Genomic DNA, 60,948 nt, shown 5'->3' with positions numbered 1-60,948 from the left:
TGATTTATATAAACCTCATAAGAGCCCTCATGGTGCTGTGTTCCAAGTCTGGATCTAGGTAAGAAGAACCAGTATCTAGGGAATTACTGTTCTTAAGAGATGAAAACTTACAAGACTCACAGTATGTCACTGGATATTAAACTGACTTTCATTAACACAAAATAGGCATTATAATGGAGAAAAATGTTGATAGAAAGCTAAGTGCTTTTAATTGTTAATATTAACACACACACACACACACACACACACACATTCTGATCTCTGCCTACTCTTCCATGGAAGGCCAGCCTGTATGGACCACAGCATGGGCTCCCCTGCCCTGTGACTTCAGCTTTGAGTTTCATTTGTGGGAGCACTTAGCAGGAAACCAGAATGAGAGAAGACAGAGAGGTTGGAGTATTTATTTCTCTGGATCCCTTTCTCTGGGTCAACTTCGTTCATCAAAGTGGACATTTCCTTCAAGCTCCAGATAAATACCAGAAGTGAAATTGCTGGATCATATGGTAGTTCTATCTTTAATTTTTTAAGAAGCCTCCATGCTGTTTTCCATAGTGACTACACCAATTTACATTTCCACCAAGAGTGCAGAAGGGTTCCCTTTTTTTCACATCTTCACCAACATTTGTAATTTCTTGTCTTTTTGATAATAGCTCCATCTTTTAATTGGGGTATTTAGACCATTAATATTCAGAGTGATTATTGATATAGTTAGATTAATATTTACGAATTCATTATTGCTTTCTATTTGTTGCCCTTGTTCTTTTTTCCTACGTTTGTCATCTTACACTTTTTCTGACTTTTGAGGTTTTAATTGAGCATTTATATGATTCTATTTTCTCTCCTGTCAGCATATCAGTTATACTTCTTTTACATTTTTTTAGTGGTTGCCCTAGAGTTTGCAATATACATTTGCAGCTAATCCAAGTTTACTTTCAAATAACACTATACCACATCATGAATAGTGTGAGTACCTTATAATAACAAAATAATCCCAATTCGTCTCTCCTGTACCTTGTATCATTGCTGTCATTCATGTCACATATATGTAAACATACATAAGCAAATACATATACATATGATATACAAATAAGCATACATGAGCAAATACTTTGTTTACACTATTATTTTGAACAAACTGTTATATGGCACATCAATTAAGAATAAGAAAAATACAGGGTTTTATTTTACCTTCATGTATTCCTTCTTCAGTACTCTTTCTTTGTCTATGTAGACCTGAGTTTCTGACCTATATTTTTTCCTTCTCTCTTAAGAAGTTCTTTTAGCATTTTTTTGCAAGGCAAGTCTACTAGCAACAAATCCCCTAAATTTTTGTTGGCCTTTTTTAAATTTATTGGCTATATTGTCTTCGTTGCTGCATGCGAGCTTTCTCTAGTTGTGGCGAGCGTGGGCTACTCTTCGCTGTGGTGCACGGACTTCTCATTGTGATGGCTTCTCTTGTGGAGCACGGGCTCTAGTCACGCGGGTTTCAGTAGTTGTGGCACATGGGCTCATTAGTTGTGGCTTGCGGGCTCTAGAGCACAGGCTCAGTAGTTGTGGCTCACGGGCTTAGTTGCTCTGTGCCATGTGGGATCTTCCCGGACCAGGGCTCAAACCTGTGTCACCTGCATGGGCAAGCGGATTCTTAACCCCTGCGCCATCAGCGAAACCCAGAAGTCTTTCTTTCTTGCTTGCTTCTGAAGGATAATTTTGCAGGGTACAGAATTCTGGGTTGGTGGGTTGTTTTCTCTCAACACTTTATATATTTCACTTCATTCTCTTCTTGCTTGCACGGTTTCTGAGGAGAAGTTGGATGTAATTCTTATCTCTGTTCCTCTATGGGTAGGGTGTTTTATTCTCTGGCTTCTTTCAGGACTTCTTCTTTATCTTTGATTTTCTGTAGTTTAAGAATGATATACCTACTTGTAGTCTCCTTGTTATGTATTCTTGGTGTTCTCTGAGCTTCCTCAACCTGTGGTTTGGTGTCTGACATTAATTTTAGGGAAAGCCTCAGTCATTATTGTTTCAAACATTTCTTCTGTTTCTTTTTCTCTTCTCTTTCTGGTATTGCCATTACTTATATGTTACACCTTTTGTAGTTGTCCTACAGTCCTTGAGTACTCTGTTCTGTTTTATTCAGCCTTTATTCTCTTTGCTCTTTCAGTTTTTGAGGTTTCTATTGATATATCCTCTAGCTCAGAGATTCTTTCCTCAGCTGTGTGCAGTCTACTTAAAAGTCATTGAAGGCATTCTATATTTCCATTATAGTGTTTTTTGGTCTCTAGCATTTCTCTTCTTCCTTCCTTCCTCCCTCCCTCCCTCCTTTTCTCTCTCTCTTTCTCTTTCTTTCTTTCAATTTCCATCTCTTTGCTTACATTGTCCTTCTGTTCTTGCATGCTGTTTACTTTATGCATTGGCCCCCTTAGAATATTAATCATAGTTGTTTTGCATTCCTGGTCTGATCATTCCAACATTCCCGCTATGGTGCTTGCTCTGTCTTTTCAAGTGTCTTTTTTTGGTTTTTGGTTTTTGCCTTCAGGTATGCCTTGTAATTTTTTCTTGATAGGCAGACATAATGTGCTGAGTAAAAGGGACTGCTTTAAATAGACCTTTAGCAATGTGGTGGCGAGGTGTGGGGGGCAGGGAAGTGTTCTATAGTCATATGATTAGGTCAGTGACCTTTTAATGAGTCTATGCATCTGGACTGTGAATTTCACAAAACTTCTGTTTTTTTCTCCCCCCACCCCCAACACTGGCCCTTAGATGGGATAGGATGATTAGATTGGGCTGGCGTTGGGCATTTTCCTTCTCCCATATAGAAGGCTAGAACTGACTGAAATAGAGTATTTCCCCTCCCCCAAGTCAATATGGCTCTGCTAATACCCCATCAGGTTAGGCTCTGGTTAACTAGTTTCTCCCGAGAGCAGGCCTTTTATAGATGGACAGAGTCTTCTGGTGTATTTCAAAATAGTTCTTCTTTGTTTTTTCCTCTGCCAGTATTATGAAAAAAATTTTCTCCAATATTTACTGTGAGAACTTGGTTGAACTCCTGGCGGTAAATCTCACAATATTGTTAGGGCCCCCTGTGACCGAGTTCCCCTGGAGTTTTTAACTCTCAGAGTTGTCCACATTGAGCCTCCAGAAATTCATAAATTACAGTTCAGGTTTTCTTCCCAGTGCTCGTTCCCCGGCAGTTTCTGGTCATGGGTCTCTGCTTGGTAGGTTTGTGACTCGTATTCACCAGTTTGTCTCTCCAATCTTGCCAGTAGGGGTTTGCCCTGTATTCTCCTCTCTCTTAAGGATTCAAGAAGAGTTGTTGGTTTTTAGTCTGTTCCCCTTTTAAATTGTTGCTAGGACAGTGCGGAAACTTCCAAGCTGTTTACCTGAGGAACTGAAAACCATGTGTTGCGTTTTTAAAATTACTGAATACGGTGCCACATAATTAACAGCTTTTTACCAGTGTGTGCCAAAATCAAGGTCCCTGAAGTTCAGTGGATAAACTGCAAATATTATAGACATTAACACTGTAAAGTTATTACAAAGATGGTTTTAATTTTCCGTATTGTTTCCTTTTAACACCAGGCTAAATAATTTCCTGATAATGTCATCTGTCTACAGAGTGCATGCAGGTTTGGAAATGTGGCATTCACTCATTCATTTTTAAAAAATGTATTCGCACATATTTGAATGCCAACTTGCTGTGGTGATACAGCTCTAAACAAGGCTTGGTTTCTACTATCAATAAGTGTCACTTTGGAAGAAAAAGAGAAAAAAATACATCAATTATTTAGTAGATATTATCCAATATATGCTATAATAAAGGTGTACGAATGGTGCTATGAAAAGACATCTCTCACCTAGATTGAAGGTAAAGTGATACATGAGCTGAATTCTGAAAGATGAGTAGGGCTTAGCTAGAAGAAGGGATGGTGGCATATTTCGAGCAGAGAGAGTGGTATTCATGAAGCTATGAAAAGCATAAAAAACTCCGAAGACTGAGGAACAACCAGAGTCCTCAGTTGCAAGAAACAGACAGCTACTCTGGTTGATTTTAATAAAAATGAATCATCTGTGCCTGTCCTGCATCTTTAGCAATTTACAATAAAATTTTCAAACATGATACAATATAAAGTGTGTTGGATTGTTTCAAGAATCCAAAGTACTTTTTGAGGAATGTATCTGTGACTTTGGGGTATTATTATATTATTAATTATTTAATACAAATGTGGTATATGGAAATTCCATCATTTTAATCTTTGATATAGATTCTTGATTTTAGCAATTTATGTTAGCCATTCAGAAGTGATCAGGGGTTTGCTTTTGCAGACAGCTAATTCCAATAATGAGATCATAAATTGAGACCGGGAAGATGAGCTGCTTCCTACTTAGATTGAATCTTCATCAGCACTGTGTTACTTTCTTTGTTCTTCTCTATAAACTGACCTTGGTTCCTTGGCTTTCAGGTAACTTTTATGCCTCCTAAGGTGTTTGCAAACTCACCACACTCTGGTTACATTTCTTCAGCTCGGCTTAATTCAATAGTTACTGAGCACCCGCTAGGTTCCACACTCTGCAAGGCTCTGAGATACAATGTCAAACAAGATATGGCTCCTGCATTCAGGGGAGCTTAAAGTCCATTAGGTAAGTATGATAAAATCGATAATTACAATATCTCTTTAGGCCTATAGCACCCAAGTTAGTCAGCACTGTACATTGCAATTTATTGAATCCCAATAAAAATTACTGACAGTTTATCAGCTTATATTGGTATTAATTGTACTGGTGGTACTTCGAGTAAGGTTTTCATACCTGAATTTCAGGTATCATCAAGAACTCAGATAGCACAGCAGCTTTATTTCTGTTATGTAATTCCTTTTTTACTTGAAAAGGTCCATTTTTTGTTCTAGGTTTTGGTGTCAAGGATAACCGAAACTCACCCCTTAGAAATACATCTCTTAATTAAAGTCTGCGCGAGATAGAAAACTAACTCTTCCAAGGCCCCGGTGAGATTCGAACTCACGACCCCTGGTTTACGAGACCAGTGCTCTAACCCCTGAGCTACGGAGCCCAGGTTGATGAAGTTTCCACTCCTTTTCCTAAAGCAGATTATAGGCTGAGCTCTTTAGGTTTTCGTTTTGATTGGTTTCTAGAAAATTTGACGCTCTGCCCTCATCCCCTTTTCGATTTTCTGGGCTGTGGTCAAACAAATTCCCTCACTCTGCTAGTTTTAATATCCCGTTCGATTCGCTTTTGTCAAAGGAAGTACAAGACCCTTAAATCACCTCTGAGAGTTTTGTTTGAATCCAGAGCCTCCGAGGGTCAGAGGTTGCACGTTGACGGGAGTGGGGAATAAACAGCTAGCCCATCTGCCAAGATGCGGAGGTTGGGGTGAGAACTACTGGGCCACTTGATTTTAGTTACAGCCACGCCCGGTGCTCTGCAGTACCTTTCGCACCGATTGAAGCCCAGATATTCCGGACTTCAGTTCTTAGAGCCTTGGGGGAAAGCAGGCAATATCTATCTCAAATTCCCTGATATCAGCTATCAGAAGAGAGACTGAGGGGTGAGGGTAATGATGAGGCCAGCAGGAAGAAGGAAATGAAGCGACCTCCCGGGAACAGAAGCCGAGGAGAGGCTCTGCCTTTTGTAGCCTAGTCCTTGAGGCTGGAATACGTTTTGGAGCCTCAATCTGGGGCGTAAAGAAAGGGCCATGTTTCTCCTCCACCGCGCGTCGCTGAAATCCAAATAGAAAAGTTCTGTCCAAAGGAGCTGTGGCAAAGATACCAGAAAATTGTTAATTTCCACCCGGGTAAAGGGGCTGTGAGGGTCACCAAAAAAAAAAAAAAAAATCTGTATAGCGACTCAGCTCACACAAGCAACAACCATGATGTACAGAGAGCCGGTAAAGAAGAAAACTCAACTACAAATCCTAGGTCTCCTGTCCCAAGTCAGAGGCCCTGTGCACCTGAAACAAAGCAAGGACTGTTTTCCTGTCTACTTTCAGGATTTGATAGCTGGCTAATAAAGAAACAATGGCTCTTAATTACAAACAAAAAGCAAAACCAAAACACCTCGACTACTGACAAATACAAGTAACATTAAAACAACTCAGCAAAATAAGATTTATTGGTGGAGAAGTGGGGAATCCAGTCTCTGTGCATCTGTCCCAACCTGGAATACAGTTCTCCCATAATCCAGAGGAGAGGCTGCAGTCTCTGAAAAGCCAGCCCGCCAGCTCTCTAAAAGGTCTCCCAGGGTAAAAAATAACACACTCCACCTCCCACTCACCAAAGTCATATACAGGCAAAACAATGCCCTTGTGACCTGGAGCGTCATAAATGCAAATAATAGGGAAACGCAGCAAAAAAAGAAATGGGCGTATTAAAGAAGTTGAGAGTGAGGGGAGTGAAAGAAATGTGAGGTCAATTTTATCACTACTACTCATCAGCGCTTCCTAAACTTCTCTGGACTCAAGGTCTGCCTCCTGCCTTCCAGAGGAGTCAGTTTGCTCAGATTCTCCAAAATCCTAAACTTGCCTGTGCAGAAGGGCCTGTCACCGGAAGCCCCTCTTCATCTCCTGAGTATCAGAGAAGAAGGGGATGCAGGCTCAAGAGAGATCATAAAGTCCCAACAAACCTGTGATTTGCAGTTTTCTCAGATTTCATCCTGTATTTAGGTTATAGTGTTCACCTCTGGTTTTCTTGCACCTAAAGAAATGTATAACCTCGATGAAATACGGCGAGACGGGCAACAGGAAGAAACTGTCCTCAGGACTTTTCAGTAACATTCTCCTCAAAGTCTTTCTAGTTTCTGTCTGCTGCCCGGGCCCAAAATCACATGCTTTAGGGTTTGTTCCCATTTTCAGGTAACAAAATGTCCATTACCCAGTACTCATCATGAATGTATTGTCTCTCAGTCCCAAATTCACCCTTTTTGCCTGCCTTGTGGAAATGGATATGAATCCTTTAAATAGTTTTCTTTTGCCAATCGGCGCTGAAACTCTGCAGGTAGAGGATGGTGGAGAATCATTGCAGGAGGAAGGGGGTTTTGCATCCTGGTTCCCACGCACTACTTGGACTGCTGCTTCCCCAGGGCCTTGCTGCTACATCAGGCATGGCTTTCCCCTGCTTCCTGATCCAGCAGCAACCAGCAGCCACCAACTTCCCCTGGCCAGCGTCCCCCTTGAGTGTTTTATAGTGGAGTGCTCTCAGTGAGAGACCTCTCCAAGAAGAGCTTTCCAAGAAACGCTGGAAGGTGGATCTCCAGCCAGTTCCAGAGGGCACATTTCAAGCAAGTTCTGCTGGCACAACCCGAGAGCAATTTCTCCACTCTTCAGTGAACCATGTCCGTGCCTTCCCCATCGAGGTCTGGATCTTAGCTAGGGGTGGGGTGAAGGGTAGAGGGCTCTTCCTTCTGTGCTTTGGCTCAGCTGTAGGTGAGGGGCACTTCCTAAGCTGTTTTCAGCCCTAAGGGTAGTGACTGCTCCTTAGATTTGCTATTCCTTTATTCGTCAGTGTTGTCTTTACTTTTTTACTAGCCAATTCCTTGTTTCTCCAACACCTTCTTTAGGTAATAATTCTCTGTATTAAACTTTCCCTGTTCATTATAAGAGAAATACTTTCTGGAGATGTAAGGTACAACATGACAACTGTAGTTAACAACACTGGATTGTATATTTGAAAGTTGCTAAGAGAGTAGATCTTAAAAGTTCTCATCACAAGGAAAACACGTTGTAACTATGTGAGCTGATAGTTGTTAACTAAACTTATTATGGTATCATTTTGCAATATATACATATGTCAAATCATTACGTTGTACACCTTAAACTTACACAATGTTATATGTCAAATATATCTCAATAAAACGGAAAAATAAATAAATAAACAACTTTTCCTGCCAAGTTATTTGTTCCTCTCTCCTCATTGGACCAAGACTGATCCATACCTAACTAGTGTCACGTAACAAATCATACTAAAATTAAACGGCTTAATTTATCACCGTCATTTATTCGTTCTCACAGATTTGTTGGTTTTCACAGAGTTTGGGCAGAGCACAATGAGGACAGCTTGCCTCTGCTCCGTGATTTCTGGAAACTCAAGTGGAAGACTCTAAGACCAGGGGCAGGACATCTTCTGAAGGATGGGTTACTCAGATGTATGGCTGCTGCTGGCTGTGCGCTGAGGCCTCAGTTATCTTCCATGTGGTCCCTCCCTGCGGCTTAGTTTGGGCTTCCTCACAGTGTGGTGGCTGGGTTCCGGGGACAGACGTCTTGAGAGAAAACTATTGGAAGCTTCTATCACCTTTTATGACCTAGCTTTGGAAGTCATAGAGTATCTCTTCCATCGTAGTCACAGGCCTATCCAGATTCCAGGGGAGGGAACAGAGACCCCCGCAACCTCTGGAAGAAAATGTGTCAAAATTGCATTCAAAGGAAAACACATGGCATGAGATACAGCTGTATGGCCATCTTTGGAAAATACAATTTACTACAGGTTTTTTATGACTGAACTTAGAAGCCTCTATCTCCTCAGATTTCACTTATCCAATGTCCCCTGGACTTGTAATGAAAATTTTGAGACATTAAAATAAATTAATATTAAACAGGTGCCTAGGAAACATACTACCCAGCCGTTCATGGAATATTGACTGTACTGGGCCCTGCAAAAATCAGTCTATAAAGAAAATTGAATTAAGGCATATCTCAGTTGCAATTTCATGTTTACATTATATTTTGATAATATCCATTTTCAAGTATTCCAAATATTTTAAACCTGTATTCAGACGTTTTCATCTACAAAAAAATATACAAATAGACTTCAAGAGTGTATAGGAATATACCTATGCTTCAAGGTATAGGAAGCATTAGTGCAAAAATTCAACATATGTATATATTAAAATACAAACTGTCAATTTTGCATACTTTGTAATTGTACTGTTAGTATAGTGAAAAAATAGTCACAATAAAAAGATTAAAACCTACAAGCAATAAACTTATTTTTTAAAAAGAGATGCTTCCCATTTAGTTTTAGGGTAATAGATGAGGTAATTACAAATTAAAAAGTGATAGCTCTCAAATTTAAGTGTCCTATAGATTTAGATTTTACAGCCTAATTATAGAAACTTGGTGATACTCCTACTTGTCGGAATTTTAGATTTCTTCTCTCCTTTAATCCTAGAATAATCATTGCAACAAAGATATTTCTTCTCTTTTTTTTGTCCCCCCCCCCACTTTGGCTATTTCATTTTCAGTCACTTAAACATATTTTTTTCAACATTATGTTTCAGAATAGCTGCGGTCACCCAAGATGGGTAATATTTATTGGAAAGCATCTGAGAGCTCTAGAGAGAAGAAAGGCAGGATTATTACTGTAGAGCACAAGCAACCCTGAAGGTCAGGAGACGGTGATGGGTGGAATGAATGATGTAAGTATGGCTTCAGGAGATAAAATCACAAGTTTGGATGGGTTGAGAACAAGGGGACTGACCCTCTCTTGTCCAGAGCAGTGGGGTTGACCATTTATTCACTTTAAGTTTCCACCGATCCTGGGGCAGCATCGAACTGGACCTGCTGGATAAAGGTGTGAATCACAAAGAACACAGTGACCTGGGATCCAGATCACATGTGGGGGTCGGGGCCGTAGGAGGAGATTCGTGTGAGGCGCGGGACGCTGGTCTGGCGGGCGGCGGAGCGGAAAGCGGGAGACTGGGCTGGGAGTACTGGGGAAGGGGGAGGGGCGAGGAGGGAGTGTCGCTCAGTACCCTGCCACCCCGTCTCCAAGGCAGAAAGAATTATTCAGGTCCTCGCTGACGCTCGTACCTCCTACCTCTCTCTGTTTCTCAGTCTCTGAACTCAGAACTAGTCCGACAAATTTTCAGAAGCTTTCTTCTGGGACGCAGCTAGGCGCTAACCTCTCAGAGTCTGCAGTATAACACTTCCAAATAGAACAACGTGTCAGGATGGCCGAGTGGTCTAAGGCGCCAGACTCAAGCATCTGCTTCTCATCATTGAGGCTTCTGGTCTCCGAATGGAGGCGTGGGTTCAAATCCCACTTCTGACACATTCCTATTTTGTTTCACTTGCCACGTTCAGGTCAAAAGTTTCACCTTGGATAGCTCATAATAACTCAACCCTCAGCACCGCAAATATTTCCCACCCTGAAGGGCACTCGAAAATGAGAATTCCCCAGTTTGAGAATCTTAGGATACTTTCAGAGCTATATGGGGGCAACCTCCAGCGCTGCCTTCTGTGAGATCCCTCTTCCGAGGAAAAAACTACCATAACAACTTGTGGTCTTTTCCTTAGTGGATCAACGGACCGGTCATCCACACTTGGATCTTGGGTCTTTACTGTGGGAAGAATTACTGAAACCTTCACTGCTTTTCTGCACACAGAAAGGAATCTGTTATAAAGTTCTAACAAAAAGTTTCCTTTGTCACCTTCTTATATCACGTCTAAAATCTAAGAGGGAAAGTCCCTCAAGATTATGACACTGCTGAAAACATTTTTTGGTTATCAATAGCCAAAAAATGTTCATACTATTAAAATTAAGTAAATTGATAGCTCATTTTGAGATTTCTTTTCAGAATGATGTGATCTAGATGTCTTGTCTTTCATTTTATAAAGTAAAAAATGCCTTCTATGAAGTTCTACATAGGCTAAGTAAGATCTTGGTCTTAAAATTAAGATCTTAGACTTCTGCAGCTTTGACATTAAATGAGTTTTTCTTCCTGTATAGCTTTGAAATCACTACACAGCAATTTTTCTCCTAGAAATGTATCTCAGTGAAATTCCAGCTCAGCTCCATGCTTGGCCTTACCTAGTGTAGCATTTTGCAGTACCAGATTGTTAGAGGCAACCTAGATGTCCATCAGGTGTACAGCAGTGGCCACCCATGGATTTCATACTATGTAGTAGTTGTACATAGAAGCAGATGTAAATGTAGCAAGACAATAGATTTTTCAAACTGCGTTGAGTAAAAGAAAAAATATCAGGATGAACAGTGCCAATGAAAATTAAAATCACACAAAGCAACAGCATTTTTTTGAGGGTAGTTTCTTTTCTAAAGAACATTAACAACTTTAGAGAGGATCTATATGTTGTGGGGAGAGGGAAGGGATGGATACAGGCCATGAAACAAAGTAGAACTGAGAGTGACCTTTCATGGACCAATAACACAAATGAGCCCTGGACAACCAAGTGTGATTAACTTACCTTTTGAACCCAAAGCCTCTCTTTCCCTTCCATCATTAAATTCCACTTTTTCACACTCTACAGATTCCTAAGCACGCACCACTCTTTTCTGCTCTGCATTTCCCCTGCAATCATGAAATTCTAAATTATTTTTCTCCATTCTCCATTTTCATCTTTTTCAACCATTGTTTCGAGTTGGGACTGTTTATTTTCCTGTTACTGGCTTTATTTTGTATTTCAAAGCATTCCTACTGTATTTTCGACTAGACAGAGAAACCTAAAAAGTATTGATAAAATAAAAAATAATTTTACAATGTTTACTTCTCTTTATAAGGTACCCAACACCTGCTAAAGATGGTGAGTACTGAGCTCTGAGGATCCTTCTAGCCAGGAAATTGTTACAGAGCTTGATTTAAAAAAAAAAAAAAAAAAAACAACTTAGGAGACAATGTTCTGAGTACTTGCCACTTTCCCCAACGTGTCGTTTCTTAAATATTTAACTTGGGAAATGGTAAAATAAGGTATTGTGATGTTTTTAAATGTAAAAGGCAAAACCAGAAACTGTATATACTTACTCCTTTGTATATTTTTCTCATTAATACAAAAATACAAAGACTGCAAATTGATTTTAACAATTGTATGATTGTTTCTATTTTGTTTCTTTCAATTCCTCTCTATGGGGAAAAGCTGTGAATTTTCCAATAATTTCCGCACTGGAAAAGTCTAGGACTTTGTGTGGGAGACCCTTAAGCTGAGCTACCACTAGAGAAAGTCTGGGTCCTTCTGGCTGGTGTGGTCATGCAGGAGATTGGCCTTTGATTTGCCAACAGCGAGGCAGCCAGTATAACGTTTTCCTCCTGCCCACAGCTAGTGGGTCTCTCCGGGAAAGGGAGGTCTTCCTGGTTACTTTGTATTTTTGTTTTGCTTTGTTTGTTTTTGAGTCAAGTTCCTGGGTTTCGTTAAGATCAACAGGCTGACATAGCAAGGCACGACCTTCTGCTGGAAATCCACTGCCGGCTTCTCTCGGGAAGAGAGGGTCATCATCGGTGGCGCTAAGATTTTTAAAATATGCCCAGTACTCCAGGTTCTCTAATTGGGAATTTTCATTTGTCAAAGGCTTGACTGGAGGTTCGGGAGACGCTGGTGGAGGGGTGTCTTTAGAGGCAGAAAGGGCCGAACTACGGAATAAGCGAGGATGATGCTCAAGTGCCAGGGGGAACCAAGGTGGAAGGGCAAGAGTGAGATTTTTAAAAGGCTGAAAGGTGAGTGTGCCTGCCGAGAACAAAAACTGAATCCTGTCAGAAGTGGGATTCGAACCCACGCCTCCATGCGGAGACCAGAAGCCCCAGGAGAGGGAAGACACAAGCTTGAGTCTGGCGCCTTAGACCACTCGGCCATCCTGACACGACAGCACCAGATACTCAGCGGTAATAATTCTGTCCATGATTGAAGACTGTTCCATCCAGGAAGGAGAGGAACCAGTCGTGTTTAGAAATTACAGGAGCAAACCAAGCACTATCTGCAAAACCGAAAGACAGGAAAGGAGGAGTTTTACGGTGAGGACGTGAGCTGGGCGACAGAACTGATGCTGCTCTGAAAACCGGGAGCCCACATCACCTACTTTGAGTCTCTTTCTCTCACTCCACCCCTGCTGACCACGGTTACAAGACCGACCTTAAGGAGTAGGGTACTTGGGATATAGATTTTATTGGCCCATGTTGCAACTACCGGCTTTCAGGAGCTTTCCCCGCTGCTCACATATCACACAGTATTTTATCTTAAGTTTTTATTAGTGGAGACTGGGCCTGTGAGTGGGACTTAAAGATTCCCTGTACAATAGTATTTCCAGCATCTTAACAGTTCCTGCAAGGGTCCACTCCCTTCTCCTCTCTGCTCTTCTCTCCTCCCTTTCCTTCCATTGCCATTTTTCTCTCCCTCTAATTTATCTTCCCTCTTCCATTCTTTCCACCTGCGTGAAAGAAGGGATGTGAAGTGAAGAAGCAGGACGTGGTTTATTATAGGACACATAATAAGAGAAATATAGAGCATGGAGGACTCAAATTAGGTCTTGGTCTTGGTTTAAAATCTCTACTGAGTTTTAAAAAATGTTTTTGTTGTTGTTAAAATCCCTCCTGCTTTGGTTAAAGAGAAAGGTTCATCCAATGTTTTCTTTCCATTCTGTCCCATAGTAGTCTTTAGTTAGTCTCCCAAGTTAATAGCCTTCAGAAACTTTTCATTCCCTACAGAAAAACAACCCAAACACATATGTATGAACTGGCAAAACAGCTATTGAAAGATCCAATTTTGTGTGCACAATGATCAGGGGTGAGTTGTTTTCTTTTGCTTCATTTTTGGTCTTCATGCAGAGAACCTAAAATACAGTTTTAAAGGCAATGCAGGAAGAGTAGAAAACATGAGGATCTTGAATCAGATGTGTATGTTTGAATTCAAGCTTCATCACTTACAAAACTGTGATGTGTGATATTTTATATTATTGAGACCATCTGTGAACACCTCCTTCATCTGTAAATTTAGAGGGAAATCCCTACCTCAAGATTCTTGAGGGATTAAAAAGAATTTATGTAGGTACTTTCCCCAGCAAGCCATGTGACAAGGAGCAGTCATTGAAGAGACCATTCACCCTCGAGGTTCTATTTACAACCTCTGGCATTTATACAGTTTTGCGACAACCCAAATTCCCTGCTCCATTGCCTTTTCTGAACTATGGTGTCCTACCTTCCAAACACTTAGAAAATGTGTTCTGGGTTCTCCTTTTCTGCCAATTAATAATCTTTCCAAAAAAAAAAATAATAATAATAATCTTTCAAACGTAACAGCTCCCCCTTCCCCTTGGTCATGTGCTCTGTCATTCAGCCCTCGACATCCCAGTCAGGAGTTCTCTCTCCCTCTTTTGAACCCCCCAAACATATTGGTGTTATCATTCAATGAAAAGCTGAAAACTTGACTTTCAAACCAATATAATATGAACACAGTGTCAAAGATTTCATATATCTCACTAATCAATGAGTAAGCTGTTAAAAATGCTTCAAAGGAGATTATGAAGAACAGACAACACACAATCTGAAAGGCTGAAATAAATGTGCCAACAGATGCAAAATTGGTTAATATTCTGTAGGGCAATAAAACTTAAGATTGGACTTATTTCTTCTATTGGGTAAAATTGTATCTCAACTGAGCAAAATCCTTTGCGTTGATGTAAACAAGAACCAATTGCATTATTATCAATTTTCTGTGAGTTAACTTCTCCCACCATAGAGTTCCAGAATAGCCTAGTAAATAGAAAGTCAGTCAGAGATGCACACCCCTATAAAATCAGATAATTCCTACATGGTCTACTAGACTAATGCCCCGTACGTCACTAACGCAAGGACCCAGTAAATTCTGTTGTTCATTTTAAAATCTTGGACACATTTTCCTGACACATATGACAATTTATGGAAGTCGTCTAACAGTAAGCTAATTAGGAGAGTGTTAGTGGAAATGGAGACATGTTTGATCAGGTCCCTGAGTTCTGACTCTTGTCTTAGTTTACCTATTTGTAAAACTGAGGGGGTATAATATTTAATTACAGTGCTGTAGTCAGGTGGAACATTTTTAAATCTTTTATACTTTCCTTAGTTTACATGCTTTCTAATGGACTCTTGTGTTTCCAAGATGAATAAAAACAAATGTATTATCCTGCTTTTGTTTCCAATCTTTCTTCTATCCCTCCCCACTTGATTATTTAAAATATCAGGTGTATGTAACGTGAAGGGAATTCCAAATCAGCAGGGTCTCCAGAGGCAAGTGAATTTTGTTTCCCAAGCCCAATACAATGTGCAGCTCAATCGAAATGGTCAAAATCTGGCAAACCAGAGAAATAAAGACTCCACATTAGAGATTCCACAGTTTGATTAACTCCATATTAATCCCTTCCGGGAACTTTTTGAAGCTTTCACTTGTAAGGATGTCTTTTAGGGGAAAGAGCAATAAAAATACATTTTCCACAAACTGTATGTATGCACTTGAAAGAGGTTGTTTTAAGAGCTCCTGAACAGAGACTGGGACAGCTTAGGCCGTAAAGAAGATAGTCTGTGATGGCAGTATTTGCACAAAGTCATGGACTTTTCTCATAAGCTAGAAATCAATGGAATAAAGACTTCTGCAACTGAGTTCCACTTACTCAAAATACATTAGAAATTGGCTTGAAAAGAGAACAGTTTCTGAAATAAACATAAATGTGGAATTAGTATCTGCAAGTCTAAGTTATATTACTTGAAGCATCTTGGAACAGTAGCCTTTTTTTTTTTTTTAAGTTTTGTAGGTCAGTGTTTCTCTCATTTTAATGAGCTTACAAATCACCTTGGGATCTGGTTAAATGCAGATTCTTATTCAGTACATTTAACCTATGAAAGAATCACCTGGAGCAATTGTTAAAGCACAGATGCCTGGGCTCCACCCCCAGGGATACAGTCAACCTTCCTGTATCCCTAGGTTCTGAAATCCTTGAATTCAAACAACGGTGGTTCAAAAATATTAGGAAAAAATTTCCAGAAAGTTCCAGAAACTTCCAGAAAGCAAATTTTGAATTTGCCATGCACCAGCAGCTATTTACATAGCATTTACATTGTATTAGGTATTATAAGTAATCGAGAGATGATTTAAAGTGTACGGGAGGATGAGTGTAGGTTATATGCAAATAAAGTCATCCCTCAGTATCCTTGGGGGATTGGTTCCAGGACCCCTAAGGATACCAAAATCCGAGAATGCTTACATTCCTTATATAAAATGGCACGGTATTTGCATATACACACCCTTCCATATATTAATACTTCAAATCATCTCTAGATTGCTCATAATACCTAATACAATGTAAATGTGTGTAAATAGTTGTAAATACAATGTAAATGCTATGTAAATAGTTAACAGCACTTGGCAAATTTCAATTTTGCTTTTTGGAACTTGCTGAAATTTTTTTCAAATATTTTCGATCAGAATTTGGTGGAATTTGCAAATGTGAATGCAGGGATATGGAGAGCTGACTGTACTATGCAGAAACAATTTCCCTTCTCTTCTAGTTTTTTTTGGCTGGTCTAGTAACTAAAGTGACATAGGAAAGGTTAACAGGAGAAAAGCTGATTTAATTTCATGTATACAGGAGCCCCAAAGATATGAGGCTCAGGGGCAAATTGGCGAATTGAGGCTTATGCCACCCTGAGCTCAGGAATGGGATAGGGGCCTGAGGCTTCAATGGGGAGGTGTGTAGTTCACAGGAAGATAAGAAGAGGAGTTTGGTAATTAGAAATTTGCCCTGCCATGCAGATAGGTCTTTCAGATAGAAAAGTTACATCTGGTAATAGTTTTTTTTTGTTGTTTTTGTTGTTTTATTTGTTTGTTTGTTTTTTCTGGTACAGACCCCCTATCAAAACGCTTTTGGGTAGTTATGGGAGAGGTAAAAAAATTTTTTTTCCTGAGTCACCTGGGTCTTGATTGACTTCAGCTCAAAATAATTCACATGCCAAAGAGGCATATTTTGGGGTGGCATATTCTGCTTCCCTTCAACATCTAACTTTAGAGAGATTACATTTTTTCTCTTTTAATAGATATGGTGCTCTCTTTTCATGCTAACAGGAAGACTACCCATCATGTGATATCTTAACTCCAGAATCTACAGACTAAATATAAACAATCACTGGCTGATTCTCCAGTCAAGGAGCAACTTCTAATCCTGTTTTCTCTATTTCTTGTTTGGAACTTTAAATCTCCTTTTTCATGCTTATTAACTAGTGTTTCATATTTTTCTTCTATTAATCTCTGTTTTATTGACTCAGGAATATTCACTTATATTTTTTCTACTTTCACTTTCTTCATTTGTATCTAATTTTTTATTTATCCCCATCCCTTGAGTGTTGAATGATGTGCGATTTTTTTAATTAGTTATCTATTTTATACATATTAGTGTATATATGTCAATCCCAATCTCCCAATTTATCCCACCACCACCCCTCCCATGAAGTGCAATATTTTTAATGAAAAGTTCTTGATTTTAATATAGTCACAGTTGTCATCTTTGTCTTTATTGTTGGATTTTCCCCTTTTAATTAAAAGTTCTTTTCTATCTTTAGTTCCTGAAGATATTCTTCACTGGTATCCTTTAAATGTTTTTACTTTGTCTCCTCCCTGGAAACACTTCCAGGTCAATTCAGTACAATTCAATCCAGATAACCACATTTTTAAAAATCTGCTGAGGGAGTACTACAGGGGAGTGGTTAAGCAGCATTAAGCAGTGGGATTTCAAAATGAAGGTTTGAAACCATATACAAGCCCCTGTGCTCTTGTCCTTTGAGGTTAAAGGCTTTTTGCTTTAACATCCCAGGCCTCCTCTGAGTCTCAAAATGTTGACTCAAGAGTTAACGATTAGGAATTGTGAAGACATAGACACAAAGAATAGCTGTTGGTGCAGGAAACTAGTAACAATTTAGACTATAAACCAGCCGTATAGCAGAGTCACTGAACTCCCAGCTCCCTGAAAGATAGACGTAAAGGTCGGACACACATTACTAACTTTCTACAGGAAGCAGATGCCCACCAGATGAAAACTGCTGACCACAAGCATGGAGACCCCAGACTGACTGAAACCAGAAGACGTGTGGTGCTCAAAATTTCACCTTGATGCCAACGAGTCTGAGAATTGTGCACAAGCTCATCACACACCCTGGAGCCCCTCCCTCCCACTGCCTTTAAAAGCCTGTGCCTTTAAAAACCATATTAAGATGGTTTTTTAAGGGCACTTGTCCACCATCTTCTTGGTTAGTTGGATTTCTCTTTTTTCTTCTTTGCTGTTGTTGTTTAGCTTTCTCAAATAAAGTCACTCCCCTTGCCTCAACACCTCATCACTCAATTTATTGGCCTGTCCTGTGGGGAGTAGCTTATCCTGCATTCTTCCCGTGAAGACATCAGGCTCCCTCTTTGAGAATTCAGGCCTGACTTTTCAAGGTGATAGAAAGATAGTAAAGAAGCTGGGGGGGGGGAGGTTTGCAGGAAAGAGAACCAGACTCTATGGAAATTTGGGGAGCAGGACCAGATACATAACTTACTGGACCCAGTGAAAAATGAAAATGAGGGCCCTTTGTTCAAAAAGCAGGAAGAAAGTGCTGTTAAAATTATGAAAATATACCCATATGAGTCTGGGTTAAAGGCTCACACCCACCAAGACTCCCACCCAACTTAGCCTGGCACTATCAGGCTGCCAGCCTGGGGCAGGGACAACAGGCACTGTGCCACACCCGAGAGGCACCAGGGTTATGCTGCTTAACCACCTCTTCCCTAGACCTCCCAGGGGGCTTACTGCTGAGGCAGGTGTGAGAGGGGGTTGGGGAAGGATAGTAGGGCAGTTTGCCAGCTGAAGGGTACATTGGCCGCTGAAAACTCATCTCTGGGTGGCGGGACCTGTGAGAGCCAAGGCTTCAACGAAAGCCCCACAACTGCACATGCTCCATGTCCTATTGGACCTCACGAAACGTGTGTAAAGGTAAAACTATTAAGAATTTCAAGAGAGCAATTGCAGAGCATTAAACCCCAAGAGCAGGACCCTTCTGAGTGTGCGTTTGGGGGCAGTGAGCTGCGTGACTGCATAGGTCTCAGGCCCATGAATCTGGCCCATTTAAGGAGAACAAATCATATTCAGAATCTTGTGGGAGAGATACTGGCTTGGTCCCTCTGGTTATGAAATATCATCTGCAGCTCCTCTAGCTGCTCCAACCTGTAGCTGAACTGTGACTGCAATATGGGCCTTTCAAATAAGAACTTTAAGCAGATGAATAGAAATTGAAAGATAAATTTGAAGCTAAAGATGAGGCAATAAGGAATGAACAATAGAAATGAAATGTGTGTGTTATATGCCCTAGAATCCAAAGCTACATAAATGCCCACAAAAAAGGTGTGACCCTCAAGGACTCAGGTTACTTTGCTGGAATAAGAACATTTGCATTGAGCTTTTGAAGAGATTTACAGAAGGCCACTAATAATGCCAAGGCCTGGACCCCAACCATACCTCATCAAATTTCCAAACCTTCCTTCCAAGGTTTTCCTGGGAGAGCACTCAGGACTAAAAGTTACTGGCTTACAAGACCATGGGCCAATGATTCTCTTTTTGAAGGTGGTAGTTTTATTCTGTTAATGTAGCTGGGGAGGTTACTGGGGATGAAAATATCTGAGGAAATGATGATTCCATGGCTGCGGTCTTAGGAGGTTAAGACAAAGTCTGTGGCTTCTGTAGCAGAGAAAATGAAAAAAAGTAGAATCGGAGCCCTGCAGAATTCAGAGGGGAATTGAGAAGGAAAGAACAGCTCAGAAAAGGAATCAATCAATCATCTCCTGAGGTAGACTTATGCAGCAAAAATCACCCTTCTGGATTTTGAATATTGGTGGCTAGGTTCATCTCAAGAAACTCGAGTTTTCTCTGCCCTTGGAAAATGATCATTTCTTGTTCCTAAGGAGATTGGAGTATTGATAACCTGTCTTTGTAAAAATCCACTTAAAAGTTTCACCTCCTCCGTAGCACCTTCGATGTCCAACACTTATTTTAAAAATATATTAGAGCAATCCAAATCATACAAAAGAATGTGGCATATAACCATGAAAATAAAAAGGGAGAAGTCTGGTTTTGAATAAGCAGGCAGCAGGTGGCTGTGGACTGAGGTGTGAACAAAGAATCCAGCTAGGGTAGATCACCTTGGGCTTCACGTCTCCCTCAGCTCTGCGAGTGACAATTCTCGGAAGTATTTGCTTTTTCTTCTCTTCCGCCACGTCTTCAGTTTCTCCAGGGGTGTACAGTGCCCCTGCCCTGTCCGCAGCCTTGCCATTGAGGGGGAAGAGCCAAGACGTCGCAACTTCAGAGTCTGGGAGTGAGCTGTGGGAGGCGCAGGGGAAAAAAGTCTGAGTTCTAAATTCATCCCTAGAAATCGGTGTAGGAGACCCTAACGGGTTGAATACCAAGTTCCTGAGAAAGGGTTTCAGAGCTTTGGTTTTTGAGTAAATTGCAAAAGTGCAGAAGCCTTAGAGATTTGCTCGTAGGCAGCAATCTTGAGAAGGAAATGTGGGGCCAACTCAGAATGAAAGAAGGAAGTTAGTGGGAAAGGGGGAGAGGGAAGAATCGACAGGCTTGAGCGTCTATCAGTCTGTATACAAATTGATAAGGTACAAGAAAATAGTCAAGTGCAAAGAGCAGAGTGGCGCAGCGGAAGCGTGCTGGGCCCATAACCCAGAGGTCGATGGATCGAAACCATCCTCTGCTATGACTTCTCTTTTTCCAAAATTGGACCAACACACGTTATTCACTTCCTCAAACTCCAAGATTCCCATAAGAACACCAGGCAGAGGCAGCTAAATTCAAGCACTCATGACAGTGACACTACTGATTTACATTTCTTGTTTTCTTTTGGATCTTAATGAAAATTAACGTCTATCAAAAATGTGTCTTTATCAATGTTTATAAAGCTCGCAACATATTGGGAAACAATGCAACATCTTAATTATCGTCTGTGTGCAGTGACCCTGTCACTGCATTTTTGCCTATGCAGACGTGTTAACAAGACTTGAAACGGAGCAGGACCCTTCGGTCTTCCCCGCCCCTCCCCATGCCCCCCGCCTGCCTTTTATCTGTAGAAAAACTAGCCAAAAGAATAAGTATAATCAGAGAAGTGAGAAAATGCAGAAGCAAAGGAAAGCAGTCAAAGAGGACAAAATAATAATAGTTTAGTCATTGAGCAAAGTCAATGCCCTTTAGTTCCTCCTCAGGGCTATAGGCAATATTCTGAGCCACATCCTGTGAGCTGTCTTGTAGATACTGAAATCCCCACCAGGTGGAAGAAGTTAACTACCTGATGACCAGACTGTAGCCACGACCTAAGCTGCCACAATTCTGAGAACTGACCTCAAAGAAATGGGAAAAAATCGGCCTTGGAACTAAAGATTGGCTGTACTCAAAACAATCAAGATGACACTGATCAGACCAACCACGACCAATTTCAAGATGACTGTCAGAGCTAACAGTGCTATTTCTGCATGTAGCGCCCTCCCTCCGCCTATCCACCCCTGAAACCCGCCTTTGAAAGCTCTTGGCCACTGATTGTCATTGGGGGGAGTCGGCCTTTGGACAGGAGTCCGCCCTCTCCCCTGGTTGCCGGCCTCCGAAATAAAGCAAACTTTCTTTTTCACCAAGCTTGCCTCTCAAGTATTAGAGCAGCGGACAGCCGGACCCCACTTTCGGTAACAGTCTCATGAACAAATGAAGAGCTGCCGTGACAGAGGCAGCGAATGCTGTTCCACCTGCCTGGTCCTTCCTGTCTTTAAAGAGAGTGGAGCTCAAGATAAAATGTGGAGTTGAAAAGTAAAGGAATAGGACAGGGACAAATGTGGACTCCCCACACTGGCAAGAGGGAGGTTGGAGAGACGAAGGGAAGAGTAGAGGGGGAAGGAGTCTGGGGAGAGGGTGAAGAAAAGGCGTGTGAAGGAAAGGTGCGGAAAGGTGGGCGTGCTGAAAAAGTGAGATGTAAGAAAATTTTGAAGAAGTGGGTTTTCAGGGAGCTCTTTTACTGGACGGAAGCACCACTTCGAAGTGGGCGTTAGGTTGTTTCTTGCTGTGGCGTTAAAATTCCAGGAGACCCTAACTCTGAAAGAAAACACTGGAGGAAACAAAGGGAAATAAACCTCCTCCTTGTGACATAACCTTCATTCTTTACCCAATTTTTGATTTTCCTGAAGTTCTTCCCACCTACTGAAGTCATTGCTGGTGAAGGAGCCTGCGCGCCCGCTCTAAAGCCACCTCTGATGAGTGGGTGCGGCCTCAAAGGGCTCTGTCTGCAATCATTAACTGCAGGAATATTCCCTCCCCAACGGATCCCACCCTACTCTCAGCACGACTTTCCCCCTGCAATAAGTGCTACACAATAATTGTCTGTGCAACGAAGAAATAGTTTGGGGGTTAAATGGAATCTTCAATACAGTCAAGCCAGTTGCAACGCTGGGTCGGGGGTACGCGATCAACGCCCCTGGCAGACCCAAGTGATTTCCGAAATCATGAACATCACTAGCACACCTCGGTATTCTTAGGCATTCTGTATAACGAGTTAAAAAACTTCTGACGAAGCCTGAATAGCTCAGCCGGTAGAGCATCAGACTTTTAATCTGAGGGTCCAGGGTTCAAGTCCCTGTTCAGGCGGAAGAGACTACTTTTCCATTTCAGGTAACAGAGCCCATTTAGAAATGCCTCTGAAAGTGGGGAAACCTTAACAGCCAATTTAGGGAAAGGCACTGACCTAAAATAGTTTACCTTTTAGTTTTTCATTAATTTTCCTTTCTCAAATATTCACAGAAACACTTCCCCAAGTTTCTAAGAGGAATCGAAAAAGGGCATCATATAAAAATAATAAACCAGTAATAGATTTATTGAGAAGTAAGCCATTTAAAGTTCCCTTAAAATGATTCATTAATCTGGGAGTGGAGGGGAGCAATTTGGATGGACCCGACTAGATGTGATGGTATTAGGAGGTGGGATCTTTGAGAGGTGATTAGGTCATGAGTTAATCCCTCCTAAATAGAAATAGTGCCCTCTCAAAGGAGACCCCAGAAAGCTCTCTCTCCCTTCTGCCACGTGAGGCAACAGTGAGAAGACAGTGGTCCATGAGCCAGGAAGCTCTCACCAGACAATCAAAGAACATGAACCATGAAGATTTGCCTTTTAGGCATTTGGTGCCTGTCTTTCTTTAGAGAATCTCTTTTGTTTCTTTAGTCTGAACAATAATAACATAGATTGTATACTCTTCCTCTCCACCTCCCTTCCCTCTCATCACAACCAGTTTTAATCAGTACCTTTACAGCTATTAATGCATACTTTGGTGCAGTTAACTATGTTTATGCATATAACACTTCATCCTTCATACTTAATTTTAGTAGGTTAAATAGTGTCAGCTGGAATTTGTGTCTTTCTAGAACCTCTGAATGTGACCTTACTTGGAAATAAGTTTTTGCAGGAGTAATTAGTCAAATTAAGATGAGGTCATACTGGGTTAGGGTGGGACCTAAATTCAATGACTGGTATCCTTATAAGAAAGGTCACAGATGCAGAGAGAAAGAAGAAAGTCATAAGAGGATGGAGGCAAAGATTGGAATGATACAGCTACAGCCAAAAAAAAATCAAGGATTTCTGGGATCCACCAGAAGCTAGGAAGAGGCAAGGAAGGAGTTCTTCAGAGAAACTTCAGAAAGAGCATGGCCCTGCCAACATCTTAATTTTGGACTCCTAGTATTCAGAGCTGAGAGAGAGTAAATTTCGGTTGTTTTTAAGCCAACCAGTTTGTGGTAATGTGTTCTGGCAGCCCTAGAAAACTTACTGTTTTTCTCTCTGTGTAGCACATTCATTTTAGATATCCAAGTTGTCTTCAATTCTCTGCTGCCTGGAATTGCTACAATGACTGTCCTCTGCAAAGCCACCTATGGAACTGAGCTGGAATTTTACTGAGGACTATTCCTAACAGTGGAATTTCTACTACCAAGAGGCTACACAAAAATAAACATGCGTTTAATGCCCACCCTGAAAAATCTAAGACCTAGATTTTAAGACTAAACCCTTACCTTTATTCCACATAGAAATTCACACATCTATATATGATCTTATCATGACAAAGTGAAACAGAGGAAATACATCTAAATCACACTGGTGTGAAAAAAAGTCCCAGGGGAAGGTGACCCTTGAGGTAAATATAAAATAAGGAAAAAGCTTGAGGTGAAGAAGAAAGGAAGTTCTTTGGAGCAGAGGGAGATTTTTGTTTGTTTGCTTTAAAGTTTAATGCCTATTAAAGAACATTTCTTTGCTATTAGTGATTAAACTATAACAACGTTGCAATCCTTTGCAGGGCCGTTTTCAGATTTAGATAAGTGGGGAATTCCTTTTTATAGATTCTTATAACAGATTCTTATTGTAAAGATTGGTGAAACTCCCAGGAATTCACTGCCCAGAAAGAGTTCAGGACACAAAGCGTAAATGTCTCTTCAGTTGAGACTCTTTTGAATCAATGGTTATGTCTTCCTCGTTAGCGCAGTGGTGAGTATCCCTTCCTGTCATACAGGGGGCCGGGGTTCGATTACCCCGCGGAGAGGCGATGTTCCCAGTCTTTAACTGCACAGAAAGGGAATCTTGCTGCTTTGTTTCTCTCTTTTTGTTTTGTTTTATGTCGAATTCCTGCATGTTGGTTTATCAATGCGTCCACCAAGCAAGCAAAGGCCTACAGATGGGAATCCACGGCCGCCTTCTCTCTGGATGAAGTTACCCTCAGCGCGGCGGTTCAAAATGTGCGCATTTGGCTCTGGAAATATTCCAGGATCTTGCAGTGGGAATTTTCATTTGTTGACTGAGGTGATGGAGATGTTGCTTGTGCAGGAACCGCCCTTGGAAAGCTCTCAATGGTCCCCAAATTTTGATGCACATTAGATTAACCTGGGTGCTTTTAAGATGTCTGGGGGTGGGAGCCAGGCTTCAGTAGGTTTTTAAAATCGCCACCTAGGTGATTTCAATATGCCTCAAAGTTGGGGAGCCGCTGGTCATTTCTCGGTCATTAGTTACTCTGACAATGTTACTAACATATTCCATTTTTTATTGTATTTAATATAAAATTTAAACTATTTGTAAAGCATTATAAAAAAAGTAAACCCACTAGTGATCTAACATAGATGATATTGTTATATTGTTGTTGCCCATTATGTAGCAACAACAGAAGTAACTTTGTGTTTCTCCTCCAAATCATGGAGTCACCACAGAGTGTCAAAGTGTGCAGCGGGGATAGTATGTTTCAATTCATGTAAAAATATGGACATTTGAGCTGACACCTTCCATAGCTCTAATTTGCTAAAGTAGTTTAATTTTTATATGTAAAAATGAAAACCTATTGTGTTGGTTAAAAAAAAAAAGCCTGATAATGTTGTTGTTATTAGGTGCTAGCTAACATAAGTTATACAGTACACCTAAACATATACAGTGTACTGGTTTCTTTTATACTTGGATGTTTTGAAATTTGGACATATACAACCTGTAAAAATTGCTGAACTTGTAGTTTACAATTTCAAAGTCTGGTGATTCTTGATGTTTATACAATTACATTTACTAATATACTTAACTGTAAAATTGTTATTTGGAAATAATTTCAAACTTACAAGAGGTTGCAAAACTAAAAATACTAGAGGGAACACCCTTCACCGAGATTCACCTTTTCTTAACATTTTACTCCATTTGTTTTTATTATTTCCTCTATATATATTATATTTTTCTGAGTCATTTAAAGTACATTACATAAACCTTCCCCCTTTTCTCCAAAATACGTCAATGTGCGTTGCCTAAAAAAGAAAAAGAAAAAAAAAACAGAAAAAGAAAAAAGAAAAACACAGGAACCAGCACCTAAACAGAGACTTGAACCCTGCACCATCAGATTAAAAGTCTGATATTCTGCCAACTGAGCCATCAAGGCACTTGCTGTAGGCTTTAATTCATGCTATAAGTAACCAAATTCCATTAGCAATTTCAATGCCCAGGAAGAGCTGGAGTAATCCATGGCTTCAGAAAAACTAAGGTCTTCCAAAAGTGTGGCTCGAACACTTGAATCATTTACTCACCAAGCAGAACATTTAACTTCTGCACTGTATGTTCAAGCACACTTTTTAATTGCTGGGAGAATGAAGATTATTCCTAGAGTCAATTATTGCCGAAGGGGATTCGCAGTTCTGGGCAGAAGGACCCTCGGAGACCATATTTACTTCTCAGATATGTTTGAAGAGAAGATGCACAGGCTCCCTCACCAACCTGTGGGGGAACCCAGAGGAGATGACCATTTTTAGGAACGACTGGAGTAACTGAGGAGAATCTTCCAAAGAATGAAAAGATGGGGAGAAATGAGTTTCATAACCTGGCCCTAATGCAGGAGAATCAAATCTGGTTGTACCCTTTGGTATTTTCCCCTCAGTTTCAGAAATGGGATGTCTGGGTTCTTCAGGGCTAGGGGAAAAAAATCCAAGACGTCCTCTAATTTTCTCCTCCACATTTTATCTAGAGGCCCACTCCTCCAAAGACAGGAATGACTTGGCAGTTAAGGAAATAGTGCTCTTGTTTCATTCAGTGTTTATTTGTTCATGACACAGTTTTTGAGCACCCGTAGAGAGATCATGGGGACAAACATCCCAAAGCATAGGTGGCAGAAGAGGAAGATAGGAAGTGCTTAGTTTCATGAGGACCGCCTAACCCAGGACTACTTATTTTTGAATCAGTAATCCTTCTATTATTTAAGGCATTATTTATTGTGGTTTCTATACATGAAGCCAAATGCAATCCTGACCAAATATGAAGAAAATAATGCATAAAACTCATATTACCTATAATACTAACCATTATGAAATAATGTGTGTGCAAATGTCATTTTATTATATAAGTTACACACAGAATTTCAGAAATTAAATATAATGTGACAATTATATACCTGGGGAATAACATTTAGATATTACTAAATGTGATCAGAGGTCATTTTGACTTGACCAAAAAAATACAAACCATCACACCTGCAGAATATTTTTCCTCCCAGTGTCCAAGTAATGTATAAAATAAACATCCTCTCTATATCTCTGAGCTTCATGCAATTTTAGGTACTTTTTCTGACTCTCAAGGTCATTGATAAGATAAAAATCAGACGTGGAAGAAAGAATAGGATGAGAGCTCCGGTGAGGCCTAGGGATGGAGGAGTGGGCAGGAAGGGATGATAATCTTGATTTGGGAAAGGATGGAGACAGGTTAAGCAATGAGATTATATGTTGCACAATTTCTCTGCCGAATAGATAGGTTTCTTTGCCTTTACTCAAAAACCTCAGGCCTCATCCCATTTTATCAACTTTGCCCTTGCTATTCCCTCTACCTGGAAATATCTATCCCAGATATTCACATGAGTCAATCCTTTTATTCATTCAGGTCTTTGTGCAAATGCCACCTTCTCAATGAGACCGTCAATAATAACACTATTCAACAATGTCAAAGATCTCCCTCACATCCCGTATCTCTTCCTTGCTTAATGTTTCTTTATGGCTTTTACCACCATCTAGCTGTCTGTATATATTAATTATGAGACAGAGAAAAGCAGTCCTGGACATCCAGGAGCTGACCTGGCATTTACAGCTATGTCTTGATGTTTTCTTGTTGAATATAAACAATTTCCCAGAACATCAATATCAGACAAGACCTCTCTAGTAAATTAAGACAGAAACAAGACAACTCCATAATAGTGCCTGCACACAAATGAAAACATGAACATTGTCCAAGCCACAGAATACCAAACATTTCCCTCTCCCAGTTCATATAAACGACTGCTGCTTCTTTACTAATTCCAGCTCTATTTTTACTCTAGTTTGCCCTCCCTTTAGATAAGATTTAAGATATCCAACCATAGAATTACCCCCACCTCCTGACAGCATACAAACCACTGCAAAGCCATACTTCCTTAAACCCTCCCCCAAATCACCTAACCAAAACCCAAATCCTATAATCAGTTCTTTCTAACACTCTTTGACTGAGACACTCCACTGTTACCCTGGTGTGCATTCTCTCTTGCTGCAATAGTTAGTAAAACCAGCTTTTTCAGTTGCAGGTGTGTCACTGGCAGACTTTGGCAGGAGTGTGTTTTGGCACTCATTGGCTTGGGGTACTGTCTGCCCCCAGCCCCCAACTGCTCCATTTCTGTATCCTCGGACCCAACTACAGAATCTGAGTATACATTAAATAAATATTGTTAAATAAATAAATAAGTGAATAAAAAAATAAATCGAGTCAGCTTTATCCATAGGAAAGCAAAAAGTCACATTCTTGGGAAGGGAAGGTCAGGAAAGCAGCAAATAATATCTTAGGTGCTCAGTCAGACAAAAAATTACAGACAGGTAAACAACAAAAGTAAAATCAACTCCCCTTTGGCCATTGTCCATATACAAAGTAGACTGCAATAACTGATTTACACTTGGTGTCTACAACGCTGGGAGCCCTAACCATAGGAAATGGAAGCAAGGACAGTAGGAACTAGCTTGACACAAAATGAAGAATAAACAACAGAGTAAAAACCTCTCACCTTTACCACTGGGGGCTGGGGGGCTGGGGTGGAGAGAGAGAGAAACTATTTGTTACTCGGTAACGGCTATCAACCCTTTTAACTCGTGTATCTATTATCCGGTATCACATAATACATCGCATCCCCTTTCCCTAGGCCATTGGGAGGAAATTAATGGGAGAAAAGAAATGAGGGAGATAAAAGCCAGTGAAGAGAAGATATGGAAGGAGAAGTGAAGATTATGGGGAGAAACACCGGAAGAGTGTGAAATATGCCTGCCTCGTACTCTTAGACCGACAGTTCTAATGTTTAAATAGGTCTACTTTTTTTAAAATAGGTTTATTAAAGGAGGGTTTTAGCCCTTCTCACGGGCTCTCTCCTTGCCTATGTTACTTTTTATTTTATTGTGGGAATGCGAGAGCATGAACACTGCGGGAAGCAGGCTGAAGCGGTCTTCGAAACCAGCGCTAATTCTGTTCTGTGGGCTTTTCTATGATTTGTGAAATTCCCACACCATGGGGACCGTCGTGGGCCGTGGCCTGGCGGGCCTTTGGGAGGCAGGCAGCGCGGTGCAGGAGGGGTAAGGGGACGTGTGGTGGGAGCGGCTTATCAATACCCCCGGCTCCCGGGCTCTGGGGCTGACTTAACTTTGTGCCATAGCAACAGCCTCTAGCTTCTATCAAAAATTGTCTTTTTGCCTCTTCCGTTTTGCGATCAGTTCAGAGCTTTGTGTTTCACCCCACGTATTCTGGATGTAATACGAATTTCATTGGTTGTTAATCACAGCAGCAGATTATACCACACTTAAAAGCAAATATGTCAGGATGGCCGAGTGGTCCAAGGCGCCAGACTCAAGTTTCTACTTCCCGAGCTCGGGGTTTCTGGTCTCTGGTTGGAGGCGTGGTTTCGAACCCCACTTCTGAGATGGGGTTGTTCTGTCCTTATCACGCCCAAATTCTGCACCTTCTGTGAGTGGTCACAACTACCTTCGTATGAGGCGTTGCCAAATCTTACCCAATACCATCCATATTTCACCCCTAGACCAGTGCGATTTAGATGTCTGTTCCCTCATCACGCCCGCCTTCCTTCCCTCTTTTCCTTTTCTTTCTTTCAATAAAAATTGCATGTTTATGAATATCTATGGAATAATACTAATATATCAGTATTAAAATGCAGGTCTTCAAATATATTTGAGGTGATGGTTATAAGTTCCTATATTCAGTATTTTAACTGTTCTGTAAGGATAACTTTTGCATATTCTTCCACAGCTCTCTTGCGTGTCCCTCCCTCTCCACTGTCCTCAACTGACTCTCTTTTTTTCTTCTCCTTCCTCTTTCCTTTCTTGCATACCTTCTCCCATCACGTCTCTTTGCTAGTCTAAGGGTATGGGCTGTGAAATGAAGAGGTTGATATGTTCTATGGCATAAGGTAAGAGAGGTGTGAGAGGCAGAAGGAGTAGAACAGTGATTCTCAGGCAGGAGTAATTTTTAAATCAAGTTGTTTTCATAGACAGAAGGAAAGAAAGAGAAAGAAGAAAGAAAGAAAGAATGAAAGAAAGAAAGAAAGAAAGAAAGAAAGAAAGAAAGAAAGAAAGAAAGAAAGAAAGAAAGAAAGAAAGAAAGAAAAACTTGCCCAGGTCCCATTGCCCCTAAGGGTGGCTCTACCTAACAGAACCTAAATTATTTGTTAAATATATGTTTTATTACCTTGATTTTTTTTTTGGTAAATCCAGCAATTCATATGTTGAATCTTCTTTGCTTTTCTTTTTACATATCATTTTCTACCTAATCCTTTTTGAAATTTTAGTTCTGTTTTTGCTGTTCTCTGCTGATATCCTCTATATCATTTGCTGTTTTTTTCATTGTCAATTCTCTTTTGTGCTTGTGCCATATATATATATATATATATTTTTTTTTATAGTGTGTGTGTGTGTGTGTGTGGCTCTTCACCCTACTGCATGCTGATATAGCCCTTGGATCTGGCCTGTATGGGTTTTCGAGCTCTTTGGTTTCCAGCTGGGTTAGGTCAGTGGGAGTCCCAGGAGGAGATATGAGTGGCAGGTATTTACTTCTTGTCTCTCTCCCTGCAGGTCACCAGATGAGCTGCATTACTTGACCGGGGGCCACACCTCAAGGTAGCCCTCTCTACAAGGCTCTCTTCCGAGTTCAATTAATTACACTCTCTCGATGCCTCCTCAGGTATAGGAGTAATAATACCCCTACTATTACTTGTGCTGGAGAACTACATCCTCCCTGGTGTTTTTTCTCTAATTGTATACATCTTTATAAATAGTCCTTATATTAAAAATAAAAATGAGTGCTTTCTGAATGTCTCAGTATAAATTCCTCTAGCATGCATATGCTTTGAAAGGTTCAATATTACTAGAAGTCTTATTGTGAAATATGTAAGTCTTCTGTCCCCTAATTCCTCAAATTACCTTGTCTAGATGCCACCAAAATTAACATTTTAACTGTTTCCTTCTTGGATTTACAGATCTCTATTTTCCTAAATAATATGTATAACTGCTATTATTGATTAATCAATTAAGATATTATCCACTTACTTTCCATCATGTTAATTAGTTAACTGTTTTACACCACCATCACCCACTACTCCTTATCCTTCCAAAATAATTATGTCTCAGCTTTTGTTTAATTCAACATTTATTGTTTAGGTCATTTTCCTATGAAAGTATTATACACAGCATTGTTGTGAGCTATGATTCTGTTTCCATTCTTCACTGGATGCTAATAATTGCCTAAAAAGGCAAACTTTAAAAAGAAAAACTTTAATGTACCTAAGTTCCTTCGCATCTATTGGTAATTGCTAATTCTTCCTTAACTGCCAAATAGCTTTCAGTAGAGCTTTCCACAAGATCAATCAAATCAGGTAATACATCAGTTCAAATATTTTTCTTGAAGCTATTTTTCCAGTTGACCTCTACTTGCTTGCAGTCTGAACTGGTTTCTCTGTGGACCTGCTGCACAGCTGTCATCTGAATCTTCTCTTTGCTCACCTGTTTATAATCTATTTTTTGTTCGTTTAATTGCTCCACTGTTTTAGTGGAGAGTGTTCTCAAGGGTTTTTTGTTTTTATTTTTTAGGTTATAAAAATAACTCAAAGTCTGAGGTAATGGTGAAGAGAGCCTTCAATATGCTTATCTGTTATGTTAGACTTTCCCAACTTACATCGGTTGCCCCATACATAGATCCTTAGTATTTTTACCTTTCATTTTTGAAAGTCTGTTTTTTTCAGTCCTGCCAGCAGGGTAAAGCCCTAACTGGCAGAGATCTGAGAGTAAGGTGAAGAAAAAGAGCTAGGCATTTCGGCCTTCAGCGTTCCTATACACCAAAATGCTTAACCTCTCCCGTTCTCACTATGGTACTCAGATCCTCATCTGTAAGAGTCTAACCCCATTCTTTATTTCCTTTGAAGGATAAATCTCCAGATTTCTTCCTGGGCGGTGGAAGGCCAAACAGTCAGTATATATAAGTGCAGAGAATTTAGGAATCTAATTGCTTCTCAAATTTTAGACAATCTGCTTAAATTTCCCTTTAGCCTCCAGTACATAGCGCTCTCAGTTCCAGAGCTTTTTGAAGAATCTTTGGTATAAATCAGGTTGTTTCTGTGAAGTCTATTTGTCCACCTGTTTTCTGGCTTTAATGTTTCTTGCTTTTCAATTCTCTTGTGTTCTTCCCATAGTTGTGCTTTAAAAAGTCTTTTTACTATAGTATCAGTGAGTTTTCGGAGGACATACAATAAAATATGTAATTTCTGTCTCAATAATATCTTAATTTAATATGGATAATGTTTGTTATAGAAACTCCATGTAATTTCTAACCCATCTAAAAATTTTAAGTTGAACTGAATCAAGCTAGCAATGCTTCAAGTTATTCCAAAATTTGATGACTATTGGAAAGCATACTATGACTTAAAAGCATAGTCTTCAAACCAGTACATATTGTTTCAAGTGATCTTACTTTACCTTACCAGTGGTCCCATGGCAAGGGGAGGTTTAAAAGAAAAGTATGCAATCCATTATTCTTTAGTAAAACACTTCATTTCTGATGGCAGATTTCCAAAGCACCAACAAAACTGACCAAAACTATGAGAAACATCCGACAGTAGAAACCGACCCTCCTGGAATCCACACAATGATAGTCCAACAAAGTGATTCAAAATTAGCTGCACTTAATATAGTCAAAGGAAATGACACACAAAATTAAGAATTTTGACTCAAAAAAAAAAACCCACCTGAAAATAGAAAAAGAAAATATAAACTTTAAAACAAAACTTTAAAAAGTAATTTAAGAATGTAATGGATGGGTTTTAAAACAAATTAGCAAAAAGAGAGTTAATAAACTGGTAAGGTGAAATTATCCAGAATAAAAAGGTTATTAAAGGAAAACACAATCAAGAAGTTGAGAAGGTATAACACATTGACAGTTACAGCCAAGAAGGCAAGGAGAGAAAAGATTGGAAAGAAGCCACATTTGAAAAGATAATAACTGGAAATTGATCTGAATATTCAAAAAGCCCCACTACAACCAAGGTGGATAAATACAAAGACCACACTTAGACATATCTGGTAACCAGCCTCCAAGATGTCCTCCAAGTGATCCCTGTGGGGATATGATACTTGGGGAATCAGTTCAAATGATGTTATCTGGTTACTGATATTGTGGTGAATAATAAATTGTCCTTTGTCTCTCATCCAGGAGTCTCATATCTTCCGCCAGTATCCATGAAACTGTAGTAGGCTAACTTCTTAGCTTAGAGTAATTATGATTTCTTTTTAGTGTTTGAGTAATTAAGTTCTAGTCTCTTAGCAAGTTTGATGATTATAATACAATAATGTTGTCTAGATCGTTTATTTTTAAAAGAAAATTGAAGTGGCCATTTCACTTTATAAAGGAAACTGATTTTTTTTTTTTTTGGTAGTGTCTTGACCATTTTGTCTATGGATGATGGATCAGAAAATAGAACTTTATGGTTATGTCTGTGGATTTTTTTTTTTTTTTTTTTTTTTGGTCAATGACAGTCCACTATTCCAGATGCGGAACTGGGCAAAGCCCTTTAAAAACTTTTTTATTAAATCCTTTTTAGGCAAAGCCATTTCCCTCCACTTTAGTTCTTGTTCTCATAGACTAACTTCCTCCTTTCCCTATCCTCCCAAAGAAGCTTCTTCTTTGCCAAGCAAGAGTGGTCACTAAAACTTATTTAGACATTTTTGGTACTGTCTTCAAGTCTGTGCAGATCTTATATTCCCTTGGTTCTCTGGATTATTATTAATCTTTTAGTTATTAGAGTCCAAACTTATGATCTTTCCTTCATCAAAGACTTTGTTTGCATCCAAGACCAGAGCCAATTTTAGTCTCCTCCCCTGTGACCAGGTGCTGAGTTAGCCATATTCACATCTTAGCTTTCAAATGCATAATTTTAGCCTATTTAATTTTAAATGAATTTGCATTGCTCTGAAGTAAAACTTCTTAGAGACAAAATACTCTTAACAATGAGAAGTAAGGTTTCAAGTGGGGTTCTGCAGATAGAGTATACTAATGTCTCGAGTATGTTAAGGAAAAAGAAACAACTGCTCTCCAAGTGATAAGGCATTGTGGTGAAACTAGCCCAGGATTCCAGAGCCCAGGGCAGCTGTGCCTTGTCCAAACTGAGGAGATGCTGACTGACCTCCTGCAGGAGCCATCATTGGCCCTTTCTTGATTTCCCACTAAATTCTGCACGGTGCCATTCTTCTCCAAGCGATTCCTAGCATTCTGTTCTTTTTCCAATTTTCTGCCACAGAACTGTAGACATTGTGTTGTCATCGTAGTGCAGAAGCCAGGACCATTACTTCCACGGCTGGGTTCACATCCTGTTACCTCACATTTTTCTTCCGGGAAAGGATCACCAGCATCTTCTCCTATGAATCAGTTACTTTTACTCATAATTATGGTTTCCTAAGGAATGCACAGAAGTGACATAAGAAACAGTTATGGCCTGAAACGTTGGCATTATTAGAACGAACTCCCCAAAACTAAGCAAAGCATTCAAGCAAAAAAAAAAAATTTTTTTTTTCTCATTGTGACAGACCACATTTCTTATGAATGTCCTATATGTGACTGTTTATCTTTGGACCCAGAAAATGACCCATGCACACATCCGTTTCTACTTCTGCCTTATTACTGCATTCTTATTAGTAACAATACAATCTGTCTATCCACTGACCCAATTTTGGGTGCTTAAAAGTTCTTGTTTAGAAGTCCTGGGTTCTAGTAACAGCTCTACTTACAATATGTAGCCACTCCAAGGAATGAGAATGACACTTTCAACTTTGAGAATGACAGAATCTACTTTTCCTCCCATAGGATTTCAAGTATAGTTTAAGCCCCAACAATTCTCCCTGATATCTGGCTTTCTGATTCTTTCTCTTCTCCTGCTATCATGTATATACACACAAAAGATGGGTAGGATATATAATTTTTTCATCAAATCACTGTTGACACACGTGGGAATGCTTATGAAGAAGCTCCTCAAATGTAAACACCAGAAAGTAGAAATATCGGCAGTGAGAAATGTAGGGACCTGGTATTCGCTGACTGTGGAGAAAACGTTCAATTCATACAGGAATGGACCGACTATTGGCAAGGGCATCCACTTGGTGACAAAACATCCGCGACTCTGGCGGGACTCGAACCCGCAACCTTTGAATACCTCGCTTCCACACTAGAAGTCCAATGCGCTATCCATTGCGCCACAGAGCCTGACAATGCATGGGGCTTGGCTGGTTCCCAAAGACTGGTGATTATTTATTTGCCTATCAATAAATACAATTCGTGGAGATTTAATCTGTTCCAGTCACCGTGAAAGTTCAAGAAACACAAAAACAAATAAGACAGTGCAAGGGACACGCAGTGCCCAACATAGGGGAATTTCTGAGCCTTTCAGTGACTAATGTCATTCGTTGTCATGAAATAAGAAATAGTTTGTCCAGTTTCATTTGGTCTCTCCAAGTCCACTCTCGGGACGGTTGACTTCGCAAAAATGGAATTTGAGGAACTTCCAGCAAATGACGTTGGGAGATATTGTAAATATGTGGCCAGCCCCACCACTCCCTTTCCTCCAGTTTGGAGTTCTCTCTTTCGATCTGGGGGCCCTTCTTGTTCGTACTTGTGTTCTTTTTGAAAATGGTGAGTTCGTATGTTGTTTTGCCAATGGGCTCATGGAGCAACGCAATCCCACTGTCGCCCTCTCTCTTGAAGGAGAGGACTACAGTTTTTAAATGCGTCCAGGGAGCTTTGGAAAGATCGCAGGTTTTCTAACTCGGGAATTTTCTTTTGGTGACTGCGCTGAGATTAAAAGACGCCTTTTTATTCGCTGCCGCTTTTCTGTGACACCGTATGGTCCAGTCGCACTGGCTCATTTAGCGACCGTCGGTCACGTGGGTTGATGTCTTTGAGGACAGAAAGGGATGAATTACAGGTGAGGTCATTAAGGGTGAAACTCAAGTGCAGGAGAGTCCAAGGTTTGTTGACCCGGAGCAGGCGAGTGGTTGTGATCTGAGGAACTGGAGGAGGGTTGTGGAAGGAAGAGAAGAAAGCTCAGGCCATTTTATTTCAGAAATGAAAATAATTCTGAAAATTACAAGACAAAACGCGATCTCTGAACCGACTGTCTGCAAAAACGCAAAGCAGAAAAAGGACGTGTTAGACCAGAGCTGAAGTTTGAGTTGAGTGAAAAAGTTCTTGCAGCCCTAGAGCCTAGGAGCCTGGGTATTGAGGGCCTGCGCGTTCACACCCGCAGCCCACTCCCGCATCCTCTCCTCCGGGCCGTGGTTGCTCTCCCAATGCTCGGCTTCTTCCCAGGACCACGCCGCGCATCACTCCCTTAGCTCCTCAGCTCCTTCCGGCAGCCTAAGGACTGGGGAGGTGGGAGGTAGATCTGGTCAAGCTTCCTTGACCACAGAGTTTATACTCCAGCCTCTTGTCTTTGAGGACGTGTCGGTTCAAGTCCAAGTTTCGGGAACTGGGGAGACGCGGGCCGGAGCTGAGTGGCACCTCCAGGCAGCCTCAGACTTGGAAATGCTAGTGGGAGAAGGACCCGGAATGAAGGGCACTCGAAAGAATCGGGGTCGTCTGCGTTTGCTTTCACAGCTAACCGGTAACTGACTTTGATAACAGTAAACTGGGTTGCCCTTCCCCTGGCCCAAAGGACTATTCGAAGTCTCCCGTGGGGGGAATGCTGGCTAAGAGTCGGTGGGGAGCTGACCAGCTCCCTTCCTTACTGAAAAGGAGGATTCAGGGACGGTCTCCAACCCGCTCAGAAGTTCTGTCGCGCACAAAGCTCAAAGGACAGGTAGAAACATGTAAATAAAGCTATGCAGAATTAAGTTTTATTATAAATGGGGTTGATTCTGGGTTTAGAGATTATGTGGTCCATGAGGGAGGATTTTGAGCCAGCGTCCTGCCAGTGGGAAACAGGAAGGGACAGTTAATTTAGATTCCCAATCCCCATTCTGGGAATCGAAGTGTGTTGCTAGGGCACAAGTAAATACCAACACATTTTCAGATTACAAGGGAAAAGTTTTCTCAAGTCCATATCTCCCAAACTCTCATTCGTAGTTAAATTTCACCAGCTTCTCTTTTCCTCTGCTGTAACAGGAGTAATTATTCCCTTCTTTATAATCTCACAAGATGTTATTTGTTCCTGAAACCATAGCACTTACCAAATACAGTCATTTCAGCTAATTTTAAGCTTGATAACACTTGAATCAGTAATTCGTTTTGTAGAACACTGTTCTAGGAAATTAATATTAAGGGAAGAAAAACATTTGGTGCACAAAAACAATGATGGTATTTTTAAAACATTGATAACAGTAGCACAGCTTACATAGGAGTCCAACAAAGGGGAATATTTCATTAATTCTTACTTCATCTGAATAATGGAACATTACAAAGCCACTGAAATAACATTTAGAAAGCTCCTGAAAAAATATTGATATAATATTCAATTAAATTAGTAAAATACACAATTTAGAGAGATAAAAGCAGCCCTTGACATTTGGGAGCTGACCTGATACTATCAGCTAGGACTTGATGTTCTTTTATTGAACAGAAACAATTTCACAGAGCACCAATGTCAGACAAGGCCATTCTATGACCATGGTTGATCAAGACAAAATTAAGATCACTTTGTAATCATGCCTGAACACGAACACAAACATGAAACACACACACACACTTGCACAAAAGCATTGTTCAAACCACAAAAATGACCCCAAACCTCATCTTGGTAAATACACATGCCAAAAAATGACTAAGATTTTTTGCCAATCATAGTTTTAGCATTGCTCTATTCTTCCTTCCTTCAGGATAGGATTTTAAATCCTAATCCTAAATTTAAGCTATTTAATCACAGAATCACCCCTTACTTCCAGACAACATTTAATCTAAAACAAAGTCCTGATTCTTTAACTCTTTTCCCAAATCGCCCAACACAAGACTAAATTCTTTGAGTACTTTTTAGTACTCTTATACTAGGATGTACCCATGCTTCCCCGCCGTGTTCTCAATTGCTACAAGGAGCTCTATGCCCAACTTGTTCAACTGCATATGTATTCCTGGTGGTTTCTATCTGGAAGATATTGACACAATTCATATCCTGTATGACTTCAACTATCCACATTTTTCTGCATTCAAAATACTGAGGGAGAGATAAACCAAAGTGCTGCTGTTGCTGGTTTCTCTCCATGCCCCCCCGACCCCCAGTGTGTTAGTCATCATTACCCAAGTTTTCTCAAGAAGGAGAAATTTATTTTACTTGGCACAAGAAAGATGAATTCTCTAAACGTAGACTCAAGGACTTTGAGGTTACTGAATGTTACCTCAGTAGTATTTGGTTTGAGCAACTGTCTTTTTCAATGCCCTTCACAATCACGTGGGCCTTGAGTTTGTTTCTTGAATAATTGATGCTAGTTAGAAGTTTGTAGAATCCATGGAGGCGTCTCTCCCCTCCATCACCTGCTAATATTTAATTAGACTTTTAAAATTATTTTGTATGCATACTTTGATAAACTAATCTTTTATGGGCCTTTATTTTCATAACAAAAAAATTGTAACTTTAAAAAAACGTTTTAGGAACCCTCATGACACAGGTCTGCCCCAAAAATACTCCTACAGGGACAGAAGATAAAGATTTTAAATATATTTGGCAATCTCTTAATGCACATGGTTGGGAATTTTCCAAAAATTGCCAATGGAAAAACACATTAGAAATGCTCTGAATCTATGAGCACACAGAGTGAGTGATGCACTTGCTTCTCATGACCAGATTTCTTCTGTCAGTCATGGCATTATTGATCTTTTCTGGATATAGATAAAAGTAAATTATTTGATATTTAATTAGATCTACCCCTCCCATAAGGCTTTCTCAGTGATATCTGAATTGAATAGAACTCTATTTAAAGAACACTTTGTTACCTCTGGTTAAATATAATGTATTAAATCCAAGCAACTACCTACCAGCTTTCTCAAGGATACATCGTATTCAACAGCTCTCACCTCTTACACATTAACAGTTTGTTGGTCATAAAATGGGGACCTATATATGCATCTTGGGATCCAGCATCTGCTTTTAACCATTCTATTCTGAATCGTTTCTGCAGAGCATCTGGAAATTCTGCTGAAGGAACCAGTGAGTTACAAATGTAAAAAGGAGAACGGGAAACGTGCAGTGTGAGTTACATTTAGAGAAAACGAGCCCTTGCATTGCCCCCAAAAAACTGAACACGTAATCCATTTTTTAGAAAGCAGCTATGTTCTCACAGAAAATGAAACTCATGGACCGGCAATGCCTCTTCTTAATGTGTGTGGAAAGTGAAAGCGTATTTGCATCTGCAAAGCACTTTCCCAAACACAGTGAGATTAATACTTTGGGCCTAAATTAGGAGCCTAGGAACAACGAGTGAGGGAATCCAGAGGAGATTTTCAACGTCGTTTTTCTCTCCTCCCACCTTAGACACAAATCAGCGGGAGCATTTCCTTCCCTGAAACCCGTTGTGCACAGTATCATTCATCGAGCAGGCTAGAAGTTCTAGCAGAAGTGTTGGTCCCACCACGCCTAAAAGTAGGATTACGCTGATTTCACCTCGGTGCTGAGTAAATTTGGTTCCTGTTTCGGAGACCCCAGCACCCAGCATGAAACCAACTCATCCGCGAGGGAGGCAGGCGCTAATTGGTGAACTGATCTGAACTTTGAACAATGATACTTGTACAGCGAGTACTATCATCCCAGTTCTCCTAAATGTCGGGGCTGCCGGAGAGAGTTTGACTTCCCTCCCCAAGCTTTCATTCATCTTAGTGTTTTTGCCCAACTCGCTGCACACACTTTTATCTACACAGGAGTCTTATCTTTATATCTACCACATATCGTTTTATAGTGAGACCCCTCCCTTCCCATACCAGTAGTCGTGGCCGAGAGGTTAAGGCGATGGACTAGAAATCCATTGGGGTTTCCCCGCGCAGGTTCGAATCCTGCCGACTGCGATTGAAATTTTAACCTACGGAGAGTGCACCTGCTCCAACCTGGCAAAAACGTGCTTCCGGCGAAAAACAAAGAGAGAGCAAATTACTCCCTCAGTAGAGCCTCAGTAGAGCCTTAGTAATTCCCCGTTCCCATCCTTGTACAAGGCTCAAGGGTGCCCGAGTTTTCTCTCCCCAAAACCCTCCCCAAAATAACACGTTGGTGAAAGTGTTAAGCTATTTCTATTTTATTAAGAATTTTGTCATAGAGTAATATTGGCTTTTTGAAATTATACGCATATATTCCTGTAACCACTACTATAATCAGGATACAGAACAGTTCCATCAATCCATAAACCTCCCTTGTGTTATCCCTTTATAGTCACCTCTTAATCCCGTACATAACAGTTGGACAACCAGATACGTTTTCTGTTGCTTTGTTTGACTTTTTTGAGAATGTTATGGAAACTGAATCATACAAAATGTAACATTAGCTTTTTGAGATTAGCTTCTTTCACTTAAGATACAACATGCCTTGAGATTTATGCAAGTTGTTGCATATATCAAAATTTTGTACCTTTTTGCTGTTGAATAGAATTCCATTGTGTGGGTGTACCACAGTTTATTTCTTCACCTATCCATTGAAGGACATATGGGTTGTTTCCAGTTTTTGGCAATTGTGGGGGGAAAAGCTATTAACATTAGCGTATGTACATTTTCATTTTTCTTGGATAGATTCCTAGAAGTGCAGTTGCTGGGGTACATGGCAAGTGTATAACTTTATAAGAAATTGTCAAACTGTTTTCCAGAGTGGCTGTACTTTATTATCAGCAATGAATGAGATTTCTAGTTGCTCCTCATTCTCACCAGCCACTGATGTTGTCTGTATCTTTAATTTTAACCATTTAAATAGGTGTGTAATGATACCTCATTGTTATTTTAATTTGCATTTCCTAATGGTTAATGATGCTGAACATCCTTTTGGGTGTTATTTGCCACCTTCATACTCCTTTTGGTGAAGTGTTAACTAACCTCATTGTGGTAATCATTCGCAATATATACATATATCAAATCATTATGTTGTACACCTTAAACTTACACAATGTTATGTGTCAATTATATCTCAATGAAGTTGCAAAAATTAAAAATAGAATTATGATATGTTCCAGCAATTGCACTTCTGGGTATACCCAAAATAACTGAAAGCAGAGACTCAAACAGATATTTGTACACCCATGTTCATAGCAGCATTATTCACAATAGCAGAAAGACAGAAGCAATCCAAGTGTCCATTGATGGATGAATGGTTAAACAAAATGTACATACATACAAAGTATACATACAATGAAATATTATTCAGCCTTAAAAAGGAGTGAAATTCTGGTGCATACTGCAACATGAGTGAACGTTAAAGACATTGTGATAAGTGAAATATGCCAGTAATAAAAGGACAAATACTGTATAAATCTGCTTATATGAGATACTTAGAGTAAATTCATAGAGATAGAAAGTAGAATGGCGGCTGCCCAGGCCTGGGAGGAGGGGGATATGGGCAGTTATTAATTAATGGATACAGAGTTTCAGTTTGAGAAGATGAAAAATGTTATGGACATAGATGGTGATGATGGTTGCACAGCAATGTGAATATGCTTAATGCCGTTGAACTGTACACTTAAAAATGGTCATTTTTATGTTACATATATTTTGTCACAATAAAAAATCAAAAAGAGATTACCATTTTTGTTGTTAGTTTTGTTGGCTATTTTTCATTTTCAAAATGCATTACTTAATTTTTGCATTAAAATGCATTACTCATAAAAAAATGCATTACTCATAAGGCAACCATACATTTTAAACCTTAAGTATGTGACTGTCACAAGATTTCTTCAGAAAGCCATAGGGTTTCCATGAGCGCTCCTGGAGCTTACAGCCTGAGTAGTCCCTAGGAGTCAAATGTTAAAGCTTTCTCCACAGCCACTTGTGTCTTTGTTGTTTGAGTTAATGAACACAAACTCACTGGGTGATTTGTCTTCAACATAGTCCATTTCCACTCCTAAAAGTGTTAGCTGTGCTTTCTTTTCGATGAACACTCTGAGTCCATTTTGTATTTATTTTCTATTGCATTACTATCTGCTCTTTGCTTCATTATTTCCTTCCCTAGTGTTTCATTTGAATTAAATTAGTGGCTGATTCTTAATTTCAGGTAACGAATGCTTAATTACTCCTTAGCATTTATTTTATTTATACATATGTGTTTAAGGTACCCTTCTAGGATATCTAGGGTACTTACCCTCTAAATACCCTTCTAGCTGCACAGTATACGTCTTGACATATACTATTTTATTATCATTTATTTCAGAATGGTTCCTAATTTCTTTCTTTTTTTGTCAATATTTTTATTGAAGTATAGTTGACTTACAATGCTATGTAAAATAATTCCTAATTTTGATTGATATTTGGTCTTTAAACCATAACTTATTTAGAAGCATATTTATTTTGTAAACAAATACAAATTTTAACTTTTGTGTTTTGATTTTTGGCACAATTTTATTTTCTGAAATAATAGCATGTATCTAACCCTGTTATGTTTTTGGAGACTTGCTTTGTGGTCTGGTAAAATGTCAAGTTTGAGATAATTCCATGTGTGTTTGGAAAAAGTTGGAATCCAGAAGTTGGTATATGCACTGTTCCTTATATATGTATGTATATTATATGAATTGCATTCCTTTGTCTTATGGCTATTTTTTCATGTGTGCTTTTAATTAGTTTTTCAGAGAGGTGTATTGTGCAAAACTATCCCACCATGACTGTGATTTTTATATTGCTCTTTGTACTTCCATCAGTTTCTGGATTTTCTTCTCCATTTCTTAAACTTTCAGAAGCAAGAAATTCTGCATAGAGCATGATTTATTTAACAGCTAGGACTTGGAGATACCAGGTGCTCCCTCCAATTGGACAACTGCAACAAGAAAAGCCTCGGGAAAAACTTATATTTAATTTATACAAGCTTTAGAATATCCATTGAGACTTTAGGGACATGCTGCTTCTTAGAAATTTACATGTTTCCTTCCTCAAAAGAAATGAGGAAAATGTAATTCAAACATAATTTGTCTCATGGGAAACTCTGGATAAAGACTGAGGATAAGCTGCAGTGCAGATTCTGATCACCCTGTGCTTAAAAATGAACCTGGTTCCATCCACTGGTCCTGACCTAGAGATGTCTGACTCTGGCTTCTCAAAACTGCATAGTCAGGAACCCACATCCCATAACCAACCACTCTGAGATGAGAGGGGCACTCAGAACTGGTTTGACTAGAATCTCAGCCTCAGGCATGTGTGTAACTTTGCCTCGTAAGTTACAATATTCGGGCTAATGAATCGTGGAGCCTGAATTTAAAGATGTTTCTTTAGCAGCTTTATGCCTAATTTTACTTGAGTGATTTCATTTTTTAATAGTTACAATTAGACCACATGATATAAAGGAGAAACTCTTAGCCTAAGTCATAGAGTCTTCAATAATTTTGTGAATTCCCTGGTATGGTTTGCTAAGTGCTGTGTTTTGTGTCTAGGTTCATCTTGGTGTGAGAGAGTGCCTAAGTTTCCATTCCATTTGCCATGGATTGCTAAACAAACAAAGGTTTTAGAAGTCTTCTCTAATAACTTCACAATCTATTAAAGGGAGAGAGAGGAAAATGCCAACTTAATTTTCTGATTTTGAAAAATGCATTAAATGCCTTTTGGTGGCCATGAGGCCCCAAGCAATTTCTTTTTAACTAGTACAAGCAGCTTTTCTACATGGGCTCAATGCCTTTTTCCCTCATGGCAACCAATGCTCACCAATATATTAAGGATACAAGCCCCACCAGAAGCTCCTATGTTCACCAGCAGTGCCCTACTTGGTTTTCACATTCACATACTGATGCTGGCATGTCCCCCTAAAAGTAAACAGCAATGGGGCTTGTCTGAGCCATAATTCTAAGTCCATTATGGAGCTTATTCTTTATTTGCTCTTTTATATATTACTATATTGTTGCTGCCCAAGATAAACCACTCCATCTTTTACAATTAGGATCCATGTGCTGCACTCTTATTGTACATTTTGTGTATGGAAGATCATGGAACAGCACTTTCTGCAGAGTAGCAGTATTAATTCTTGTGCAAACCAAATTCCATTTTATTTGTATTTTAGCTTTCCATCATACCTGTGCCATTAGTCTGGGTTACAAGCGCTTTCTCCAACCTATTCCTGGCTAGGCTTTGTTTTATGTACACGTTGATAGAGCTCCCTTCCTAGTAGATACGCATCTCCACAAGGACAGGGGTTGCGCGCTTATCTTGTTTATCTTTATGCCTCCAGCACCTTGCACAGCATCCGATCCTTCACAGGAATTCAGTAAAACTAGCTAAACAAATGATTTGAAACAGGTGCTAATCTAATGACTTTTTTCCACAATAAGAACTTAAAAAAATCTGTTTGAATTCTTTGTTTCATTTCTAATTTCTTCTTATCCCATTCCTTCTTCCTGATTTTCTGATACACACACACACACACACACACACACACAGACACACACACACACACACACACACATATATATAGTAGCCCTAGACAAAGAGGTGACATCGTCTATCACCCGGCCTGAAAGAATGGCTTATTTAGGAAAGGTGGGGAGGTTTTATCTCTGGACTCTGCAAGCGTTAGTTCTACATTCCCTTTAAAATTATTTCCTTTGGCTATGGTTTTTGTTCTGTGCTCTTGTGAGTTACAGGATAATACTTTATTCACGCGCTGAAGATCATATGCAGTTGTGCTGGGAGAACACAACTCAGGGTCTGGTACAAGTTCCTATAGCCTTTAGAAGGTCCGCACTATAAGGGTTTTACACGGGGTTGATGTTTTGCAAGATCCTCGTGTGTTTGTTTGTAAACACTGAGACTGCTGGAAGGAGAAGTGGGCCCTCTTTGCAATTTTGTTCATCTCAGTTAGCAGGAGAGTTCCATTCTGTTATCTTCCGCCGCGTGGGCGAGTGCACCAGACAGCAGGAATCTGCTGTGAGTGAGAGGCGGAGGGCCGTACGTGGCGACGTTCTCGCTGCCATCTCAGAGGCCTCTGTCACTGAACTCTCAGAACAGTCCTGAGGGCGGACATTTGTTTTCCCCGGGTAGTCACTGCGCCGCCTCATTTAAGGGGGCAGATGTCCTTCCATGGAGTTAGAAGTCATTATGCAGTCGTAGGAGAATGCCTATATACACATCCACTGGGACGAGTGCTGGGAAAGGAGCCAGCGTCCCCAGAATTCCACCAACACAAATTCCAAAGCGCAGCTCGGCTAAAGCTCTGTGGAAATCTCAACAGAAACTTGCTGCTGGGAGGCCTCGGTGAGTGCAGCCGAAAGGAGGCGAGAAGCCAGGCGAGCTGAAAGGGAGTCAGGGGCTCTATTGGCTGCGTAGACGCGGAGGGACCCACCGACACCGCCCAAGAAACCTAGTGTTTAAGGAAGCGCGCTGGGTCTAAGAAAAAGGTGTCTATGGAATAGCAGTAAAACAAACAAACAAACAAAAACACCCCACAAAGTCTTTAGTACAATTTGGCAGCCTTCACTGGGCACCTTCTTCTTGATGAAGGCGAGTATGATGAGTCTCTGATCCTGAAATATCGCGTCCCTTACAGATCGCTACAGGTGACAAAATTCAGACTTTTTCTTCAAGCATACCTTTTCCATTTTCTCGAAAACATAGCTTTTCTCAAGGTTTCTTCTGTGAATGTGCCAGAAATTAACACATTAAAGCTTGTTTTCCTAGAGACAATGGACCTGATAACTACATAATCTCTGTGGGGAAAAATATCACATGGCTGAAAGTGAGCAGAGGTGCAGATAAAAGACTAGAAATTTCTAAGGCTCAGTTTTCCCGTCTATATAAAGACTAAAAAAGTTTCAGCGAGTTTTTAAGTATTAAATCATATAATGGATATAAGGCGTTCAGTTCAGTGCTGGTGTATATAAGAACTGCTCACTCTGTTTTTCTTAATGAAGAAAGCGAGGGCTAGGATCGCCAAGTTTCTGAATTAATGGTAGGGGGCAGACACTATGGGTTCCTTGGCAAAAAATAGGATGAAAAGTAAAAATAAATAAAATTAAATCCCCTAGGATTTTCTTCGAAAGTGACCTGAGTGGACGTAGACTAAAAATTTTGATTGTTTAAGCTAAATGATGTCAGTAGAGCTACTAAGACATATCATGGACAATTATGAGGGGAAGCGTTTCGTGTGCGGTTCCATGGTGTAATGGTTAGCACTCTGGACTCTGAATCCAGCGATCCGAGTTCAAGTCTCGGTGGAACCTGCTTCGTCCTTTCGTTTCACTTGTTTTCCCCCGGAAAATACTGTCCACCTAAAAGACCGCTATCAATTTTGCCTCTAATATCTCCTGTGAGCTCCTGTGAGTCCAAACATATCTGTATCTGAGTGAGGAGGCAGAAGTGGAATTCCATTCTGGTTTAATGGAATTCATTTTATAAGAAATAAAAGAAGTATCAGAAGTAAGTACAGGTGGAAGATAACAAAACCTCTGCACTCTGCTGCGACTAGAAAACCAACTCTAATAAAAAGCAATAACGCTCTTTTAATAAAGTTTATTTTCTGTGCACATTAAAAAGAATATTTGAAATTGTTCAATATTTCAAATACGGGAAATAAATAAATCTAATAGTATTGGATAATATACAGTTAATAGCAAATTACTCTTCTGCCCATGACCTCTACCTGCACAATTTCTGACGCACTCCACCCCATCCACAAGGCCACTGAACCCAGTATATATAAGTGCTTTATATATACTAAATACAGACAGACACCACAGACACGGTGGGGCGGGGGGGGGGCAGATCTAAATATGGAATATCTTAAAGTAGCTGACTCTAAGTAAAAGGGCATGCAAGACTCATTATTACATTTAAAAAATATCTACAGATTTAACACGCTTCAAGTTAAAATTGGGGGGGAATCCATAATGATATTTTCATTGCAATATTCGTCTGGTCATTGTGCCATGCACAAAACACCAAACATCCCTTTTTCTCAGATAAAATGAGTGACTTATGCTAATGAATGATTTCTTTACTAATTACATTCTTTGTATATAAGTTTTCCTTTCTTCATTTGTTCTTGTACTATTTTGCCCAGGTCTCAGGAAATTTTTTTTTTTTTTTTTTTAGTATAGTATTTGTCTTGGATGAAGTGTGAGTTGTTTTGTTTTGTTTTCCTGAATTAGAAGTTTGCAGGCATTTCACATGGACTAGGGGCTGGGAAGATTCCCCCCACACACACACACACAAATAGTCTCTTTATGATACCAGGTTGTGTGTGGAACTTTTAAGCAAAATTTTTTTCTCACAACCAACACATATCACTAACTCCAAGTGTGCTCACAATGGAGATTCTCCCCCCATACACTGATCTTATTCACTGTCTGCTTCTTCTTAACATTGCCCATGTGTAAGTTGCTTATCCAAACATTCACATGTAGATTCTCCTTCATAATAAATGAGTTCTGTGAAGTTCCTGCTTCCACATGTAAACATATTTCATTGTTCAAAACCAGAGTGTTGGTTTTCTCTCTCACAGTGCCACTAACTGTGAAACACTATGCACCGCTGTTTGTTTGTTTGTTTTTTGCAAATGCTGTACTGGGAAAACACTGCTTATGGTCTCATTACAGCCCTTCGACCTTCACAGTATGTGGAATCTACTCTTCATGCTCCATCATTCATATACTGCACAGATCACTTTTAGTTTGGTCAGAATTGAAGTTTGCTTTATCTTTCTTGTATTTACTGATACATAAATTTTCTTTCCCAGATGAAAATGCAAAAAACGCCTCTATTCTGCAACTGTAACTCTATCTTTACTGCATACATTTATTGCCATCACACAGTTTAAATACCAAATGGAGATATAAATATTATGGAGCTCTTGCTTATATCACATCTTAAGTGTTCAACAAAAATGGTCCGTCTCGCTACTTTTTATGAAACCCGACAGCCCTTTGGTTGACCATAGTGACGAATCAACAGTAGGAGAATATCACTGTGCTTTTATAGTAGCAAGAGGGACTGCAATGTTCTTTCAGGCGTGTTTAACCACGCAGAGTTCCTGGTAAAATCTTAGTCGACAGGATTCGAACTTGTGCAGGAAACTCTCAATGGATTTCAAGTTCATCACCTTAACCACTCGGCCACAACTACCAACTTACTGACTGTTTAGTGGGCTAAAGTGAAAACTAGTGGTGGATATGTGGCACGTTCCCCAACAGTAGGTCTGGCAACAAAAAGTTTCTTAGCTCTGTCCAGGCCACTCCCTCGAGAATGAATGAGCTCATCTAGAGCAAATCAAGAGCCAGCTGGTGATGTAATTCAATAAAATGCTCCTAGACAAGCGACTCGAACTTCTTAGACGCTGGAGCTTGTCCAAAAGCCGGTGATAATCTTGGACACGCACGATCACACCTAATTCTCGGGAACCTGCTGAAGGGGAGCTTTGAGTTTAGAGTGAGCTCTAAACAACCTCCAGTCGCAAATACCAACGCGAGAAGGAACTCGAATGAAGGGAACGTGCGAGAAATGGCGGGGGTGGGGGTGGGGAGTCATCTGTGTTTACTTTCAGGTTTAAAATCTAAATCAGGAATCTCTTCCATGGATCAAACTGACATGCTTCCAAAAGAACGATTAAAATTGGACTGCGGCGACAGTTCGGAATGAGGGGGCGGGGTGGGGGGCGAGCAATTTCTGTCCTAACTGGAAAAGACAAGGCAGGAGAGGTCTCGGACCCCTTCCTTTGAAGGTCACTTATGTTGTCCTAGTGAAGGACGCGAGACAATTCCCAAGCGAACGAAGCCTTCAGCCTCCGGAGCCCGGGGGAAAGGGAGGAACGCAGAATACAGGTTTTCCAGGGATCCGAATTCCGCAGGAAGACATTCTCAACGCAGAATAGCGCCAAAAAGAAATGCAAACATGTATATGTCAGAATAAATCTAGCTAAATTAATAAGGTTGATTCTTGAGTCAGAGACTATCTGGTTTATGAGACTGGGATGATGAAGGGGACACTTGGCTTAGATTCCTTTTTATGGAAATGTCAAGGACTCCAAAACCAAGGACTTTCTCTGAGTTCCAGGACTGGAAGTGCGTCCCCAGGGCATAAACTAGTAGATTTAAAGAGAATCTCAGATACAAAAGGAATGTGACCTCCATGAACGAGGCTGGAATTTGTCCCTCTGGTAGTTAAAAAACATGTTTTTCTCTAGGACAGTAAAAACAATCCTCCCCTCACTGTAGTCTTGCAAATATTATTTGGTCTTACTACCATGGCGCTTGCTATATACCTCCATTTAGATTCATAAGGAGTTTATAACCTTTAACACAGTAAATTTATTTTCAAGTTTGTTGTCCTTGAGCGGTCTTATCAAAGTTATTGTCCCCAGCAGCATCGTGTGCACCACCTGGGGACTTGTGAGAAATGCAGATTCTTGGGCTTGAATTCAGATCTACAGAATTAAAAACTTGCTTGGAGCGGGGAGAGCAGAAGCCGGGAGATCCAGCAATTTGTATTAACAAGAAGCCCTCCAGGTGGTTCTGATGCCCACCGAAGTCTGAGAAGCACCCTCTTAAGGAACTAATCTTAACAAAGAAAAACACGTACTGCATAAAAATCTTTATTTTTATTTCTCATTGTGATAGCAAAAAACAGGTATTTAAAAATAGATAAGTGTTTAAATATTTTTGCTTCATCTGTGTAATAGATCATTACAAAGCCAGTAAAACAAAATCTGGGAACACTTTGTAATTGATCTGGGGAAATGTTTATAATGTTCACTGACAAGAGCAGGATGCAAAGAACATGACTTCAACTATGCAAAACTTTTGCATATGAAATATTGGGAGTAGAGGAGGAATACTTCAAAACGTTGCTAGTGCTGGTTTCTGGGTTACAGGATTATGAGTTAATTTTGTTGTTGTTGCTTTTTACAGTGTAAAGTAATCATCAAGTTTTGTAAGTGAATAGCAGAACAATGTCTTTTATTGATTTATTGGTTATTTATTGATGTTGCTAGAGAGCTGATATTTGCCTCAAGTGGTAGTTGGATTAATCATCTGTCTTGTTCAATACACTCCACAGTGAAAGCATTCACCTTAAACTTGTTTCTCAAATAATCAATGTCATTTAGAGATTGTTAGAATTAATGAAGACTTCTCCACCCCTTCTTGCTTACTAGCATTTAACTGTATTTTTTTTTCTTTTTTAAAAATCATTTTGAAAGAACACTGAGCACAGTTTTATAAGTCTTTTAAATTTGTAACATGAATTTTCACGTTTTTAAGGTTTGGGGAGCTGTTTTATTTGAGGTCTGTTCCCTAGTTATTCTTGCATATGGATGCAGGAAAATAAAAAAGTGTTGACATAGGTGGGACAATCCTTCAAATCAAATAGTTGTGAGTTTTCTAAAAGATTGAAATCTTTTAGAAATTTCAGAATCTTCCACTATATGGATGTCCCAAAAATTTATTTTTAAAACTGATGGTCATTTCAAGTTTTTCAAATCGTGGTTATACTCATAATTCTGCAACAAATGTTAGAGTGTGTCTCAGTTTTGAGTGTGTGTATCTCAAGGATCCCCATCAGAAGCTGCCAGATCAGGAAGCTGGTCTCTCAGGATGTCTCCTGCTTAGGTTTCTTCTAGCAGAGCATCAGAATAAGGGGCCCTTCCAGACTGAGGAGGAAGTGTTACTTGCCAATTTGCCGCCATAGCATGATATTTGTCTAAATGATGTCAAGGAATAAGAAAATTTTCTTAATATGAATACACTTTCTGGTAGAAAATTTGATCCTTTGAAGAGAGCTGGAGTTCCATGCAGCTACTTATGCTAATGGAGGGAGCAGCTGCTACGTAGTCGTGGCCGAGTGGTTAAGGCGATGGACTAGAAATCCATTGGGGTTTCCCCGCGCAGGTTCGAATCCTACCGACTACGCCACCTTTCCCTATTGAGACAGCCAGTTGGGGAAGAATGCTGTTGCCTTACAGAGAGAAACTGGATTGTTCTCCAACCTGGCTCTTTATGGTTGCCGCTGAAAGGCTCCACGAAGCAACCGGATTACACCCCAAACAGCGTGGGGTCTTCTTATTACTATTATTATTTTTAGGTAATTACTACTATTATTTTTAAGTAATTCTCCCTAGAAGAGCCAAGGCTTTGGTGACGCCTTCCTGCTTTCTGCAATCAAAACCTTGCTTACAAAACAGATTTTCTTAAAGAAAAAACTTGATAGGAGCATTTCCGTGTCCGAAGAATCGCACCCTTATCAGGGCTCTTCTCTAATCATGTACGTCTTTGTTCACGTACAAAAGGAAACTCCACGAAATCTTGGATCAAATACAAATGAAAGTCAAGACTCATAGCTAGGTCACCAAGTCGCGAATCCAAACTGGGTATTAATAAGCAAACTACTTACACAACTAAAGAAATTAAATAAAGCCATTTCCTTTGTGATCCAGCCAGATAGGGACGACAACATTACACCTGGCTGGCTTTTACTGGGGCCCCAAAGCAGTTATGGGTATGACTGTGGATGGATTTGCAAGTTGTATTTTTTTCTTATTCTTAACTTACTGGGTCCCCAGACATTCTCCACTGGGCAGCGATCTTCCAGGTAGGCGGTAGGTCATATCTGGTGAGGCTGAAATCAAAAGAAGAAAAACAGGGATTTGAATCATAGATGCTCAGATTAAAAGTGTGCGTCTCTATCAACTCAGTGGTCCATAATCTGAGGGAATATATGGGTCTTTCCGAAGCCTTGGTAATTCCTAATTCCACCCCAGGCCTTGGGGATCGGGGGGTTGGTGGCAGCTGAGCGGGTCATTGTTGATATCTGCATTATTGACGATAAATACACGAAAGTGCAGGGTAAAAGTAGATCAAAGTCGGGCTGAGTACTTAGGGTAAGATTGATTCAGGGAGTTTATTCCTGGAATCAATGATTGCACGTGTATGAAGGGGGTGTGTTTTATCTCCGTGTAGTCAGGAGAAAAGCCCCAGGCCCGAATTATACAAAAATGTGCAGAGGGAAACCAGCTTCTATTTGAGGAAGAAGCAACACCCAGCTGATGAAGAGGACTGAAGCATAATGTATTTGCTTGATGCCTTTTAGGTATGTGGCGGGAGGTCAGGAAGTCCTAGGCTCAAGGGTCAAGTTCCCTCCTGGTCCCTTACCTGAAACCAAACAAACGGGAGGCTGAAATTATTTTTGTTTCAGTTGGTGAAGACCGTCTCTCTCAAACTCCACATCGCCCCAGTCCTGTACTTCTGGTCTCCTTTCTCGTCATCTTCCATTCTTTTTCCTCTTCTCTCCGCTCCTCTCCCTCTTCTCCCGCCATTACCCAGCATTTCCCAACTGGACACTTTCGCTTCCGTGTCCCTTCCTCTAGGACAAGGTGGAATCACATTAATCCACCTCTGCCTCCACCCAACACACGGAGATTCCCCATCATTCCAGGTCTTTGTCTAATGCTTTCCTTCCACAGTTTATCTTGACTTCATCCCATTCAAAGACCACAACACCAGCAGTGGAGGAAATGTGTGTGGCCGTGGTCATGGTAAGGCTTCTCTGGTTCAGCATATATTTTTTGAGCACCTCTAAGTGAGAGCCAAACAAGCAGTGAGGGAGTAAGCAGTTGAGGTGGAAGACAAGTAAGATTGGGTAGCATTTGCCATCATTCTGTGGGCTTTGAAGATAGTTGGAGCAGAGAAAATGAGATACTCCTGCCCCAGGAAGATGAGAGGATGAGAATGGTTGTGAGATTGTCTCCGGTGGCTTTCTTTTGACTATCATTTCTGCTTTATGGATGTTTCAGTAGGTGTAGGAATCAGGAAAAAAATCTCCGGACTTGAGAAAAACATGCAAGTCTGGCAGAGAATGGTTTCGATCCACTGACCGCTGGGTTATGGGCCCAGCACACTCCTGCTGCACCACTCTGCTCACTGCAAAAAGCTGAGAAATACTTTTCAATCTTGATTCTTATCCACTTTCCCAACACTTCAATGTCTTCTTTTCACTATTTTTCTTCATCTGCCTCCTCTACACTTTTCACTTTATTTCCCACCCTTACAGTCATGTCATTCTCAAAATATTAATACCACACCACCTCTAGTTTGAGGTCTTCACAAATCTTCAACCCTTTCTTCAAGTGGATGCCAATCATTCCCCTTGGATTGGGAATTATGATAGCTAGGTAGGGAACAATGATGGCTACAATGTCAGATTTCCAGAACTAGAACCCAGCAAAGCCTTATAAAACCTTTCAAGAGTCAGGTTCTTCCTCAACCAAAGCCCTTGCCTCAGGATTTCTTCTTGGTCCTGGAACCGACTACCTTTCTTCTTTTCCCTCCTTCCAAGTACGCACTCCTATCTATCAGGCAAAAGTGGACAATATCTCTGTTTCAGCTTTAGTTTCTCCCCTCCTCCTGTGTCTGCGCAGGTTTCACTTGCTCTGCTGCTCTCTATTATTGGAGACTCCAAAGTAAGCCTCCCTTTTTCCAAGTTCCCCCTTCTTGCGGGATTCAGGGCCAACTGCGATTCCTCCTCTCCATAACTCGATATGCAGTCCTCAACACTTCGCTCTCCACTTTCAAAGGTCTCCTCATATGGAAGGTTCGTTTGAACGTGTTCTCATCGCTCAGAAACGGAGAGACTTAGGAATTAAGATAGAAGGCCCCAGCGACTCAACAGGTTGCCAAGGCCCCAAACTGGAAATGAAATCTCCCAAGGGTAGGGACAAGTCCCTTTTCTGAAATGCGGATTTTTCCGTGACCTCAGGACAAGTTTCCCCTGAGGCAAGCGTCGTTTGTAGCAGCAAGAAGTCAAACCTCAGAAGATGCTGACTGGTTTCCTCCTTGAGCTGTCCTTCATTCTTTTTGATTCTCTTCTGAATTCTGCAGGCTGCTCGCCTTCTCCAGTTGATTCTCAGAGTTTCTGTTCTTTTCCCTATTCTCTGCCACAGAAACTGCAGAGCCAGTGTTGACAGCCCAAGACAATTTTGCGGGGGGAGAAGGGGGCCCTCATTTCTACATCTGTATCGACTGCCAGTATTCTCCCGCCAGCATTAACAGAACACAGTAGCCACCTCCAAAGAGGTTCATTTGGCCTATGCAGCTGAGCATCAGTCATTTTCTAGGAAATGGAAAGTTTTGAGCCAAGACCTGAAAAAGGGTATGTGGGAAAGCTGTAAGATCATTATGGCCAGGGACTTTGACATTGCTAGAGTCAATTTTATAAAGCTGAGCCAAACTCCCTGCGCATGTTCCTAGTCATGCGCTGATTTGCCATCTGTATATCCCCATCAGTGCAATATCTCATGTGTTTTATCCATGTTCTAATTGGATTGTTAGGGTTTTTGTTGTTGTTGTTTTAATCTGCTGAGTTTTGAGAATTCTTGTGCATTTTCTAGATATTGTCCTTTGTCAGATATGTGGTTTGCGAATATTTTCTCCCAATTTGTAGCTTGTTTTTTTCAACCTCTTAATAGTGTCTTTTGAAGAGTAAAAGTTTTTAATTTTGATGAGGTCCAATTTATCTGTTTTCCTTTTAAGGACTGGGCTTTTATATCAAGTCTAAGGACTAAGATCCTGAAGATCTCCTATGTTATTCTCTAAAAGTTTTATAGTTTTACATTTAAGTTTTGATTTATTTTAAGTTTTGTATACGCAATGAGGTTTAGGTCAACGTGGGTTTTTGTTTTTACCTGTGGATGTCCATTTGTTGAAAAGGCTATCCCTCCTCCAGTGAATTTTTTTGTACTGTTGTCAAAAAATCAGTTGGGCATATTATGTACAGGTCAGAATATATGTTTAAGGGAGAGAAAAAACCAAGACCATCACTGAATATAAGTTTGCTACCATTCATTTAAAAATAAAGAGTGGATTGAACACTATACACACATATAACTCTGGAAGGTTATACAAAAATTCATTTCACTGTGGAGAAACTAAACAGCCACAGCACACGGATAGAAGATAGATTTTATTCATTGCATATAACCTCAAAATCATTAGAGCTTCATATCATGATTATTATGTTTGATTAGTGTAAATATTAAAATTCTTTTTTTTTTTTTTTTTCCGGTACGCGGGCCTCTCACTGTTGTGGCCTCTCCCGTTCCCGAGCACAGGCTCCGGACACGCAGGCTCAGCGGCCATGGCTCACGGGCCTAGTCGCTCCGCGGCATGTAGGGATCTTCCCAGACCGGGGCACGAGCCCATGTCCCCTGCATCGGCAGGCGGACTCTCAAACACTGCGCCACCAGGGAAGCCCTAAAATTCTTAATAGGGAAAGAAAATAAACTTTATATCAGTTGATTACTGCTTTTTGGTAGATACAGTTTTCCAGTCACATGGGGGCAAAGAATTTTGCTGTCTTCAAATAGCATTTACTTCTGGCACTTTATTTACCCCATAAACGGGCTGGAGTTGTGTGAAGCAAGCCTGGAGTTGTAGATCAACCTCACTCAGGCATGAAACTATGAGTGTGTTGAGACATATAAAGGATACAGTTATATACGAGAAAGGAAATCCCTGAAAAGGTAAAATTCCATGGAGAAGAAGTAGGATTTTGATAGCAGGAAACACCAAGGTATCTCTGAAGCTAGGACTCTTCTTGGGAGGAAAGAAAATATATTAGGATACAGGTCAAGCCTACTGGAAAATACAGTAATTATGACTTCTTTTTTCTGGCCAGCACGATGGAGCCCCATCATGGGTCAGTTAATTGCAGGATCATAAACTGGCGAGTTTAGTAACCACCTGCATCTTGGTTAGAATTCATGTTTTGTCTTTGGGCTAGCAACTCCAGGATTTGTCAAAATGTACAGCCTTAAGGAACTAATTCAGCTAACTACCACGTAGTCGGCAGGATTTAAACCTGCGCAGGGAGACCCCAATGGATTTCTAGTCCATCGCCTTAACCACTCGGCCACGACTACACGACGAGGTGTTTTCTTATAAAAGTAAACAGCTGTGCTGAAACTTAGGTCTCATAAAAGCAAATCACATACCGGAAAGACTGAATCATGTACCAGAAAGAGTATTTGCAGTCAGTGTTTCCTATTCTTTGTTGTCATTTGGGTGACTATCATGCTGTTGTAACCATATTGCCGAGTAACACTTTATCCTCAGAACTGGAAGGACTCCTTATTTGATGGATTGTTGGAATGAGGTCAGCTTCCGCTCTGCCAGCCTCTGGTGGAGGTTTGTGAGATATCCCCCGCAAACTGGAACAAACTCTAACATTCACTTAAGAATTATATGTAACAGCAACGATTTTTAAAAAATAGAGCTTAAGTGCATACATATATTTTAACTCTGGAAGATTGTATGAGGCCTGGTTTCAGTTTGCTACTGTGGATAGAAATTAAATAGCTGAGCACATAGATTGGAGACAGATTTTAGTTTTCACTGTACATACTTCAAAATAACTTGAGTTTTATTATCATTATTACTTATTTATATATTTTCCTTTTTCTGGTTTATATACCTAGGAGTGGAATTGCTGGGTCACACGGTAAAGCTATGTTTAATTGTTCCAGGCACTGCTAGACTGTTTTCCAACGTGGACGTATGATTTTCCTTCCCACCAGCAGTGTATGACGGTTCTGAATTCTCCATTCTTTCCCAACACTTGCTATTATATGTCATTTTCATTCAAACCATCCTAGAAGGTGTGAAGTAGTATCTCATTGTGGTTTTAATTTGCATTTCCCAGATGACTAATTACAGCATTTTTTTCTCATGTGCTTATTGGCCATTTGTATATCTTTCTTGGTGAAATGTCTATTCATGTTCTTTGCCCATTTTTTTTTTAACTTCTTTATTGGAGTATAATTGTTTTACAATGGTGTGCTAGTTTCTGCTTTATAACAAAGTGAATCAGTTATACATATACATATGTTCTCATCTCTCTTCCCTCTTGCATCTCCCTCCCTCCCACCCTCCCTATCCCACCCCTCTAGGTGGTCACAAAGCACTGAGCTGATCTCCCTGTGCTATGCGGCTGCTTCCCACTAGCTATCTATTTTACGTTTGGTAGTGTATATATGTCCATGCCACGCTCTCGCTTTGTCACAGCTTACCCTTCCCCCTCCCCATATCCTCAAGTCCATTCTCTAGTAGGTCTGTGTCTTTATTCCTGTCTTACCCCTAGGTTCTTCATGACATTTTTTTTCTTAAATTCCATATATATGTGTTAGCATACGGTATTTGTCTTTCTCTTTCTGACTTACTTCACTCTGTATGACAGACTCTAGGTCCATCCACCTCATTACAAATAGCTCAATTTCGTTTCTTTTTATGGCTGAGTAATATCCCATTGTATATATGTGCCACATCTTCTTTATCCATTCATCCAATGATGGACACTTAGGTTGTTTCCATCTCCTGACTATTGTAAATAGAGCTGCAATGAACATTTTGGTACATGACACTTTTTCAATTATGGTTTGCTCAGGGTATATGGCCAGTAGTGGGATTGCTGGGTCATATGGTTGTTCTATTTTTAGTTTTTTAAGGAACCTCCATACTATTCTCCATAGTGCCTGTACCAATTCATATTCCCACCGGCAGTGCAAGAGTGTTCCCTTTTCTCCACACCCTCTCCAGCATTTATTGTTTCTAGATTTTTTGATGATGGCCATTCTGACTTGTGTAAGATGATATCTCATTGTAGTTTTGATTTGCATTTCTCTAGTGATTAATGATGTTGAGCATTCTTTCATGTGTTTGTTGGCAGTCTGTATATCTTCTTTGGAGAAATGTCTATTTAGGTCTTCTGCCCATTTTTGGATTGGCTTCTTTGTTTTTTTGTTATTGAGCTGCATGAGCTGCTTGTAAATTTTGGAGATTAATCCTTTGTCAGTTGCTTCATTTGCAAATATTTTCTCCAATTCTGAGGGTTGTCTTTTGGTCTTGTTTATGGTTTCCTTTGCTGTGCAAAAGCTTTGAAGTTTTATGAGGTCCCATTTGTTTATTTTTGTTTTTATTTCCATTTCTCTGGGAAGTGGGTCAAAAAGGATCTTGCTGTGATTTATGTCATAGAGTGTTCTGCCTATGTTTCCCTCTAAGAGTTTGGTAGTTTCTGGCCTTACATTTAGGTCTTTAATCCATTTTGAGTTTATTTTTGTGTATGGTGTTAGGGAGTGATCTAATCTCATACTTTTACATGTACCTGTCCAGTTTTCCCAGCACCACTTATTGAAGAGGCTGTCCTTTCTCCACTGTACATTCCTGCCTCCTTTATCAAAGATAAGGTGACCATATGTGCATGTGTTTATCTCTGGGATTTCTATCCTGTTCCATTGATCTATATTTCTGTTTTTGTGCCAGTACCATACTGTCTTGATTACTGTAGCTTTGTAGTATAGTCTGAAGTCAGGGAGCCTGATTCCTCCAGCTCTGTTTTTCGTTCTCAAGATTGCTTTGGCTATTAGGGGTCTTTTGTGTTTCCATACAAATTGTGAAATTTTTTGTTCTAGTTCTGTGAAAAATGCCAGTGGTAGTTTGATAGGGATTGCATTAAATCTGTAGATTGCTTTGGGTAGTAGAGTCATTTTCACAATGTTGATTCTTCCAATCCAAGAACATGGTATATCTCTCCATCTATTCATATCATCTTTAATTTCTTTCATCAGTGTCTTATAATTTTATACATACAGATCTTTTGTCTCCTTAGGTAGGTTTATTCCTAGATATTTTATTCTTTTTGTTGCAATGGTAAATGGGAATGTTTTATTGAGTTCACTTTGAGATTTTTCATCATTAGTATATAGGAATGCCAGAGATTTCTGTGCATTAATTTTGTATCCTGCTACTTTACCAAATTCATTGATTAGCTCTAGTAGTTTTCTGGTAGCATCTTTTGGATTCTCTATGTAGAGTATCATGTCATCTGCAAACAGTGACAGCTTTACTTCTTCTTTTCCGATTTGGATTCCTTTTATTTTCTTTTCTTCTCTGATTGCTGTGGCTAAAACTTCCAAAACTATGTTGAATAAGAGTGGTGAGAGTGGGCAACCTTGTCTTGTTCCTGATCTTAGTGGAAATGCCTTCAGTTTTTCACCATTGAGGACGATGCTGGCTGTGGGTTTGTCATATATGGCTTTTATTATGTTGAGGAAAGTTCCCTCTATGCATACTTTCTGCAGGGTTTTTATTATAAATGGGTGTTGAATATTGTTGAAAGCTTCCTCTGCATCTATTGAGATGATCATATGGTTTTTCTCCTTCAATTTGTTAATATGGTGTATCATGTTGATTGATTTGCATATATTGAAGAATCCTTGCATTCCTGGAATAAACCCCACTTGATCATGGTGTATGATCCTTTTAATGTGCTGTTGGATTCTGTTTACTAGTATTTTGTTGAGGATTTTTGCATCTAGGTTCATCAGTGATATTGGCCTGTAGTTTTCTTTCTTTGTGACATCCTTGTCTGGTTTTGGCATCAGGGTGATGGTGGCCTCGTAGAATGAGTTTGAGAGTGTTCTTCCCTCTGCTATATTTTGGAAGAGTTTGAGAAGGATAGGTGTTAGCTCTTCTCTAAATGTTTGATAGAATTCACCTGTGAAGCCATCTGGTCCTGGGCTTTTGTTTGTTGGAAGATTTTTAATCACAGTTTCAATTTCAATGCTTGTGATTGGTCTGTTCATATTTTCTATTTCTTCCTGATTCAGTCTTGGCAGGTTGTGCTTTTCTAAGAATTTGTCCATTTCTTCCAGGTTGTCCATTTTATTGGCATAGAGTTGCTTGTAGTAATTTCTCATGATCTTTTGTATTTCTGCAGTGTCAGTTTTTACTTCTCCTTTTTCATTTCTAATTCTATTGATTTGAGTCTTCTCCCTTTTTTTCTTGATGAGTCTGGCTAATGGTTTATCAATTTTGTTTATCTTCTCAAAGAACCAGCTTTTAGTTTTATTGATCTTTGCTATCGTTTCCTTCATTTCTTTTTCATTTATTTCTGATCTGATCTTTATGATGTCTTTCCTTCTGCTAATTTTGGTTTTTTTTTTTGTTCTTCTTTCTCTAATTGCTTTAGGTGCAAGGTTAGGTTGTTTATTCGAGGTGTTTCCTCTTTCTTAAGGTAGGATTGTTTTGCTATAAACTTCCCTCTTAGAACCGCTTTTGCTGCATCCTGTAGGTTTTGGGTCGTCGTGTCTCCATTGTCATTTGTTTCTAGGTATTTTTTGATTTCCTCTTTGATTTCTTCAGTGATCACTTCGTTATTAAGTAGTGTATTGTTTAGCCTCCATGTGTTTGTATTTTTTACAGATCTTTTCCTGTAATTGATATCTAGTCTCATAGCATTGTGGTCAGAAAAGATACTTGATAGAATTTCAATTTTCTTAAATTTACCAAGGCTTGATTTGTGACCCATGATATGATCTATCCTGGAGAATGTTCCATGAGCACTTGAGAAAAATGTGTATTCTGCTGTTTTTGGATGGAATGTCCTATAAATATCAATTAAGTCCATCTTGTTTAATGTATCATTTAAAGCTTGTGTTTCCTTATTTATTTTCATTTTGGATGATCTGTCCATTGGTGAAAGTGGGGCGTTAAAGTCCCCTACTATGAATGTGTTACTGTCGATTTCCCATTTTATGGCTGTTAGTATTTGCCTTATATATTGAGGTGCTCCTATGTTGGGTCCATAAATAGTTACAATTGTTATATCTCCTTCTTGAATCGATCCATTGATCATTATGTAGTGTCCTTCTTTGTCTCTTGTAATAGTCTTTATTTTAAAGTCTATTTTGTCTGATATAAGAATTGCTACTCCAGCTTTCTTTTGGTTTCCATTTGCATGGAATATCTTTTTCCATCCCTTCACTTTCAGTCTGTATGTGTCTCTAGGTCTGAAATGGGTCTCTTGTAGACAGCATATATATGGGCCTTGTTTTTGTATCCATTCAACCAGTCTGTGTCTTTCGGTGGGAGCATTTAATCCATTTACATTTAAGGTGATTATCGATATGTATGTTCCTATTCCCATTTTCTTAATTGTTTTGGGTTTGTTATTGTAG

General features: G+C 40.0%; 10 non-coding genes across 10 annotated transcripts; 6 read left to right on the top strand and 4 right to left on the bottom strand.

Moving 5' to 3' along the window:
- Positions 1 to 4,992: 4,992 nt before the first annotated feature.
- TRNAT-CGU (transfer RNA threonine (anticodon CGU)) lies at positions 4,993 to 5,065 on the bottom strand. The gene has a single exon. It is a non-coding gene; the product is annotated as a tRNA-Thr (tRNA).
- A 4,883-nt stretch (positions 5,066 to 9,948) lies between these two features.
- On the top strand, positions 9,949 to 10,055 carry TRNAL-CAA (transfer RNA leucine (anticodon CAA)). The gene is made up of 2 exons: positions 9,949 to 9,986; positions 10,010 to 10,055. It is a non-coding gene; the product is annotated as a tRNA-Leu (tRNA).
- A 2,429-nt stretch (positions 10,056 to 12,484) lies between these two features.
- Positions 12,485 to 12,592, bottom strand: TRNAL-CAA (transfer RNA leucine (anticodon CAA)). Its single transcript has 2 exons — positions 12,555 to 12,592; positions 12,485 to 12,530 (listed from the first exon to the last, which is right to left on the bottom strand). It is a non-coding gene; the product is annotated as a tRNA-Leu (tRNA).
- A 7,820-nt stretch (positions 12,593 to 20,412) lies between these two features.
- Positions 20,413 to 20,484, top strand: TRNAM-CAU (transfer RNA methionine (anticodon CAU)). The gene has a single exon. It is a non-coding gene; the product is annotated as a tRNA-Met (tRNA).
- A 1,852-nt stretch (positions 20,485 to 22,336) lies between these two features.
- Positions 22,337 to 22,409, top strand: TRNAK-UUU (transfer RNA lysine (anticodon UUU)). The gene has a single exon. It is a non-coding gene; the product is annotated as a tRNA-Lys (tRNA).
- Positions 22,410 to 34,987: 12,578 nt separating this feature from the next.
- TRNAR-UCU (transfer RNA arginine (anticodon UCU)) lies at positions 34,988 to 35,075 on the bottom strand. Its single transcript is given in 2 exon segments — positions 34,988 to 35,023; positions 35,039 to 35,075. It is a non-coding gene; the product is annotated as a tRNA-Arg (tRNA).
- Positions 35,076 to 39,772: 4,697 nt separating this feature from the next.
- TRNAS-AGA (transfer RNA serine (anticodon AGA)) lies at positions 39,773 to 39,854 on the top strand. The gene has a single exon. It is a non-coding gene; the product is annotated as a tRNA-Ser (tRNA).
- Positions 39,855 to 46,102: 6,248 nt separating this feature from the next.
- TRNAQ-CUG (transfer RNA glutamine (anticodon CUG)) lies at positions 46,103 to 46,174 on the top strand. Its single transcript has one exon. It is a non-coding gene; the product is annotated as a tRNA-Gln (tRNA).
- A 4,598-nt stretch (positions 46,175 to 50,772) lies between these two features.
- Positions 50,773 to 50,854, top strand: TRNAS-AGA (transfer RNA serine (anticodon AGA)). Its single transcript has one exon. It is a non-coding gene; the product is annotated as a tRNA-Ser (tRNA).
- A 4,921-nt stretch (positions 50,855 to 55,775) lies between these two features.
- TRNAS-AGA (transfer RNA serine (anticodon AGA)) lies at positions 55,776 to 55,857 on the bottom strand. Its single transcript has one exon. It is a non-coding gene; the product is annotated as a tRNA-Ser (tRNA).
- Between the last annotated feature and the right edge of the window lie 5,091 nt (positions 55,858 to 60,948).

The sequence above is a fragment of the Pseudorca crassidens genome, chromosome 10 (assembly GCF_039906515.1).
Source record: "Pseudorca crassidens isolate mPseCra1 chromosome 10, mPseCra1.hap1, whole genome shotgun sequence".
Classification (NCBI taxonomy): domain Eukaryota; kingdom Metazoa; phylum Chordata; class Mammalia; order Artiodactyla; family Delphinidae; genus Pseudorca; species Pseudorca crassidens.
Note: the sequence above shows the minus strand (reverse complement) of the source record. Positions and strands in the feature narration are given on the sequence as shown.